Here is a 72,089-nt window from a genome sequence, read left to right as displayed (position 1 = left end):
TAATATTACCGTGACTAATTATTAGTCTTATTATTATTATTATTATTATTATTATTATTATTATTATTATTATTATTATTATTATTATTATTATTATTATTATTATAATATAAGCGTTTAAACAATACTTTCCAACTACTATGTACAGACAGGGGCCAGACATAAAACACCGGAGGGCAGGACCATTTTTGCGTATAGCACTTCTGAAATCCAACAACCCTATGCGGCCCTTTAAACCAAATTCCCCGTACCGCGAGTAGTTAAAAGATATTATAACGACACTTATATAAGTCATAATAATAGCTCAAATATTTATTATAAATTTATAATAACAATACTAATTTTAAATATAAACTATATTTAAAATAGGGTAAGCATAACTTACTTTCAAGGAGATTTTAGCTAGGAGTCGGGCTCTGCAGGGGCAGAACTTCGTCGCTGAATCTTTCTAAGAAAGATTCATGCAGCGCTTCAGCGCTCACCTTACTATACTAAAACTACAGAAAGAGAAGTCGAATCACGAGGGACCGAAATGCTCGGGGGATAAGGAGAGAAAGACTCTTGAATCAAGAGAATGGTGCAAGAAATATGAGAGCCCAAGGCTCTTATTTATACTAATTGAATTTTCAAAAACTACCCTCCATAATTACTTAATGACCTTTTAGTTATATAAACAACTAAACACCCCTCTATAATACTATTTTAAATGGATTTAATGATATTTGTACTAAACTAATGTCGAAAGAACTCAACATTAGTCTTATAATGACCATATCGTCGATACCTTTCTAATGATATATACATATGTATATATATATATATATATATATATATATATATATATATATATATATATGTACGTATACATGATTTATACTTTATTTTAATACGTAAATATGATATTATAATTTGTAACTTGTTCATACGAACTCCGTTTTTGACGTTCTTTATATCCACGCGTAGGTGGAGACGTACTCTACAACTTTCGTTTAGACTCTGTCGGCTAATTTTGACTTTATTTTTAAAGTTATATTTTTAACAGGCCGGGATAGGATTGGTCCGTTAAAATCTCATAACTTCTTTATCCGATGTCCATTTTTGTCTGTATTTTTATCGTTACGCTACTAATAACGAGATCTTCGATTCTTGTTTAGGTCGTGTCGGCTAAAAATCAATCGATCTAAAATTTGAATTTCGGGCTGTACACCGCTAATCCGAAACTTCGAAAAATCATAACTTCTTCATACGAAGTCAGATTTGGGCGTTCTTTTTATCGATATTCTTAGTTTAACATATTCTATGACTTTCGTTTATAGCGCTAAGGCTAAATCTCTCTCTATCATAAATTTACTATTTACGCTTCCCGGCGCCGTGTCGGTTCCGACGCGAAACTTCGACGGGTCATAACTTCTTCGTTATAACTCGGATTTCAGTGTTCTTTATATGTACGAAAACCTTGTGACATATTCTACAACTTGGTTAAGATTATTTATTCTAAATAATCTTTTTGTTGAAAAGTCGTTTTCGACCCCTATTGCCTCTAAATTGACTAGCCCGGATCTGCGGGCGTTACAGATATCATGCTGACAATTCTATGGAATGATTAGTCTAGCATTTGGTTTCTCGATCTCCGATTTATTTGACATAGAACTTAATCGAACACATTAATTCAGTTCAGACGGGGCCCGACACATAAGTCAAATCAAATCATCGAGCGGCCGAGATATCGCTTTTTCCTTATTAGGATAAAAGTTACAGATAAACTTTGACTTATATGCATTTACTTATTCATTAATCAACTATACACAACAATGCGTTTTATAAAATCGAGTTACCAATGCGTTTTCGCATTATCAATGTACAATCAATTAACAAATAACAAACCATATATCTAGGTTTTAAGACTATATGATATTATCATCTTGCGATCACCCTTTTTAACACATTCCATAAGGTGATTCCAACAAGCACGGGTTTGTTCCAATGCTCAAAACTAGTTCATAAGCACTCACAAACGTTGCAGCAATCTTTTGCTATGTCTAATACCATTTAGACAATCTACACACCTATTCATGACAATCTTCATTCATATCTACTTCCGACATATGAACGATTGTGGACAATTTGAATAATTCGATTATTCTTAATAAACTCAATTATTCTGGAAGTCAAAACATGCAAAGTGAAACAATAGTTAAACAATTAACATAAGACAGTAACATTACTTATAAATAAAACTCCTTTATTTAATCATCAAATGTTAATTACATTTATCTATTACACGTTTCTAATACTATCTAATATATACTAATATCGTCCTTCAGCCCAATACTCCTAGCATTCTGCAAGTGCTTAACCCTACTCAGTCCCTTCGTAAGCGGATCTGCTGGGTTATCTTCTGATGATATCCTCTTCACTACGAGTTGTCCTTCTTCTACACGATGTCTAATGAAGTGATATTTTCTGTCGATATGTCGTGATCTACCATGATCTCTCGGTTCCTTGGTCAAGGCAACCGCTCCTTCATTATCACAGAAAATCTCCATGGCTCCTGTATGGAAGGTACAACTCCAAGATCACCAATGAAGTTCTTCAGCCATATTGCCTCCTTCGACGCTTCGCTCGCTGCAATGTACTCTGATTCGCACGTTGAATCAGCTACGGTTTCCTGCTTGGAAATTTTCCAAGTCACTGCTCCTCCATTCAGGGTAAAGACCCAGTCTGACTGCGAACGGTAGTTGTCCCTGTCAGTTTGAAAGCTGGCGTCACTATACCCTCGCACCTTCAAGTCATCACTCCCTCCGAGGACTAAGAACCATTCTTTCATCCTCCGAAGGTACTTAAGGATATTCTTTACCGCAATCCAATGGGCTATGTGAGGGTTCCCTTGATATCTATTAACCATGCTCAAAGCAAAGGCTACATCAGGGCGAGTACAAGTCATAGCGTACATGATTGACCCAACTGCGGAAGCGTATGGAACTCGGCTCATTTCAGCTATCTTAGCTTCGGTACTCGGACATTGAGTCTTACTCTACTTGGCATTACTTTGTATCGGTAATTCTCCCTTCTTTGAGTTTTCCATACTAAAACGTTTTAGTACCTTCTCTAAGTAAGTGTTCTGACTAAGTCCTATTAGTCTCTCACTTCTTTCTCTTACTATCCTTATTCCCAAAATATAGGAAGCCTCTCTGTGGTCCTTCATAGCGAAGCACTTCCCAAGCCAGGACTTAACCTCCTGCAGAGTCGGGACGTCGTTTCCTATGAGTAATATGTCATCGACATATAAACGAGAAAGCTTACTATACTCCCACTGGCTTTGACATATACACATGATTCATCTTCGCTTTGTAGAAATCCAAACTCTTTGACTTTCTCATTGAAGCAAAGATTCCATCTACGAGATGTTTGCTTAAGTCCATAAATGGACCTCTCAAGCTTACACACCCTATTCGGATGCTTCCGATCCACAAACCCCTCTGGCTGAGCCATGTAAACATCCTCATCCAACTTCCCGTTAAGGAAAGCGGTCTTGACATCCATTTGCCAAATCTCATAATCATGAAATGCGGCAATAGCTAGTATCACCCTAATAGACTTTATCTTCGCAACTGGCGAGAAGGTCTCATCATAGTCAACTCCGGGAGTTTGAGTAAAGCCCTTCGCAACCAATCGCTCCTTATACGTGTGTACTTTTCCATCCACGTCGGTCTTCTTCTTGAAGATCCATTTGCATCCAACGGTCTTACGTCCGGGTACATTATCAAACAAATTCAAAACTTGGTTATCATACATGGATTGGATCTCGCTATCCATTCCATTTCGCAGACTCCGGGCCTGCCATGGCTTCCTTATAGTTATTAGGTTCATCAAGGTTTATTAGTGTACTATCACTAATATACATGTCCCCTTCAGTAGTAATATGAAAACCATACAACTGGTGTTGAACTCTAACTCTTTCGGAACGTCTAAGAGGTAATGATATGTCAATCAGTTCAACCGGAGTTTCCTCCTCGGGTTGAGCGCAAGCGGTAGAGGTTCCTTCATCTATCGACTCTTGAATCTCTTCAAGCTCGATTTGCCTCCCACTATCTCCTTGGCCTATGAGTTCTCGCTCTCGGAAAACTCCTCTCCTCGCAATAAAGACAACATTGTCCTTCGGTCTATAGAAGAGATATCCAAAGGATTTCTGCGGCTAGCCGATGAAAATACATCGCTCATAACGAGGTTCGAGCTTGTCGTGAGTATCTCGTCTTACAAAAGCCTAGCAACCCCAAACCTTGATATGTGTTAACGAAGGAGCTTTCCCCGTCCACATCTCGTGAGGTGTTTTGACAACCTTCTTAGTAGGGACTCGGTTAAGGATATGGGCGGCAGTCTCTAAGGCATACCCCCAAAAAGAGATAGATAGTGAAGCACAACTCATCATAGAGCGAACCATGTCCAACAAGGTTCAATTACGCCTTTCTGCCACACCATTCAATTGCGGTGTCCTAGGTGGCGTCAATAGTGAAACTATTCCACACTCCTTGAGATAATCGTGGAATTCAAGACTTAGGTACTCTCCTCCTCGATCGGATCGAAGCATCTTGATTTTCCTGCCCAACTGATTCTCCACTTCATTCTTGAACTCTTAGAACTTTTCAAAAGTTTCTAACTTTTGCTTGATTAAGTAGATATACCCATATCTACTATCGTCATCGGTAAAACTCATGTAGAAGCGGTTTTCATTCTTCATGGTAGATCTAAACGGTCCACACACATCGGTATGTATGAGGTCCAATAGACCCTCACCCCTTTCGTACTTACCAGCGAAGGGTGACTTAGTCATCTCTCCAAGTAAACAAGACTCGCATGAGTCATCTTCCCTAAGGTCGAATGACTCCAACACTCCATCCTTTTGGAGTTGGGCTATGCGTTTCTTGTTGACATGTCCAAGACGACAATGCCACAAGGATGCCTTATCCATACTATTGGAAGAATCCATGCATAAAACATCATTTCCTAAGTTATCAACAATCATAACAGTTTCATAAATTCCATTACATGGTATAGCTTCAAAATAAACGACACCATTCAGATAAGCCAAAATAGAACCATTCTCATTATTAAAAGAAAATCTAAAACCTTGTCTAAACAAACCATGAAATGAAATGATGTTTCTAGCCATTTCTGGCAAATAGCAACAATTGTTTAAATCTAAAGATAAACCATTCCTAAGCACTAAAGAATACACTACAATCTTGGTCACATGTGACGATCCACTGTTCCCCATGATTAGATTTATTCTTCCATGCTCCACGTCTCTATTTCTTCTTAGTCCCTGCACATTAGAACAGATGTGGTAACCACAACCGGTATCAAGAACCCAAGAAATATCATGAGATGAATCATTAGATTTAATTGTGTATATACCTGCGAAAGATGGCTTGATCTTTCCTTCCTTGATGGCTTGCAGGTACTCTGGGCAGCTTCTTTTCCAATGTCCTATCTTGTGGCAGTGGTGGCACTCTGCCTCCTTCGGGTTAGGGCAGGGCTTAGCGGGATCAACTTTGGTCCCACTAGAAGAGGCACCATCTTGGGCTTTAACCTTGTGATAGTTTTTAGACGAAGCCTTCCTCTTTTTTCCCTTTCATTCTCTAATTGCCAAGACAGGAGCGGCGGGCGGATTAGGAGTTGGTGCAACAGACTTTTCCTTGAAGTTGCTCTCAGCGACCCTCAAGAGACCTTGGAGTTTGCTTAGGGTGACCTCTTCTTTGTTCATGTGATAGGTCATCCTAAATTGATTGTAACTTGGAGGCAAAGAGTGAAGCACCATGTCGATCGCCAAGTCTTCCCCAAAGTCAACATTTAACTTGCGAAGATGGTCGACATACCTTTGCATCTTTTGCAGGTGCACGGTAAGAGACTCTCCATGACCCATCTTAGCGGAAATCATGTTAGTGAAAATCTCATAACGCTCTTGTCTCGCGTTTTGGTGGTATCTCTCGAACAAGTCTTGGTGCATTTCATACGGATACATGTCCTCGTAGGACTTTTGGAATTCGGAGTTCATTGTGGCGATCATGATGTAATGTACCTTCGTTGCATCACGCTCGTGAATTTCAAAAGCGGTCATCTCGGTCGGAGTAGTGATTTCAGGGTTGATTTTCTCGATCTTCTCATCGAGGACATACTCCTTATCCTAATAGCGAGCAATCGTGCGAATGTATCTTATCCATTCACTAAAGTTCGTTCCATCGAAGGTGACCTTTTGACAAAGGCTCATCAAAGTGAATGAACTAGCAGCACTGTTGTTAGCGTTCGACATCTACAAATAGAAAGGACAAAGATAGATTAGAATATGAATCCCTAATTATCACCCAATAAGAAAAATTAGGGCTAGGATCCAACAACAATATTTACACATTAGAAAAGGGGTGCCGTAATCTAATATGCAAACAATTTGAAGGTAAGTGAATGACGATTCACTAATTTTCACCATGAAAAACATAACTTTAAGTCCTAAATGTTTTGAGAATTCCTAGGTTTGGATGAGATTCACTAAAACTTTTCAATGGCATGTTTAAATCTTGATATATCCCTCTTGTTTGTGACTGGGATACCGAGGATCACAAAGCGGGTGTGAATTACCATGCAAATTCACATGGTGCCTTCGTTGTAACAATCACCTATTCGATGTGCCGGTAAACCACACACGCTCCATCGAACTATGATAAACAATGAATCACCCTTTGCCACCTTCTCTTAGAACCAATTAGTGTGCCGGTAAACCACACACGCTCCACTAACTTCTTAGCAAGGTGCAAAGTGTAATTTCATGGGATTGCATCAATTTACTTTTCCTAAAATAACTATGATTGGGAAATTTTAAGAAAACATGTAGTTACTTTGTATTTCATATTATATTTTTAATGAGAGGATGAGGTTGCCCCATCCTACCCGTTCGGCTAACGACCCTCCACCGATCAAGCAAGCGGTGGGTGTGAATGTACACCCATTAAGCGCCATTTTATAGGCCGCAACCTTATACCCACCTAATAGACCGACTTTGTGAATGAGGCCTACTAATGGTAAGACTAGCATTTAAGTTATACATATATAGATATTAATCTTGTAATATTATATGGGTATAGGGTTGGATTTTAAACTTGTAAAATTCTAGGGTTTGAACTTTAAAATGTCTAAATTAAACTTTTAATCACAAAACATAAATTTCTAAACTTGAAGGCAAATTTTTTAAACATTTAAAACATAAAGGATCAAATAACAAATAATTCAAATTAACAATTAATCACATAATTATCCATATTTGATTTATTTTATGATTTCTTGAAAAATAATTTACCAATTTAATCAAAATAATTAATAATTATCATATAAGGAAATTAAATATTTTATTAATTGATAAATATCTTCACTTAGATTAAAAATATAGTCATATATATATATATATATATATATATATATATATATATATATATATATATATATATATATATATATATATATATATATATATATATATCATAAAATCGGATTTGGGTTGATCTAATATGATAAAGGTAAGTTTCCATAAGATAAATATGAAAAAATCCCGATTTTGGCTCTTCCTGACGCTCAGACTCGCCGAGTACCCACTCTGGACTCGCCGAGTCAGGCCAACTCGCCGAGTCCACTATGGGACTCGCCGAGTCCATGACTCGGAATCACAAATTTCAAAATTTGCAGGTAAGATTCAAACAATCAAGCAACAATTTAATAGAAACCAATCTAGGCTCTGATACCACTGATGGGTTTTGGTCATATGAACATTCCTATGTGCACATACAAACCCTAATGCTTGGATCTAGGTTTCTCTAATTAAACATGCATTGAATCCAAGACTTCTAATGGCTAATTAGGTATAAGAACAATGTCAAACCAGAGTTAGAAGGTCACTCCTCTAATGGCTTACAAACACCAACTAGCAAAGAAAATGATTTGAGAGAGAGGAGAGAGGAGGAAATCGGCCAGGGTTTCTTTGCTGTAGAAGAGGTTCTGATTTCCCTATCCCAAGGGGTCTATTTATACTTGTAAGGCTCCTAGGGTTTCACCCTTAAACCCTAATTATATAACATAAAATCTAAGCAATCCTAATCCTTTCCTTAGATATACCTTGGATGATTTGAGGCTTATCCTAGTCCTAGAAATCGTCCATACCCTATCTCTTAAGGATTCATAGCCCAAAGTGTAACTATCAAACAATTGATAGTTTATACCCTCTTATTTAATTAATCTCTTTAAGTCACCAAATTAATACTAATTAATCTATGACTTATATTAATCAAATAAAAATATTATTATTCATTATATTATTCCCATAATATATTAATAATATCTATTCTCTCATAATAAATCATCCTGTCAAGTTGCTATGGTGAAGGCAACCCAAAAGGACCATGCACAATCGGGTCAAATACTTGCCTAATATAGTTGCAGCCTTAGATACTATTCCAACAGATTCTCCATCTATCAAGTGAGTTCATACCCCCATGTTTTCATAATTTCTACTGTTTTAGGGGGGGGGGGGGGGAATACAAATATAACACAAGAACTTTGTGTTATAAATATATGATTTCAAATCATGATAAAACTATTTTAAAGCATCAGAAATACTCCATATATTGAATTGTTTTATAAACTTATATTTTTCCCAAATATTCATATTTGTATATATATATATATATATATATATATATATATATATATATATATATATATATATATATATATATATTATAAGATTTAAAAGGCTTAGGACTAATAACTCATTCTAGGTCCTTTTCCTTGTTTGGATGTGGACTTATAGTACCGGTTATTTCTCCGAAGGTCGTTTAAATTTTACTTATATATAAAATTGTATATGTATATAAATATAAAAGTTATTTCGTCAGTTTAATTACCCTTCGTAACATGTTGAGCAAAGGATTACATGCAAAAATAGTTATTTACCAATTCATAAAGTACATATAAATTATAATAGGTATAATTTATGATACATAGAAGAATTATTCATGATTCAAGTATACTATAATACACTATTTTACATGAAACAAGGGTTTTGATTCAAAAAAAAAACAAGGGTTTACACTTGTCAAATACATGTTTAGAATACTAACTCAAGAACATACTGTCAATCATTTATTTCAGAATGATTGGGTTTTCATATCTAATATACATGTAACGTTTATATGCTTTTTATGAGACATTCAATTCAGGTTGTTTAATTCATTTTAGACAACCAAGGTAAAGTCCTGACATTATAACTAGAATCTCCAGTCCGGGGATCGAAACAAGTTGTGTGTAGATCTATATCGGGATTGATAACCCCGCACTCAGGCTGCTAGCTACAGTCAGGCATACACGCCAATGAGTGGCAATTGTTATCAACAATTTAAACGCTCACAAGGCATTTGTTTCTGGCGTTCATGTCTTAGTATGGTTATAATAACTCATTAAAAGGATATTAACAACACATTAGTGGATAAACAACTAAACATAAGTACATCTTCAAAGTACCAGTTTACAAAATACAAAGTACAATGGTATACTACAGTTTTCAATAACAGGTGGTGAAGCCAGGCACACTCTCAGTTACAAGTTTTACAAATAAAGAACATTGGTTTAGAAAATAGAGTGGTTTCATGGTAACAAAACTACTTTTCATATACAACAGAAAATATGGGATTTTATGGAATAGTTTTCATAATCAAGATACAAAGACACCCTTTCAAACATAAAGACTTATTTACTCACTCAACTTATGGTTGGTACTCTCTTTTCAAATTACTTCTATTCTTAGGGAAATAATAACATGTACTCCCCTAGCTTTTTGAGAAGATGGAGCCATTATGAGTCATATCTTCTTCTTTTGTATAACTATTTTGGTTTCAATATACAATGATTGAACACATGTAAATACTTATACTTTTAAATACAATGGTTTTTTGTACTTTGATTACTATGATGCATGTGTTGTGATACTACAAATGAAGTCCTCCACCCCCGGACGTTTCCGCCATCTGGTTTGGGGGTGTGACATCTGGGGCTTCAGTCCCTAATCTGTTGTGGTTCAAAGGGACCTAGCTGATTGATAGCAAGCTTTTAGACGGGTCCAGAGGAGTGATTCGACATATTGAGATATAGCCTCAATCTGGAAAACATGGGACTCGACGAGTGTTAAAACACACTCGGTGAGTCCAATGCAATCTCCTTACCCACAAGAACAGACTCGACAAATTATTGATAGAACTCGGCGAGTCATGGTTTGGACGTGTTCATATGATGAAGATGAACTCGACGAGTTGTTCATACAACTCAGTGAGTCGGACGAAGATTGACTCGTGGAATTATAGAAAGAGAACTCATTGAGTCTTTGCTAAGCTCGACGAGTAGTGTCGGGTAAGGGGGCAGAAGAAAGGATAAGTACTCAACGAATTGTTCATACAACTCGGCGATTCGGGACAAAGGGAAGTGACATTGGCTAGGGATAAAATAGTCACTTTACCCTAGGATTTGTTATCAGCGTTTGATTAAGTGTCTTTATGTGAATTGTAGCCGGGGAGTTACTAGAGCAGTAGTTAGACAGTTCCCGATTAGCATTTCAGCAGTCAGCCTTACGAGGTGAGTTTCCTTCCAGTAAGAACGGGTCTATGGCCATAATGTCAGCCCGTTTAGATAGCAGTAGTTCAGTATGCTTAATGTCTTTGTGATTCATACGTGTTTATGTGTTATGAGTTTTGGACTATGGTCCGATGCAGTATGCAGTATATGTGTTTATGTTTTATGTTATGATTATTTTATGCTATACTTTGTCAGTTCCGAACTTCAGTCTGATGCAGTGGCCAGGGCCTAGTTAGTTTCGGACTTTGGTCCGATGCAGTGGGCAAGGCCCTAATTAGTTCCGGACATCGGTCTGATGCAGTGGGCAAGGCCCTAGTTAGTTCCGTACTTTGGTCCGATGCAGTGGGCAAGGCCCTACTTAGTTCCATACATCGGACCCTATTAGTTCCGGACTTCGGTCTGATGCAGTGGGCAAGGCTCTAGTTAGTTCCGAACTTCGGTGCGATGCAGTGGGCAAGGCCCAGTATGTGTTTTATTTGATGTTTTATGGTATATGGTAGTTTGGGGGAGCTCACTAAGCTTCGTGCTTACAGTTTTCAGTTTTGGTTTCAGGTATTTCAGCTAGCAAGGTGAAGGGCTCGGGTTGATGGCATGGCACACACCATCGTTTTAGCCTGGGAGTTACACTCTGATATTTTGACACGATCATGACATCAGATTTGATTTTATACACTTATTATGACATTTTGAGATACTCAACTTATGGTTTTTTATATGATAATTCGATATTATAGTTTTAGTAATGTTTTCAAATGAATTTTTTGGCTTGTATTTTTGGGTTGTTTCAGAAAGTATCTCAATATCTTGGTGAAAATCGTCTGGTATGTTTCTAGCTTTTAGTTTTGCTTTTTGTTTCATTAGTCGATAATTAGATTTAGTTTGCTTAATTAAGTTTTCTAGTCTTGCAAAACTAGAGTAAAACCCCCTTTCTTTTATTAAATAGTAATTTTGGTAATTAGCAGATAAAACTAACTAATAATTTTGTTCCTTATTTTCAATACCCGACTATTTATGCTATTCTATTTCGACTATGTATACTGCCTTAGGAGAAATAATTAGTTACATTAATAGGTTAAAACTAGTGTATAATTAATTTTCACTTCACTTCTCGTAGGTTCTCCTTATGTTGCTCTTAAGTCTGGTGGTGTCCTGGACATAGATCAATCTTGGAAAACCATGATGTTCCTTGGATTTGATCAAATAAGTCGTCAATCCTAGGTACTGGATAATGATTCTTTACTTTGAGTTTGTTAAGTTTCATGTAGTCGATGCACATTCTGTGTGACCCGTATTTGTTTTTAAAAAACATAATTGGTGGTCCCTAAGGTGAACTGCTCGATCAAATAAAACCTTTTTCCATCAACTCTTGAAGTTGATTACACAGCTCTTGCATTTCTGGAGGTGCAAGTCGATAGGTTTCCTTGGCTAAAGGTGTTTTACTAGGAACTAGGTCGATCCTAAATTCTACTTATCGCTTTGGAGGTACACTAGGTAGGTCATCGGAAAACACATCATGGAATTCACCAACTATACGTACTTCTACAATAGCTTCTTTCTTCTTTTCTTGAGTTTCGATTACATAGGACAAGAATCCTTTACAACCATGTCGTAGGTATTTTTTGGCCCTTACGGCGGAAAAAACCTTTGAACTACTTTTGGAATTGTCGCCCCGAATAGTAAGTTCTCCCCCACTTGGAATCTGAACCCTTACTATCTTCTATCTACATTCGATCATGGCCTCGAACTGGTTTAGCCAATCCATACCTACTATTATTTTCATCTCTCGCATAGGAATAGGAATGAGATTTATTTGGAAACAATTGTCACAGATTCATAAAGCACAACTATGGTAAACCTTTGATGCTTTAACTATTCGATCATTGGCTATTTCTACTCTTAGAGGATGTTCTAAATCTCCTATGCCGTTATTAAGGTTCTTGCTAAACTTAAGCAATACAAATTAGTGACATGGTCCATAATTGAATAGTATTAAGGAAAGTATGGAGTTGACTAAAAACGTACCATCTACGACGTTTAGTGCCGCTTTGACTTCTTTTGTTGTAAGCTAATAGGCTCTCCCCTTGGCCCTTGGAGCTTCAGCTCTACCCTGGTGCCTATTATTTATCCTCAATGTTGCAAGTGTTGGAGCCTGAGTTGCACTTGTTGGCTTCAGAATATGACATTCATCTTTGAAGTGACCTAGCTAGTTGCAATTAAAACAAACTCACATGTTTTGTTTGTAGGTCCTTGGCATAATGACCTTCCTTGTCACACTTGTGACACCCAGATCCTACTCGACAAGGACCATCATGAAACGTTTTGCACTTGATGCCTATATGACCCTTCTGACCCCCAAACCTCAAACCATTGATTTAAATTTCTTAGATATTTGTTGAGATGGAGCCAGAGTCTACCTTTTCTCCTTCGTTTGGATTTCCAACTCAATTTCCCTTCTCCAGGCATGCTTCACGCTACGGCACGACAAAACACTCACACACTTTCGTTTAAGCTATGGATGCATATTTTTTAAAACATCTTTTTCTATAGAACACAGTGTGTTTCATGATTTGCTTCAACGAAAAACATAAGTTTTAAGCTGTGAATATAGGATTTTTTTAATATATTTGATTACTTTAATGAAAGACATAAGTTGTAAGTTGTAAATGTATGATTTTTTTTATATACAAATCTGATTGCTTCAATGAAAAACATAAGTTTGAAGTTGTGAATTCATGAATTTTCATAAGTTTTATATTTTCTTGTGTTGGTGTTTTTTCAAATAATTTCAATTTAGGTTTTTTTAAGCTATGAATCTTGATATTTTATCGTTGCAGCTATTTTTTTAGTTTTGTTAATGTTGATTTTAATTTTTATTAATAAGAAAATATAAGTCTTAAGTTGTGAATATATTAATATAAGTTTTATGTTGTGAATGTATGATTTTTTTTCATTAATTTTTGTAAATGCAGGTTTTTATACAGATTTGATTGTTTTAATGAAAGACATAAATTTTAAGCTATGAATGCATGGTTTTTTATACAAATTTGATTGCTTCAATGAAAAACATAAGTTTTAATTTGTAAATACATGATAAGTATTACGTTGTGTGTACTTGATTTTTTATACAAGTATGATCTAGAAGGAATGAATGTGGTTGTGGTCGCACTGGTGGTTAGTGGTACTAGTGGTTGGTGGCGATGTGTAGTAGTTGGCAGTGGTGATGGTGGTGGTAGTGGTAGAGTTTGAGTTTGACTTCTGTTAAGTTGTGAATTAATGTATAACAGGTTGTACTAAGTTGTGAATTAATTTATAATTTTTTTAAACACATAATAACTGAATTAATATATTTATTAAACTGCTAATATAGTATTTTAACTATAAATATATTTAGTTGAAACATGCCAATGATGTTTTTGCCATATTTCACTAAAATCAACATTTTCATAATTCTATAAGATCCATCTATATTTTTTTTGTTATTGAAAGACTAAAATAAGTGGATTGTTATTTTTTGAAGATTGTATTTTTTAAAGGATATCTACAATTTAGGAGAATTTTTTTTTTGAATTTGTCAAGGAATAGTTTTATTACTTTGATTAATTTTTTGTATATTTGGCTGCAAAAACGGGTTGTATTCAAATTGTTACTAGAGAAATAGGATCTATAATGTTTGTTCTATTAAGTTGTTAATACGACTTGAAAAATACCACTGGATTTGGTGTTAGTCCGATGACGTTTTGGCTGCGGTATGGTGGTGGCCCGACGATGGTCTGGTGACGAATGGAAGTTGATTGTAAATGATGGAATGAGAGAGTTTGCTTCATGTATTATTAATTGCTTGATTTGTCCAAAATACTCTTAATGATAAAATAAAATAAAAATGATTCCTATAGTTCCTAACTTTTTTTGTTCCAATTTGAATGAGTCCCTTTTGTTTTTAACATTGTGCATGATGTTCAAATATTAAAATATGTGAAGTTTTCATATATATTATTACATAAAATGATTGAGTAATTATGATGCATGTAAATTATATGTAACGAGGCAGAAAGAAGAAAACCAACATCAATATGGAATAAGGCTTTCGGGAGTGGGTCATTATCCTGCTTGTCATTCGCTTCATGGGCATAAACACCACACCCATGGTGGCGTAATCGGTCGTGGTTAGCATTATGGGCGTCAACGAGGAGGAAACAACTCCTCTCTATCTCTCTTATTCTCCTCTTTATCTTTCCCTCTCTATCTATATATCTATATCTTCCTCTCTCTTATTTTGAGCATCAAAGCCACACTAGTGGTGGTGGAGGGGCGTGGTTGATGTGATTGTGAGGTGAAAGGTGACCATGTCGGGAAACAAAACATCCTACTACTAAGAATAATCATCATTGAATATGAAATATTTAAAACTAAAACTAATTCACATTCAACTTCCACACATATTAACATTGATTGATATGGTCTTTCAGTTACTAGAAGATTACATAAATAATGAAGAGGAAAAGCGACGTGTTCTTTTCGACTTCGATGCCGAACAGACATAATGGTGTTCTCATAGTTCTTGCATCCATGTGTAGGCCTAGTATAGAGCATGGGGTAGCACAACTACTCAAATTTTATTGTTAAATATAAATTTTGTGTAAATTTATTGGTAATCTGTCAGTAATGGTTTTAGCGATTATTTTTACTGAGTCAATATCTATAAACCTTGTTAAAGTATAAATATAGTTGAATCTCCGCTAATATGCAACCCTTACAAGAATTTTGAAAGCCCTAAAGTTTTTTTTCCTAGGTTTACCATACATTTTATGTTGAAAACCTTCCCTTTTCCTCTTTGTTTCTTTCTTCTTGAATCAGAAAACTCATCACAATCATCTCCTCTTCTTTTCTATTGTCTATATCACCTCTATCTCGAGCATCACGGTTGATATCGAGCTTATCCTGAAACAATGCCTACCCATTTAAAATCCAAAAGAGTCTCAATATGGTGGAAACATACATTAACTAAATGAAGTTTTAATAATTTTTTAGAATTCACCCCACATGTGTGTAAATGTAGGTGTATTAATACAACAAACTAAATTGGACATGGTAATTGTGTCGTGTCATACGGGTTCATGTCATATCGAAATAGTATACGCGTTGAAAGTGTTTGACCCCAACCCAACCTATTTAATTAGCATGTCATGTCGTCTCAACCTATTTATTTTCGTGTCGGGTTTCGTGTTAGGGTATACCTTGAAATATATCGTGCTATTTGAGGATGAAATACTATACATGATGAAAGGGTAGGAGTTAGCTATGAGGAAAAGAAAAAGTAATAGCTTGGAGGCATAATAGATAAAGTCATAACAAGTTCAAATGACATAATGGAAAGAGTAGGAGTTGTGGAGGCGGAAGATGAGGTCATGACGATGGGAGAATGGTCAAAGGGACTCTATAGTTTGGGAGAGAAAAAAAAACTAAAATAAAATATTGATCTAAACGACTATGGAATTTCCGCATTACAAAAAAATTAAATTCAAAAGGTTTTTTTTATTTACTTATGGTTTTCATTTTGGATCTTTTTAGTTTATTTATAGAAGTTCCAAAAACTTGCATATAAATAAATGGGTCATTTTCAAGTCATACTCGAATTGAAATTTTAAACCCTAACCTTACTCGTTTAATATTCGACATAATAACCTATTGTCAAGATAATCAATAGAGATGGCTTGGAGATGCTAATGAAAAATACATGGTGGCATGGTTTAGAAGAATTATAGATGACGAATTGCTTAAGCAAATAATGAAAGAGGTTATATTGGAGACAAGTTTGGACCCGTCATTGGCCTCCCCTCCCATAAACACGAAACCCATACCCTAGCTGTAAGATGGTCGCCACCCTTATACCCCCTCATCTTCAGTTGCCGCTTCCTCAACCATCGAGAACCTAAACCATCGTTGTACCCCTACTGTCAGTGACAAAGAAGACCATTGGTGAAGCCGTGAGCGTCGCTGCCATTTTTCCACCATTCTTCTTCTTCTACTACTTTTCTGATGCCACTCACAGCCGCACCTAGCTATTTTCGGTGCTGTTCCGACCATTCCTCGCTTCTGAGCTCATCCCTCAGTAGCTAGTCGCCACCACCGCTTATTCAACCAACAAAGGAGGTTGTTCCATCGCTTTTCCTTTGACAGCCACAAGCCACCGCGAGGGTAGCTGTGATTAGGTGTGCTCCTATGCCTAGCTCATGTTCGTGAAGCATGTGTGCGGGTGTGTTACTATTTGGAAGGTTAGGCGGACCACCATGGCAGCCAACCATGGTGGCTGCCGCTAGAATGCTTCTTCTACCACCGCCAACCACTGTGAGAAGTGGTTGTGTGTGTGATATAGTTGTGTGTGCGATTTACTATGTGTTATGGGATTCATGGAGTTATGTGGAATGTTCATTTGTGGTCGGAAACCCACCATTACCACCGTAAGGTGGTGGCTGCCACCATGTACCACCATGTGTGTGTATTTTAGTGAGTGTGTATGTGTCCATTTGGTAATTTTCATTGTAATATTGTAACCAGTGCCGGAATAATAATAAGAAAACTCAAAACCACCACCAACCGCCGTATTGGGTGGCGGTGTGCTTTTTCTTGCTTGTAGTTTCTTTTTGGATGCTTAGACAAAAATGGACTAGAAACCCTAACCACCACTGTGAGGTGATGGCCGCTGCCGTGAGCCATCATTGATCACCACTCCCCGAGGTGGTAGAGGGTGGTGCCCTATTAGTGAAACCCTAACGGGCTTAGTAAGACCCTAATAGGCCTAATGAAACCCTAATTGAACTAAAGATTGAGTTTTGGGCCTATTAGGCTAGGATTGGGTTGGAAACCCTAATTACGGTTTTGAAACCCTAATTTTGGAATCATGGGCTTGGACTTATCGGGACCCGTATTTTGGGTCATTGGAATTGGACTATGTACTAAGCTCGATTACACCATATGATTTGTCTAGTAGAGTGATGGACTTAATGGATTAAGTCCTTAATGGGTTAAGTGAGAAATACTTAACCCTAATCGTCATTTTATGTGAAACCCTAATTTCACTTGAGTTTTGTGTTGGGCCTTTCTAATGGTCCATCCAAGAATAATCATATGGACTAGAATATGTTGATGGGCTTTAGGGTAAGGCCCATATGAGGGTTTGGGCCCAATTTGGAAAATTGGACCATAGATGGGCCATAGTTTGGGCCATCATGATTATGAGAAGTTGGGCCACTAGAAATTCCAAATGTTTGGACTGGACTAGATGGTTGCACCTTTGAATAAGAGTATAAGACTATGTAAAGGTCTGGGCCCAATTTGGAAAATTGGGCCATATGTTGGGCTTTGGCCCATTACTTGAATATTGAGCCTTTAGATTGTGAGTTGGACCTTCGGCTTGGGACCCAACTATTAATTGAGCATTTTTTGATGTTGGCAGTTCGGGAATCTATCAACAAACACCTGGAGTTGCGTCCGCAAGACTACAGCAGTGCCAGGTGAGTTTCGTCACCATAAAAATGGGTCGAAGACACCAATGTCAGCCCATTATTTATGATATGTGATACACTAGCTGAAGTTGTATTATGTGGCATGTTAGCAGGTTATGTGATAGGGAGTATGCTAGTGATTATGTGGTATGCTAGTTGACTATGTGGTATGTGATATGCTAGTTGTCTTTGTGATACTTGCATGGAAGACCTCGGGGGATTCCCGGGGCACTTAGGTGTAAGACCTTGGAGGATTTCCACGACATCCTAGTTAAAGACCTCAGGGGGTTCCTGAGGCACTAGGGTATAATACCTTGGAGGGTATCCATGGTATCCTTAGTTAAGACCATGTGGGGGTTCCTATGGCATTGGGCTAAGACCATGTGGGCATTCCCATGGCACCCAGTGTAAGGCCTTAGAGGGTTTCGAGGGCATCCTTATATTTTTCCATGTTCAGCTTATATGTTTGTATGTATGGTTTGATTGGTAGTTAGTGAAGACCACGTGGGGGTTCCCATGGCAGTACGCTAAGACCTTGGCTGGTTTCCAGAGCTCCCTATATATTTATATGCATGCTTATGCGATTGTTATGGTTTATGTAGTTGTTATAGCCAATATGGATTATGTGGTTATGTGGATTGTGTGGGGTATGCTCTGGGGAACTCACTAACCTTCGTGCTTACAGTTTTGTTTGTTGTTTCAGGTATCATCAGTTGGGAAAGGAAGGGCCCGGATTGATCGCAGGGCACGCACCTATGAATTCCGTAATGAGTGATTTTGGGATCAACTCTGATACATGTTTTACTTAATGATAATTTGAAATGTTTGAAATAAATGGTATCAATGTTTTAGCTATATTAAAAATGAAATTTTTACACTTGATTTTTGGGTCGTTATAGAAACCCTAATTTTTAGGGTGTTGCATCCTATTTAAAGGCCTTAAGTCCTATTTTTGGCCTCCCTCATCGCCCCTCTGTCTAGAAACTCTAGCCTCGTGTTTTTCTCCGACTTGTAAGTATGTGTGAGCTTAAAGAGTATTTTCTTGGTGTTCTCTTAAATAAGATTGAAGTTGGTAGTGCATAGCTTGAAGGGGAAGCTTTAGATCCAGAATCTTCTTGAGTTTAGCTACTATTTTGAGGTAAAAAGTCAAAAACTTGCTCATCTATTGCTTAGATCCCTTCCTTGGAAGTTTATTGTCATTTTGTCTCATTTTTGGGTCTGTTCTTGGTTAGAGCATGTCATGAAGTTATTACTTCAAATCTGGACGTTTTGTGGCCTCCTTAGGCTTAAAGTTTCAAGCTTTATCTAGATCTAGGCTTCCTTCATGTTCTAAGTCCCCTAATAAGCCTTCTTTGAGTGTTTTAGCCTCTTGGTGTTACACATAAATGTAAAGTTAGCAACTTTACGTGGTTTTTCAGCTCTTCGGTTCTAGATCTACATTCTTGAGCATTAGAAGGGATGAAAAAGGACTAAATGAGTTCAGATGGGAAAACTCGATGAGTTGTCTTGACAACTCGATGAGTTGGATCGGGTTTTCACACTTTTCTAGAAACTGTAGAAACTCGACGATTTCTCCTGATAACTTAACGAGTTGGCTTGGGTTTTCCCCATTTCTCTATGTACTGATGAAACTTGATGAGTTGGTATGTGCACTCGACGAGTTGGGTCAACATGGACTATTGACCTTGACTGTTGACTTTGACTTTGACCAAGTTTGACTTGTGAGGGCATTTTTGGGTATTTTGAGGTTTTGATGGGTTGGTCATGATGGTTGTAGGCTTTGAGTCGGGATCTGTGTTTCGGAGTAAGATCTTATCTGTTCAACTGCTAGTGAGGTGAGTCTTCCGTACTATACTTTAGGGTCAAAGGCACCAAGGCCGACCCATTGGTGTTATTGCCCGATATTGCTGATATGCTGAGAATGTTATAGTTATGCATAGTAGTCTTGCTATGCTAGTCTGGTAGACCTGTAGGACTGCCTATGAATTTCCTGTTTATCTGTTTACAATATTATCTATTATATGTCGACATATTGTGTGGGTTGGGTTGAGGTCGTACTGTTTTGTGTTGTAGCCAACAAACCCTGGAGTATGCTGGATATTAGCTGAGGGCCAGGAGGGCATGCCAGACTCATGTTGATGACTCATGAGCATTCCAAATGCAGGCTGAGGGATGAGTCAGGCATGCTAGACTCGTACTGATGCTTAACGGTATTTAGTCTATTTACTGACCAGGCCGAGGAGCAAGCCAGACATAAGTTGTGGGCATGTGAGGCAATCCAGACTTATGATGTGGGCTCAAGGGAAGATCCATTCCATAAGGTTTTGGACCCATTGCATGTTGTTATTATATTGTGTTATTTGTTATGTACTGGTATTTTAGGGGAAACTCACTAAGCTTTGGGCTTAGAGTTGTTGGATTATGTTTCAGGTACTTCTTAGGATCGCAGGAACGCGAAGGCGTGATCGTGCACATCCTCATGTTTTTATTTCACGATTTTGGGATATCTCTCATATGAATCTTATTTTGGAAAGAGTTTGTAAACAATGATGATTTTGAATGTTTTAAAAAGTTTAAAATTTTCATTAATTTTATGGGTGTTACACTCTTAACTATTTAATGATATGATGAAGAAAAATAAATAAATTACCTAAAATCTTTTAATGAAGTGTATTTTATTGTAATATCACTATTAGTTACTACTTCTATTTATGATGGAACCGTATTGAATGTGTGCCTCAAGATTGTGTTCAATTTATAGTTTCTTCATGAAATGTGTTCATGAGAATGATTATCATGTAATTCGTAAATATATTGTATGTATGCCTTAAGATTGTATTTATTTATAGTTTCTCTTTTATTTGGACAAGTTGTTTCTCTTTCATCACATCCTTATGGATGTCAAGTCATTCAAGTAAAAGAAAAAATTAAAAATAAATTTCATTATCTATTTCTTCTTCATATGTGTGATATTAACAGAGGGTTTGGAGTACTGTGATGATCAAAATACATAAGTTGTAATGGATGAAATCATGAACTCTCTTTGTGCTCTAGCACAAGACCAATATGGAAATGATGTTATTCAGGTACTCACTCACCTTTTGAATATATGTTTTATTTTCTGATTTGAGATTTAATTAATTAGTATAATATTGTTGGTTTAAATATAATTAGCATGTACTACAACATGGTACACCCCATGAGTGATCAGCTATTTTCAACAAGATTGTAGGAGAAACAATGAAAATTAGTCTGTAGAAGTTTGTTTCAAATGTTGTTGAGAAATGCTTAACTTATGGAACCCCGGATGAATGCCAACTTATTGCAAACAAAATGCTTGGTTCCACTAACGAAAATGAGCTGTTATAGGTATGCAACTTTAAATTTTTAGATTATTTTTTTTTAAATAAATACATTAAGTTGTTTTACCATGTGGAAACCCATCAGTTGACTTGAAGTGTCTACAAAAACCAAGTATTTTTAAAAGTATAAACTTTTATCAAAATTTCATCAATAATCAAAACTTATCTAATTGACTCATTATTGAATTTATTGTTTATTACTAGCATGTTATTATCAACAATATTTAGTTTATATAATACCTATTATTTAAAAAATAGATAACTAAAAGGTTACTTAATATTATGCAACAAGGTTTCAACCATTTGCTGACTTATACAACTATGTTAATTTTTATACAAAATATGTAGTGAAGTTGCATGCAAAATGGATCAATTTATGCCACTAAAACAAAAGAACTAATCATTACCAGTATTGAAAATCCTTAAATAAATAAGAGAGAAAGAAAAATATTGTTTAATCACATGTGATTATATGCATTTAATCACATATTATTTTTGTGGACAATATTCATTTTCTCAATTTTATTCAATAATTGTTCTCGTGTATTTAATAAAATATGATTATATGTATTTTATCACATATGATTATATATATCGAATAACGTATGATTTTTCATTTTTGATTCAATAGTTGTCCTTATATATATAATCACATTTAGTTATATGTATCTAATCACATATGATTAACGTGGACAAGATTTATTTTCGCATTTTCGATTCAATAGATCTTTCTTATGTATTTAATCACATATGATTATGTATGTCTAACCATATATTATTTATATTGACACAATTCATTTCTGCGGTCTCGATATATATATATATATATATATATATATATATATATATATATATATATATATATATATATATATATATATATATATATAGTAAGTCCCGTAACTCGGATCTATCAAGGTACAAATGCGATACTTTGATTAATGCGGAATCTTAATCAAACAATGATACAAAACAATCAATAAGACATCACAAGACCACGTTTGAAATGAATGCACACAATTCTATTGAATAATTGTCCAGTACATTCATACACCCATCAACCGTAAATAACCTCGTGTTCACCTAAAAACACATCTAACCCCACAAACAGCTATACATAAACTATATATATATACTAAACTAATTAACCTAAAGCCCAAATAGAATAAGCCCACCGAAAACACTAAGCCTACCGAAATCACTAGGAGATTTCGGTCCAAAACCGAGAACCATATGATACATACAAAACAAATCATAAACCACAAAATATATCCCAACAATCTCCCCCTTGGTTTATTACTTTCAATTCTCTTCAAGGGTTCTCTACGAGATGCACATCTGCCTGGTCAAAAGCCCCTGCCCACAACATTTTGTCAATTATTGTAGCTACCATTCTAGTGAAGGCTTTTGCGGCAACTTCAAACAATTCATGCTCAACAGTTATTTGAAAGTTTGACAAAGTGCGGATATCACGTTCTCAAAACTTCAACAAGTATTTGGGATCAACAATACGATACTGGTTTTTCTTAAGCTTCATCACCAGTAATGGAGTAGCCTCATCATAAACCTAGAATTGCATTGAATCTAAAGTGCCTTCATGTAAATGTTTGGGAAGAGCAATCCTTTTGGCTTGCTTTGTGGGTGGCATTAACCAGAGTCTTGTTTGTGCAAGGATTAATGACACCCATGACCTTCTTAGTAAATGATGAAGCAGTCTTTAAATATTCAAAGTTATTTTTCCTTTAGTCTCAAGAAAATTCTTAAAAGACCAGGCCATGGTATAATTGGTTGGATTGTGGAAGGGTGTGTGGACGAGTTTGGAAAGATCAACTCTTGTCCCGGATAAGAAGTCAACTTTCTTCTCATAGTATTCAATTTTTCCACTTTTTCGCTTCATGACCCACATCCTTTTATTAGAATCATACCCCCCACATGATGATGTCGGAACCATCCCCATATTTATCTATGTATTTTTTCCTAGTTTCCCTGAAAAAACATCTCAGGGTGATCATCTGGAGCATTTTGGTCTGAATGCCTCATCACTAGCATCTTCCATTTCAGCTGCTCAACCTTAATTTGCTTCTCTCTTCTTTCTTGAGTAGAAGCAATACTAGAAGATAAAAATATATCAAGATTATGATATGGAGTAGGTCTTACAGCTCTCTCACTTGAAGACTGAGAAGTTGGATTGGCAGCACCTGAACTAGAAGAAGAAATCTTTTCTCCCTTAGCACTCAAAGGTTGAAATTCATCACCAAACTCTTAATGTAAGTGATGTGTGTAAAATGCATTGGTTTTATTCCTACTCTAAAAATATAAATTTAGCACACAAATGCAGTGAACCTGTCTTTTAGTGGTACAGTTGAATATGTAGGGTGTCGAACTCACGGAACGGAAGCTAAACTAACAACTAATTTTAACTAAACAAGCAACAAAAGTAGTGGGTCTTCTGTAGTTTTACATGACTAGAAACTTAAACACACCACCTAACACGTAATTAACTAATCAACTAAAAGCAAGTAAAAATTCACCAAATTTAATAAAAGGGTTTTTGTTTAGGTCCAACCAATTCACTCTTATGGTTAATTTTATGATAAAGTGATAGATTAATTGTTATTGGTTACTGACTATAGTGATTAGATTCGCATTCGCTATTACCACCCCGTAGAAAATTAATCAATTCAAGCAGTGATCAAGTGTTTACACTAATTAATTCCCTAGTTCAATTATTCGGATTAAATAAGACTTGTAGTTGGTTAATCAAATTAGTAATTCAACTAACCTCTTGTTTGTTGGTTTCTCAAACAAGCTCACACATTAATTTACCCATTCTCTAATTAATCCTAGTTTCATATTCACCAATCCTAGGCATATAATAAAGTATTCACATAAATCAGATGAGGTTAACAATCAAGAGATGTTCATGCAGCCTAATTGTCTTCCTATTAATAGAAAATAGTTATGGTTAATGCTTAAGGGTCTTTAACAAACTATAAAATCACCAATAATCAATCAATCAAAGTATGAATCAAACCATAGGAGTAAATTGGTTTTTCCTAAATAGAAACTACGAAAATTCAGCTCATGATTACAGTATAGGAGAAGCTAAAAACGAAATTAGTTGATCTAAACATCGTTCACTTCTAAGAATAAGTGGAAAATTTAACCTAATTTGCCTTGAGTCTTCTAAAGATCAAACATTAGGGTTCTTCGGGTCTCCAAGGTTTTCCCCAGTCACAAGTTATTCTACAGAGAAACCAAAAAACTCTTGAATTCGGAATTAGATCTCCTATTTATAATTTTCTCAAAACAGCGGAAAATCGGCAAGTAAGTATCCAACTCGCCGAGTTCCTTTGAGAAATATGTGTACGGAAAGGATTCTGGACATTACTTGGCGAACATGCATTGGAACTCGTCGAGTAGATTCTGGACTCGCCGAGTAGCTCCAGGTTTGTTCTTATTTCTTCATTCTTCAGCTTCTAATTGCTTCTCCTTCTTTCTTTTTTCTTCCAAGAATGTCTTCTGGACTGAAAATATAATTTAGACATTATTAAGTATATATACTAATAATTGATAAATATATACTAAACACTTGGCTAAATATGCACATATCAAAATACCCCACACTTGACTTTTTCTTACCCCCAAGCAAAACCGAATTTTAGCACACTAGAATCACATAAGATAATTCCAATTGAACCCAACCATTATGCCATGACTACAACGCATGCATTTGTGTCTAAAATTTTCCTAAAGACCCCTTAATACTCTAAATACTCACAATCCTCATAAACATTCACCCACTTATTCCGAACAATGCTGATTTTATGCATCTCTCCAAAACCATCCGCATAAAACTTCCTAACCTCAAGGTATTTTTGGTTGAGCAACCCAAGCATACATAACCTAGAAAATTACAATTTATGATACCACTATGGAGCTCTCTGGAATTCTTCACTTCTTTGACAATTTGATCTTTGATTTTTAGGTATCTTCAATCTTTGAATTTCTTTAGAAATTTTTTATCTTTGATCTTCATACTTTGACTTTGATGCTCCAATAATTCTTCAAACTTTTTCTTGTAATTCTCTCTTTTTTTACGTGTACCTCACTTTTTTTATCACTCAAAAATCTACATGCTTAAGGAGGGGCGCTCAACCTCAACCTCTATTAGTTAAAAATACAATTTTTATGGATACATTTCTGGTACACGATGCTAAACGTATTGCATCCTTCAAACTAAGAAAGGTCGTGTTTTTGTCCCATGATTTCACTAGAATAAGGAGGCCACAAATGCACTAGAATGTATATAGGCTGAACTAAACATTTGGGTCTTCATGCAATCATCAACATAATTCTAACATGGAATCCTAATTGCTTTTACCATAGTTTTCTAAGTTAAGTCCTAAGCAATTTTTATGCTAGATTTTTGAAAAAATTAAGCCTAAATTAGGATTTTAAGTTGACTAAAATGTAACCAACCCCTACCCCACACTTAATTTATGCAATGTCCCCATTGCATGATATGCATGAAAAGGAAAAACATAAAATATAGAGAGAACTGGAAAAAACTCCCCTGAGATAGTAGTCGCGAGGTTGATACTCTTCATGTAAAGCTCCAACTTCGAATGACTTTAGACATGGAAACATCTCATCCATGCCTTGGGTATCATGTCGCGTGTGGTAAACATCTAAATAGCTCCAATTGTTTAGGACAAAGCTCTCAGAAATCTTCCAGGAATGAATCTTCACGAAAATATGGATAAAAGCTGTAGTGAATGTGCCCAAAATAGATCTTGAGAGTGAAACATTAAGTGACTCGGCGAGTCAAACGTGAACTCGGCGAGTAGATCGGCCCCCAGCAGAAAGTCGCGAAATCGCATATAAACTCGGCGAGTACCGTAGGTGCAATCAGCGAGTAGGGCGCTGAGTAAAAAAAATTAATTTTTCTGCTGTTTATCCTTGGCTGAGGTGCTGAAACAGGACACTTCAGTGACTCTTCTTTTATTTTCGTTAGTAATAACGTATTTTGTCACTCTTATTCCTAACGAACTCAACCTTAAATGTAACATTTCACATTCTCATCTAAACCAACCCTCACTTTATCCTTGACCAATGAGACTCCTAAATGCATCCTAATCTTCAAACTTGAAAAACAAAACAACCACAAGTGAAAGAAAACAAACAAGATCCTAATTAATATTCGGGTACATCAAAGTTTAAACACCAAACAAATGAAATAAAAATAAAAACATCCAAATAAAAGCAAATTTCAAGCTTCTTCTTCCATGTCCTCTCCTCCCGCTCCACTTCCACTTGCTTGGTTGTTCCGCCTTTGCATACGATCCTCCCAACTCATTATGTATGGATATCCGGGCCCGGGCCTTGGAGCAATGTTCATTTGTTGAAAGAGATAGGTGAATGATTCATTACTCTAGTTAACACCTTGGCCAATATCATCCAAATACCTCCTATACTCCACATTATTCCACCCCTCATTCTCGTCTTCCACCGGGATAACCGGTGGGTCTTCTCGGGCCCGTTCCCTCCTATGCCTAACTCGTCTTCTCGGTTCCTCGGGAACTATCAAATCATCTTCGATTGGGATTACAAATGAATCCCCAAACTTTTCAATAATCCTCGCCCTCCGAAATAATGTAATGCTAAATGGAGTAGGTGAAATCACTAATAATGCCCTTGCCTCTTGCGTATCCAAAATCCCATACGATCTTGATAGTCTTGTATAAAGCATACCCCCATTAATTTTGGAGGTAATGTTCTCATTCACCGCTCCATCCGCAAGATATTTTTCCAAACAGTAAGGCAAGTTGCAAAAAACTTCAGGGGTAATTATGCTCCACAAGTAGAAAGTGTCGAGAGTATGAACTTTGTCATCATCCTTCCTCATGTTGATGGTGCTAGCAATAAGGCAGTGGATGAGATGATGGATCGGAGAACGTATATGGCCTTCCTGAGCAGATGAGGGAATATAAACCCGATTTGAAATACTATTCCACCAAGTGGAGGCAACGACTTCCTCGGGAAGATCCTTATGACATTGCTCCAAAAAAATTTCAAAGTCCTCCGACATAATGACGTTCTGATCATAAAGACCTACCCTCCAAGCAAGTTCTGCTATGCTGCACTGGTGCAGATCCCCTCCAAGGAAAAAAAGTGATAACATTTGGGTTATAGTATTCACTACCACCCCGGAATGAGATAGTATCAAAGAATTCCCAACACAGTTCTATAAATACGGGTTCTTGTATTTTGAAAAGCTGCATCCACCCATCACAAATTATTGTTGTTCCTCTCACTTTAGAAGATTTCACCAAATACGGTGTTAACTCCTCTTCCAACCCAGTTTGATTCAGCCAATCCTAATTAATTGCATTGGGGAGGTAAATCTCTTTCTGTTTCAGCGTCTCCAATTTGTTTCTCGCCCGAGCTTGCGAAGACCTTGAAGTAATTTGTGGGAAGGCAATCCATGGAATCCATAACCTCCTCCTGTAGACCTTTGGCCTCTTCTGGACATGATTTCTGCAGAACAATATTAAGAATACAACAAACATAAACCTAGAAAATTAAAATTAACCATAACATATCCAAAGTGACACGAACGCGTCGAGTTCATGAACTACTCAGCGAGTAGTATGAAATGCGAGTACAGTTTCCTCTCAGTCCAGATTGTGTCAACAAAACACAAAAATTTGCACAGGGGTTTGCTGTTCTAAGTCCTTTAAGCATAAATTCGCAAGAAATTTTGTCCATATCCTCCTAATTTATCCTAAAATAAAAACCCTAGAATTAGAGTAATCCCCCAAATCCAAATTTTAGCAAAATAAGCACTAAAAACTGTAAAAGTTATGACCTTTAGCAAGAATCCGAAGGAAAAATCCTACCTTTGGCTTTGTAAATGAAGATTCAACAAGAAATCAAAGGAGTTACTTGAGAGAAAACACAATGCTCGATGAGTATTCTTGGGAGGTGACTGGTGAAAATGATTAGGGTAAAAGAAACCCTTATTTACATACTGTAAAAAAAATTCAATTAAATACTTGGACTCGTCGAGTAGGAACACCTACTCACCGAGTAGATACGCGAGTCTACGATTTTTCATGGATTTTAAAAAATACTCGCCGAGTAGTTCATGAAGTCGGCGAGTTTATCATTCAGTTTGAAAAAACTCGATTTTTTAAGCCACCACCCTACACTTTGAGCATTTCTTTCCCTGAAGCAATCATTTTAAGCATAATTTCAGAAGAAGATTAAAAAAAAAAACAGATCCTAAAAATGTAAAACAAAAGGAAAAATAAAGGGAAAATAAATGCAAACTCTAAACTCGGGTTACCTCCCGAAAGCGCTTCTTTTTAAGGAGTCGTTAGCTGGACTCCTTCCTGCTGTACGTTTCTGTCATGCCTTCTAGTAGCAGCCCTTCTTCAAGTTCTTCATTCCTCGGGATTCCTTCTTCATATTTTTTCACCCTGTGTCCATTAACTTTGAAAGGAGTGCCATCTGTTGATAATAACTTGATAGCTCCATGTGGAAAAACTTTCTTCACTATAAATGGACCATCCCATTGTGACTTTAGCTTGCCCGGAAATAGTTTGAGCCTTGAATTAAAAAGTAAAACTTTTTGCCATTCGTTAAAGACCTTATTACCCTTGATTCTTTTGTCATGCCATTTCATGGTTTTTTCTTTGTAAATCAAGGAGCTAGTGTAAGCCTCATTCCTAAGTTCTTCAAGAGCATTCATTTGCATCAACCGGTTGTTTCTAAGTTCAGCTACATCAAAATTGCACATTTTTAAAGCCCAAAAAGCTTTATGCTCTATTTCTACCCGTAAATGACATAGCTTCCCATAAACTAGCCTATATGGTGTAGTGCCAATAGGTGTTTTGAAAGCTGTTCGAAAGGCCCAAAGTGCATTATCTAACCTATCCGACCATTCCTTTCGATTGCTACCCACCGATCTCTCCAAAATTCTTTTTAATGCTCTATTCGTCACTTTAGTTCGCCCACTAGTTTTTGGACGGTAAGATGTAGAGAATTTATGGGTTACCCCATATTTTCTTAACACTTTTTCTAATTGATCATTGGCAAAGTGAGTGCCCCGATCACTAATAAGAGCTTTAGGAACTCCAAATCTTGAGAATAACTTTTTTAGAAAGCGCACCACCACCTGAGCATCATTAGTTGGTAAAGCTTGTGCCTCCGCCCATTTGTATACATAATCAACTGCCACCAAAATATATTTGTTCCGTTTGACATTGGATACGGTCCCATGAAATCGATCCCCCACACGTCAAACACTTCACACACTTGAATACTATGTTGGGGCATCTCGTTTCGGGATGATATGTTTCCTGCTCTTTGGCATGCATCACACTCTTTGACATATTGGGTATCATCTTTAAAAATTGTGGGCCAATAAAACCCAATATCAAATATCTTCTTAGCCGTGTGATGCGCTCCATGATGTCCACCGGTGGGCCTGCTATGGCAATGCTCCAAAATTTCTCGACTTTCCTTCCCAAATACACATCTCCTTATTATCCCATCCGCGCAGCTTCATAAAACATATGGCTCATCCTAAAAGTAGTATTTTACTTCTGAAAAGAATTTCTTCTTTTTTTGGCGCGTAAAATCTTTTGGGATATATTTGGTAGCTAAGTAATTAGCTATATCTGCAAACCATGGCTGCTCCCCCGTAGTCACTAAAATGTACTCATCCGGAAAGTCATCTCCAATTTTATCTTCTTCCAATGCTTCCAAATGCGGGTTTTTTAGTCTTGATAAGTGGTCGGCAGCTACATTCTCCAGTCCCTTTTTATCGCGTATTTCAATATCAAATTCTTGTAAAAGTAGGACCCATCATATTAATCGGGGCTTTGCATCTTGTTTAGTAAAGAGATACTTAAGGGCAGAATGATCGGTAAAAACTATGGTTTTTGAGAAAACCAAATATGAGCGAAATTTATCAAAGGCAAAGACCACTGCTAGTAGCTCCTTTTTTGTAGTAGTGTAGTTCTCTTGTGTTGGGTTCAAGGTCTTATTTGCATAGTAGATAGGCTAAAATGCTTGTCAATTCTTTGCCCCAAAATAGCTCCAACAACAAAGTCACGAACATCACACATGACTTCGAAAGGAAGATTCCAATTTGGTGCTATCATAATAGGAGTAGTAGTTAATCTTTCCTTTAGTAGATAAAATGATTCCTGACATTCTTTAGAAAAGTTGAATCGTGCATCATTCAAAATTAGTTGAGTCAAGGGTCTTGTAATCTTCGAAAAGTCTTTAATAAAGTGCCTATAAAACCCCGCATGGCCTAGAAAACTTCTTACCCCTTGACATTTGTTGGAGGTGGTAGTTTGGCTATAGTGTCCACCTTTGCTCTATCCATCTCTATCCCCATTATCGATACCTTGTGTCCTAGCACAAATCCTTCTTTTACCATAAAAATGACACTTCTCCCAATTAAGGACAAGGTTGCTCTTCTTACATCTTGCTAGCATTAAGTCCAAGTTGGACAAACAATCTTTAGAGGAGTACCCAAAGACGAAGAAGTCATCCATGAAAACCTCCATAAATTTCTCGATCATGTCATGGAAGATGGCCATCATGCACCTTTGGAAAGTAGTTGGTGTATTGCATAACCCAAAGGGCATGCGTCTATATGTGAATGTTCCACTTGGGCATGTAAAAGTGGTCTTCTCTTGATCTTGTGGGTCGATAGGGATTTGAAAATACCCCGAAAAACCATCGAGAAAACAATAGTATAGATGCCCGGATACCCTCTCGAGCATTTGATCAATAAATGGTAACTGAAAATGGTCCTTGCATGTGGCATCATTTAGTTTTCGATAATCGATGCAAACATGCCACCCGGTAACCGTTCTTGTGGGAATTAATTTCTTATTTTCATTTGCCACTACCTTCATTCCTCCTTTCTTTGGTACAACTTGCACCGAGCTCACCCATGGGCTATCGGAAATCGAGTAAATAATCCCGACATCTAGTAATTTCATCATCTCCTTTTTCACAACTTCTTGCATGTCGGGTTTAGTCTTCTTTGACATTGAACTACAGTTTTATCCCCCTCTTATAAGTTCTTTTTATGAGAACAATAGGCTGGACTAATTTCTTTGATGTCGGTAATCTTCCATGATATAGCACCTTGCCTATTCTTTAGTACATCCACAAGACTTTCTTTTTCATGTTTGGCCAAATCAGCAGCTATAATTACAAGTTTTTGTTGGCCTTCTTTACGAAACGCGTACTCTAAGTGATCTAGTAGTGATTTCATCTCACTTTTCGTGTTCTAAATAGTGAACATGTTGAGTCCAATGAGGGGACTCATCGAGTCCTGGGCAGAATTCGCGATTAATATGGGTTCTTCATATGTACTCGATGAGTAGATCGGGGCTACTCGACGAATAGGCTGCTCAGTGGTCTTTATTAATTCATTATATTCAGCTTCTTCCAGCAGTCTCTCTATTTCCAGTAGGTCTCTTTCAGCATCAAGTTCTTCATCAAAGGTGATGGTGGACTTGTTTTGTCCTTCATTATTCCATTCCTCCATTAATTCATCCAACATATCAATCGAAAATGTCATGTCATCACTATTCCTTGCATGCTTCATGTCTTGATCAACCCCGAAAGTGACTGATTCATCTCCCACCCGTAGAGTAAGTTTTGAATCTCTCAGGTCAACTATAGCTCCTGCAGTGTTAAGGAAAGGTCTTCCAAGGATGATGGGGACTTGAGGATCCGCTTCCATGTCTAAAATTATAAAGTCCGTGGGGAACACGGACTTATCAACCTTCACCAATAGATCTTCGCATATTCCTCTTGGGAATGTAATCGTTTTATTTGCTAAGTGGATTGCCATTCAAAGTGGCCTCAGCTCTGGGAGATCTAATTTCTTGAAAAACGAATATGGCATGAGATTTACACTAGCTCCCGAATCAGTCAAAACATGAATGGTGGCCAAATTCCCAAATTGGCAAGGCAATGTTAAGCTTCCCGGGTCACCCTTCTTCTTCGGTAATTTGTTTAACATGGCAACTAAGTAATTATCATTAAGAACCACTTCCTTCACTTCTTCCATCTTCCTTCTACTAGTTTGAAGCTCCTTGAGGAATTTGGCGTATTTCGGTATTTGTGCAACTGCTTCGATGAATGGTATGTTAATTTGAAGAGCCTTTATATGGTCTAGAAACTTCTGGTAGTCTTCGTCATTCTTTTCTTGCTTAGCTTGGGCTGGATATGGCAATAGAGGCTGATATGCCTTCGCCGGATGCTGATTTTTTTGATCAGGCATCGGACTCGTCGAGTCCATATTCTGGAATCGTGGAGTAGGGTCTGGGTTTAGCTGATTTTGATTTTGGCTACGTTTTTCTGCCTCCTCCTTTTGTAACTTCTTGGGATCTTCGTTCTGAATAGGAGCCAAAGGAGTAATTATCTTCCCACTTCTGGTTGTCACGATATTTATATGTGCGCCTCGTGGGTTGTTTTCGGGTTTACTAGGAAGTTCTCACGGTGATCTTTGATTAATTTGTTGGGCAAATTTCCCCAGCTACGTCTCAATGTTGTGGATAGATTCTTGTTCATTTCTAAGTATTGTTCTTGTCTCTTGTATTGCAGCATCATGGTAATTGTGTCTCTTTTCTGAAGCAGCTACAAATTTAGTAAGCATTTCCTCCAAACATGGTTTACTTTCTTGCGCCGACTCCTCCTTTTGGTAAAAACCTCTTCCTTTTTGTTTATACTTCTCCTCCTTAGCCTTACTGCACTCATCATAAGGAATCCATTCTTTCTTGTGTTTTTGCCAATCATCATCATATTTGTCACCACTTGAATAGCACACTTGCACCTTCTTATTCCCATTCTTGCCCAAGTCACATATCTTGTAAGATGAGGTCCATTGCAATTCTCACAACCCACCCGAATAGCATGTATTGTTTGATCCATTTTATCCGTCCTCCTATCCACGTCTTTCAACATAGCCATAACTGTTGACAAATCTTCTGAAGCTGATCCCCTCATCACATCGTTCCTTAGATTGTGGTATTCTCTAGAATTCTTAAAGAACTCTTCAATTAGTTGCTTTATCATCGGGGGTGCTTTCTTTGTGAGTGGACCTTGCGAGTCAAGTAATTGCCTTGTTGTAACATTCACCACGTCATAGAAAATGGAGACTTCTTGTTGACTATTAAGATCATGATGTGGGCAATTCCTTAGTAAACTTTTGTACCTTTCCCAAGCCTCATAAAGTGATTCTCTAGCTTGTTGTTCAAAGTTGGCTATGCCTTTCTTTAACTTAGATATCTTTGAGGGTGGGAAAAATTGATCAATAAAATCTTCTTTCATCTTGGGCCATGTAGTGATGGATTCGGGGGGGGGGGGGGGGGGGGGGGGGAGTGACTTGAGCCAATCCTTTGCAGCACCCTTCAATGTAACTAGAAGCATACGAAGAAGCTGAGTTTCGCGAGGCACATTTGGAACATTAAAATAATCAGCTACATCATTGACTTCATCCGAGTGTTTGTAAGCATCTTCTTGGTCTTTTCCGTAGAAGGGGATCTCTTTGAGTTGAGCAAGTATGTGACCCCTAAGCTCAAAAGTGGTAGTTGCGGGAATTGCGGGTTGCACAAGTCCCGGGCCGATATCATCTCGTATCCGCTTCTTCCATTAGCCCATGGCGACTTCATTGATGTTTGCCATGGTGTTATCCAAGTCTCCTTCTTGATCTCTTTCCTCTTCGTATTCGGTTTCGTAGTCGTATTCAAGTTCGGCTTCTTTGGGATTGTCTTCAATATCCTCTAACTTACTTTCTTTGCTCTTTCTACTGTTGGTCTCTCCTGGTTTCTTGTTCTTCTTCTTCCTAAAAACCGTCTTCAAGCTAGTCAAAGGTGACTTCTTAGGTGTATTCGAGCTTTCAACGTCCTTGCCTTTGTTTTTCCTCAACGCGGATTGTAGGTCTTCAAAAGGGGGAACCAGGGGTGTGTTGGATCCTCTGGTCATGAAAATCCTGCAACAAAAACAAGAAAAATGCATAAAAAGAACAAAAATGAAGTAGAACAAAAATAAAAACTAAACTGCCAATTAGCAGTGGACTCGCCGAGTAGGGTCGACTGCACTCGGCAAGTTCACAGTTTAATACTCTGAAATAGATAAAATTAAATAAAAACGACTAAAAATTAATAATTACTTAAACTTAACCTAATTACTAAATTACTAAAAAAAATAACTTTGTGTAAGATAAACTCACACAAAGGATCGATAAAACTAGGAATTATATTTAATTTTTGAACCGTTCCCCGACAACGGCGCCAAAAACTTGATGTGTGTAAAATGCACTTGTTTTATTCCTACTCTAAAAATATAAATTTAGCACACAAAGGCAGTGAACCTGTCTTTTAGTGGTATAGTTGAATATGTAGGGTGTCGAACTCAGGGAACGGAAATTAAACTAACAACTAATTTTCATTAAACAAGTAATAAAAGTAAAGGGTTTTCTCTAGTTTTATAAGACTAGAAACTTAAACACACCACCTAACACGTAATTAACTAATCAACTAAAAGCAAGTAAAAATTCACCAAATTTAATAAAAGGGTTTCTGTTTAGGTCCAACCAATTCACTCCTATGGTTAATTTTATGATAAAGTAATAGATTAATTATTATTGGTTACCGACTATAGTGATTAGATTCGCATTCGCTATTACCAACCCGTAGAAAATTAATCAGTTCAAGCACTGATCAAGTGTTTACACTAAATAATTCCCTAGTTCAATTATTCGGATTAAATAAGACTTATAGTTGGTTAATAAAATTAGTAATTCAACTAACCTCTTGTTTGTTGGTTTCTCAAACAAGCTCACACATTAATTTACCTATTCTCTAATTAACCCTAGTTTCATATTCACTAATCCTAGGCATATAATAAAGTGTTCACATAAATCAGATGAGGTTAACAATTAAGAGATGTTTATGCAGCCTAATTGTCTTCCTATTAATAGAAAATAGTTATGGTTAATACATATGGGTTTTTAACAAACTTAATTTAATAAAATCACCAATAATCAATCAATCAAAGTATGAATCAAACCATAGGAGTAAATTGGTCTTTCCTAAATAGAAAATATAAAAATTCAGATCATGATTACAGTATAGGAGAAGCTAAAAACGAAATTAGTTGATCTAAACATGGTTTACTTCTAAGAATAAGTGGAAAATTTAACCTAATTCGCCTTGAGTCTTCTAAAGATCAAAGATTAGGGTTCTTCGGGTCTCCAAGGTTTTCCTCAGTCGCAAGTTATTCTCCAGAGAAGCCAAAAAAACTCTTGAATTCTCTATTACCAACCCGTAGAAAATTAATCAATTCAAGCAGTGATCAAGTGTTTACACTAAATAATTCCCTAGTTCAATTATTCGGATTAAATAAGACTTGTAGTTGGTTAATCAAATTAGTTATTCAACTAACCTCTTGTTCGTTGGTTTCTCAAACAAACTCACACACTAATTTACCCATTCTCTAATTAATCCTAGTTTCATATTCACTAATCCTAGTCATATAATAAAGTGTTCACATAAATCAGATGAGGTTAAGAATTAAGAGATGTTTATGCAGCCTAATTGTCTTCCTATTAATAGAAAATAGTTATGGTTAATGCATAAGGGTCTTTAACAAACCTCATTTAATAAAATCACCAATAATCAATCAATCAAAGTATGAATCAAACCATGGGAGTAAATTGGTCTTTCCTAAACTGAAACTACAAAAATTCAGCTCATGATTACAGTATAGGAGAAGCTAAAAACGAAATTAGTTGATCTAAACATGGTTCACTTCTAAGAATAAGTGGAAAATTTAACCTAATTCGCCTTGAGTCTTCTAAAGATCAAAGATTAGAGTTCTTCGGGTCTCGAAGGTTTTCCTCAGTCGCAAGTTATTCTCCAGAGAAGCCAAAAAACTCTTAAATTTGGAATTAGATCTCCTATTTATAATTTTCTCAAAATAGAGGCAAATCGGTGAGTAGGTATCCAACTCGCCGAGTTACTTTAGGAAATACGTGTACGGCAAGGATTCTGGACATTACTTGGCGAACATTCATTGGAACTCGTCGAGTAGATTCTGTACTCGCCGAGTAGCTCCAGGTTTGTTCTTCTTTCTTCATTTTTCAGCTTCTAATTGCTTATCCTTCTTTCTTTTTGCTTCCAAGCATGTCTTCTGGACTGAAAATCATTATTAAGTACCTTTTGTCCATATTATGCGAATAATTAGCTAATAATTGATAAAAATCTATACTAAACACATGGCTAAATATGCACATATCAGTAAGTGTTGTTTCAGGTCAAAGAAATAGCAGTTAGACCACCAAGATTTGCTTGAAGTTATGAAATCTTTGCATAAATAATGTAGTTCTCCTTTCCAAGCTCACTGATTCGAATGTCCCGCTTTCCAATAATCAAATCCTTTTCAGCAGAGCTTTGTTCCAAATTAAAAACTTTGTTCTGAAGCAGAGCGACATCCACAAATTATGGCTTAGGCAACTTGCTTTTTCCTTTGGAAATATCCAACTCAGGGGCTTCAAAAGAGCCTCCAGAAGCTTGAGCTCCTTCTGAAGGCAAAACTACTTCTTTAATAATTGGGCTTTGAAGATCCTGATCCATAGGAGTAGACTCAGGTAACGGGCTTAAAATATCTTGCATCACTGGAGAGGACTCAGTCAATGTGCTTTCAATGTTTTGATCCATAGAATCAGGCTCAATCGGTGTAGATTTCTTTTGAATGAATTATGTGATAAGCACTCCCGACCTAGGATCACTTCTTTTACGCTTCCTTGGGAGTAAAGCGTGGTCGGAGTCATCTAGATAACATCCAAATAGAGGTTCGGTATCAACATAAACTGTTTAGGGAGGCTTCCTTGTAGTTCGTTGATGTTCGGCTATAAGAGCATCCATCGGTTCAAGGGTAGGTGAGGAAGATTGCACCATTGTGTCCCTTTCCCGTTCAGTCAAGCTCGGAGGTGTAACAGCTACATCCTCTTCTGGTATTAAAATACTTTGCCGTATAAAATTTTCAAACTCATTTTCTGACAAATTATTTCCTTGATGCTCTTGATCTTCTTCATCATCAAATACTTCAACCTCTTCAAAGGAAAATTGAAATTTTTGTTTAGGTGCCACATGTTACTCAACAACCTCAGCGTTAGAGGAACGAACAACAGGAGTGATTTCAACTTCAGAAAACTTTCCAAATTTAACCAACTCCTTCAATCCTTGATAGGATAACCCTAGGTTATCAGGCTTTATGTAATCAGGCAATTCTATCATGAAATTTCTGACGATCCCTAGCCTAGTACTAGCATGCTGTTATAACATATCACAAAATCAAATAACTATATGGTATTTTGGAGTCTACATACTGGCTCCGGCTAATCGTACCCTCTGCATCCTCCTTTAGTATTTTGAAGACCATTTAAAAATCATTTTGAAAATCTTTTTCCTTGATTTGAGATTGGATTCACATGAGTGTTCCTCCAAATTACTCAAACCAAGGCTCTGATACCAACTTGTAACACCCATAAAATTCAAGCCAATTTAAAACTTTACGACCAATTAAAAAAACCATTAATTATTACAAAGTGTTTTCAAAATAGTTTCATGTCAGAGTATCCCAGAAATCAAAAGCATAAAAATGTGAGGAGTTGTACAATTACGCATTCGCCTTCCGGCGATCATCCGAATTACCTGAAACCAAAACTAAAACTGTAAGCCCGAAGCTTAGTGAGCTCCAGTAAACCATCAGGTTGAAATACCCCAGGCCCTCAACCATCGGGTTGGAATACCAACATAATATGGGTCTAATCATCCTCGGGATGGAATACCCCGGGCCCACAACCATCGGGTTGGAATGCCTACACAGTACGAGTCTAATCATCCTCGGGATGGAATATTCACGGCCAACAACCATCGGGTTGGAATGCCCCGGTCTATTGGCTTTCGCACAAAGCAGATAAGCCTCAACCACCAATCAAACATGTGCCCATATATCAGATAATCACATAACAGTCTATAGGCATACAAACTGACCTAACATATCATAACATCATAATAGCATCCTATCTACCAGGATACCAATCTAATAGATCATAATAGTATAACATCGTGCTATCCGCCAGCATACTGATCTAACGAATCATACTAGCATAACATATCAGGATAAAAATCCAAAAGGGACCGCCTTGGTGCCTTCGAGCGTTGAGCATAGTGAGGAAAATTCACCTCACAACTGTCGAATCTGTAGTGATAAGATCAAACTCTCGAATCACAGCTGTGAAATCCACCATCTATATTTACCATAAATAAAACATCCATAAATTTCCAATTTAATAAAATACCCAAGTAAGATACAATGGACTCAATACACACACTATGAACTATAAACTACTTTTCACGACACTAACACTATTTATAGAGAATATCAACCGTAAACCCTGTTTACGGTCGTAAACGACACAAGAACCGTAAACGTTACATGAACCAAAAACACTACAACCGAATACCCCCACCCAACCGTAAACACTAACAAAAACTATACATATGAATTCCTAGCCCAAACCAACAAATCTTGACCTTACAATAACGACTGAAGAGAGTAAAGAAAAAATTATCCATTAAGGGACAATTTTTAAAATCTTATTTATCTTATTTATCTTCTCTTTTTAATTTATTTTTAAGTTATTGACTGCTTCTCGGTTACCTCGAGATGGATAAAACTTATCCATTAAGGGACAATTTTTAAAATCTTATTTATCTTCTCTTTTTAATTTATTTTTAAGTTATTCCTTTAATATTTTTGAAATTAACTCCTATATTTTCAGGAATAACTTGGGAGAAATTTTTAGGGTCAAGATCCTCAAAGCATTTAAGATCCTCAAATATCATCAGATATTTAGGATCCTCAACTATCTCAGGATCCTGATTATTACCGTTATTATTATTTACTAACATTTATAACAATTATCTTTCGTTCTTAATTAACACGTGTGCAGAAATAGTCAAGAGAAGACTTATTCTCAACAGAGAGTCGTTTCAACTATGCTAAAGACCCGGAATACCAAGTCAAACAATGTTCACAAACCTGTTCATAGAGGATCCCGGGAATATCGGACATCTTTTTCTCTAGTTTAGACTATAAGTTGACATATGTATCTCACACACGACACACTCTACCTACTCTTAGCTTACTCTACGAACTTTTTCACTCGTTCTTACTAAAATACTCTATATAATCATCATTTTATATTAATAAAATCATCAAGGTAGGTGATCATTATCACAACCTTTCATTTAATTTGGTTGATTTATACTTGTGTAATTTTTGACCAAAACACCTAGGATCCTATGAATCTTCGAACAGATGAGGCATTAAGGAAGCTGATCTCTTTCTCTCAATCCTTAAGCGATTTTCCCTTTTTGATTTTACTTTTTACTAATCATCATTTTTCTCAGGTTGTTGACCATGTATCCTGTTCTATCGAGGATCAATCAAGCTTGCTCAAACCGAACATGTTTTGAAAAAGTAGGAGGATATGAACAATGAGCTCTTGGAAAAGGGTGCATAATTTTTCCAAAGAAAAAGTTAAGAAGGAGGAGGAACATGTGATTGAGATCAATGCGGTCAAATTTGAGGTGAAGGCTAGTATCGTGGTGACTGTTTGGGAGGCGAAGAAGGTTAGCCCATATGGATTATTGGATCTACTCGACGAGTCAGAGGACCCAGACTCTACGAGTAGCAGCTGGGAGATGAAACCCTAATTTTGAGGGTTTGCACCCTATTTAAAGAACCTTAAGTCCCTTCCTCCAGTCCCTTACCACCACCTTAAGGGCTAAGAGAAACCCTAATCACTATTAACCTTGTTCTTGAGTGATTGTGAGGCTTAAAGAGTGATTTTGGTGCTTTGTGTGAAGAAGGTGTGAAGTGTAAGAAGCTTGGAGCAAAAAGGAGCTTGTAGATCTGACTCTACTTCATCTTGGCATCATTTTGAAGGTAACAAGTCATTACCTTGGTTGATCTTTAGCTAAATCTCCTTATGTTTGGGTTTAGGGCTATCTTTAGCACATTTGGGAGTCATTTCGAGTATTGGGGAAAGATCAGAAATTGTAACTTCAGATCTGGACTCCACTTGGACCCTATAACTATAAAGTGATGAGATTTGGCAAGCTTGGGCCTTTTTCTTTGAGTTAACCTTTCTCTTAGTCTATTTTTGGCATTTAGGACCATGCTTGTACGTAAAGCTTGCAACTTTATGGGGAAATCATGTCCTAGGAGGTTAAATGTGCAATATGAAGCTTAGAGGTGGTTTAATAAAATTTGTATGAGTGATGGACTGCATGAACTCGACGAGTCGCTTAGCCAACTCGGGGAGTCGGATGAAGGTTCTCCGTATTTGATTCTGCATGAACTTAGCGAGTCGACTCGATGAGTCAGTTAAGGTTTTCCCGACATATGGACATGCATGGACTTAATGAGTTGGTTGGAAACTCGACAAGTCAATTAGGGTTTTTTGGGTGACTTTTTAGTTCTTAAGAAACTCAACGAGTTGCTAGATGCACTCGACTAGTCGGGTCAACATGGACTGTTGACTTTGACCATTGACTTTGACTTTGACAAAGGGTTGGCACTCTGTGCCTAGCCACCACCTCTCGCAAATAGATATCCATCAACTTCTCGGCATATATACTCTCAGAGATCGGATTAAAGTGGGCACTCTTTGTCAATCTGCCCACGATCACCCATATGGCATCCACATCCCTTGCCATCCTTAGCAACTTCGTGATGAAGTCCATAGTGATCTCTTCCCACTTCCACATGGGAATGGGTAGTGGCTGAACCTTGCCGTGAGGCCATTGATGCTCAGCCTTAACCTTCCTGCTGGTCAAGCATCGCTCCACAAACCATGCGATCTCTCGCTTCATGTAGGGTCACCAATAACTCAGTCTCAAGTCCCTATACATTTCCGTAGCCCCTGGATGCATAGAGAACTTGGACTTGTGCACCTCCACTAATATATTTTGCCTCACACCTCCAATCACCGGTACCCACACCCAGCCACACTAAGTTAAGAGACCTCGGCTACCCTTAACAAACAAGGGATACTTCCTCCGAATCTGCTCAATATTCCAATTTTCCTTCTTCACCCCCTCGACCTGGGCTTCCTATATCATATCCAACAATGGAAATATCACCATCATCCTCAAACAAACACTCCCCATCGGGGAACCCACCGCCTTGCGACTCAAAGCGCCGACCACCACGTTGGCCTTCCCGGGGTGGTACAAGATCTCGCAATCATAATCCTTCAACACATCCAACCACCTCCTCTGCCGCATGTTGAGGTTCTGCTGATCCATCAAGTACTTCAGACTCTTGTGATCCGTATAGATTGTGCATCGAAACCCTTATAAGAAGTGTCTGTATATCTTGAGGGCAAACACCACTGCCCCTAATTCCAGGTTGCGAGTAGGGTAATTCGCCTTGTGAGGCTTCAACTGCCTCGAGGCGTAAGCTATCACGTGCCCCCTCTGCATCAGTACTGCTCCTAACCCTGAAATTGAGGCATCACAGTACACCACCAAATCATCTAATCCCTCAGGCAGTACTAAAATCGAAGCCTCGCATAGTCTCCGTCTCAGGGTATCAAACACCGCCTGTTAATCCGTGCCCCACCGAAATGTCACGCTTTTCTTGGTTAAATGACCAATCTTTGGCGAACCTTAGATTGTCCTTAACAGTTGTTTAACCACTTCATTCAAATCCACTTCTATTCATTTTCCCCCTTAATGCCCTAGGCATTTGGAAAATTAGAACATAAGAATATTATAGCATATGCAATCGATCCTATACCCGAAGCATAAGGGACACGATTATGATTCATAATGTCTAACATAAAGAGATGATACTTGATCAGTATTTTGCTACAATATTTTTTATTTTCCATGTTCTCATAATTCGAATTATAAAAAGGGATGTCGTAATCATAATCAAATTTTGAGAATGCAATTAAAATATCCATATATAGAATTTCCTTATGTTGAACCATTCCAACATAAGATTCATATATATTTCACTAAATTTTACTAAAATCTCAATCTAAGCTTTTAGATTTTGAAATGAAGTATGAATTCCTCTCCCTTAATTAAAGCAAAACAACTTTTCAAACCATGTAACTTGTGAATTGAAACTTTGTTTTCCATAATTAACATTTCCAACTTGCAACACATATCATAATAACTATGCTCCCACTAGTATAATAATTATTATCTTTATTAGCATAACACTTATGCTCCATACCCAAGCGAAAAAGAATGTTATCAAGGCGCATTTCAAGTAATTGTAGTAAAACCTGACCTGTTGACCCTTTTGCCTTTCCGGCGATACGAACGTATTTAAGTAATTGTCGTTCTGTAAGACCATAATGAAAACGCAATTTTTGTTTTTCTTCTAGGCTAATTCGATATTGGGATTTTTTCCCGGAACGCGATTGGCCACTAGCTTTGAAATGTATTCAGAAATCAGTCAGACTTCTAGAAATCAATACTTATTGACTCTCATTACCAAAGTTCAGATTTCTGATATGAGATGCTCCGATAAGACTTTATCAAGGCTTCTCAAAATCATACACCTTTCCTTAGATAGCTCACATGTGTGTCTAAACAATTTTAGAACTTACAACAAAAAGTCTCAAATGTTTAGACATTTTCCATTCCTCATAATTTGAATTATAAAAAGCGATGCCGTAATCATACTCAAATCTGAGAATGCAAATATCACAAATATCTCCTTAAAATCTACTTAGTGAAAGCATTTCCTCACCATCATTTTCATTAATCTGAGAGAAACCTTATGACACTTAGATATTATTGTGTATGTGTTCCTATCCATGTGAATTTTTCATAACCATGATCATAAGACAAGGTTAGTGACAAATACAAACTTATATGGACTGAACTATGTTTAATCTTAATTTCTTGCTACTTGGCAGCTTAAGGGCCTACCATTGCTTCCAAGTAGTTATGCAAACAACTGAGAACTCATAGAACCCACATGCATAGTCAACTTTAACTGGAATGGGCACAGAAACAAGAATTTGTCAACACGATAGGTTATAAACCTCAAGTCATGTGCTATTGAGAAACAATATGTTTTATTCTTGACTAGTTCTTAAAGCCTTTCCAAGATCTGTAAGACTCCCACTTCCATCTTGACATATAAGATTCTCTTGTCATGAATCATTCCTTGCCAAATCAAATATTCAAGAGTTAGTGCGGATTCTTATCTAGACAAAAACTTCATACAATTGGCCTTAGTTGGTCTTTGTTTTACCCAAAACATCACAACCTACCAATTTCAAATGTACAAGAGTAGAAAACATTTACTCTACATTTGACAAGTCTTTTAAACCTTTCTTAAGACTATGTCACTCAAGTTTAAAATCTTGGAGTATGACTCTAAGACTTGTTTTCGGAACGAAGTATGACTCATCTTTTTGATTTAAACTATTTCAACAATTCACGATTCCTCTTCTTAGCCATACAAATGTACTAAGATATCTTTAGAGTATCAATTGTGATATAGTTTTCCATAAACATTAAGATGATCATAAAACACGATACTAAAGTACTCTCCCATCTTTTCATATTGGAGAAAATTTTATCTCTCTGCCGAATTTGATTCTTCTCATTCATTCTGCCATACATTGAACCTTTTCCAATGTTTCAGAATTATACTTAAACTTGTAAGCATAACCATGTTTACTAAACTTTAGTAAATCATGACGAATAGTCTTATCGATCTTTATGGTGGATCTTGACCAGTGCACACCCAGTGTACCCGATCCCGTAGTCCTTCACTTGACTCACATATACATGTGAACAAGGAATTAGTCTTAATTTACCAAAGATGAAAATTCTCATTCATCATACAATACAACTTGCACGATTCCAATTTTTTGTGCAATCGAAACTTAGGTGATGAGAATCTTTCCTTATTTGGAAAATACTCGACATTACTACAAACGAAAGAATCAAACGCATATTGCTAACACAGGAACATACTAACATCAATTTCACAAATGCCATTGGAAGGAGATAAAAACAAAATTTTATTTATTTATAAAATGCGGAAAAACTTTTCCTTACAACGCAATTACAAATGAAGACTATGTTACTACTTATTTCTAAGCAATCTATCACAACTCTTAAGCAACAACTCAAAAATCCGATCTTCGAACCATGCGATTGAAATACATCTTCGTGACCAGATTCAACATACTCTTTTTTTAAGCTTCCTTCCTTTGCATGATCCTACAAAACATCAAAATGCAACTTTGTCACATCATGTATTAAGAATCAACAATTAGGAACTTAAAAGATTTAGACAATAGACTTACCTAAAGCAAAGTCAAACTTTTTGATTCTACCTTTTCTCAGATCTTTCAGGTAGTCAAGGCAGCTTCACAACCAATGCCCCTTCCCTTGGCAATAGAAACATAGACTCTTTGGGAAGGGTACATGGGATAATCTCAGACTTAGCCTTTCTCTTTCCCTTGGAAAGAGAAATATTTTCTGGACATCCAATGTTTCCATTGTTAATGTCCATGGAAGTTTGGGGAGTAGATCTTCCAATCAAATTTGCTTTTCCATTGCGCCAAATCATTGTTGATTCAGCAACAACAAGCAAATAGGTAAGATCAATAAGGGTCATGTTGTGGTGTGTCATATAGTAGTCCTTAACTAACTCACTATGTGACTTCATCTCCAAGACGTGAGTACACACATTCCTTCCATCTTCATGTTTCATTGAATGTAGGGCTTGAGCAACCTTGCATTTTTCAAGTCTTTGAACTTGTGGGTTAGGTAGAATTATTGGAGGAGGCTGAGGAAGTAAAGTATGACTTCCATGATCCAACCGCGGGATATCATCTTCAAGAGGAAAGCTTGTTCCAATGGATTTGGGATGGCCATAGATGTCTGAACTAGACATCTACAATGGGAGAAATTCAAGTTAGTTGATTTAGGTCCTTAATATAACACTCAAATGAAATATTAAGGCCATGACCCAACACAATATTTTACAATCTGGAAGAGGGATGTCATAATGCAAATTGAAAAATACGTGAAGGTAGGTGAATGACGATTTACCAATTTCCATCATGAAAAACGAAAAAGAATTTTAGGTTTTAAGTAAATTGAAACTCCTAGATCCTTTGAGATTCATTGAACAATTCAATGGCATGTTTAAATCTCGATTGTGCCCTTCAAGTTTGTGACTTGGATGCCGATGATCACAAACAAGGTGTGAATAACCATGCAAATTAGCTTGGTACACCCAATGTTACAACCACCTAATCAATGTGTTGGTTAACCACACACGCTCCACTAACGACTTAACAAGGTGCAAAGTGCGATTTCATGGGTTAGCACCATATTCACATTTTCCTAAGTAACTAAGATTTGGGAATTTATAATAGTTTAGTTATTTAATATTTATCATTATACTTTTAATGAAGGGAGAATTAGAGTTCTATCCTACCCGTTCGGCTGACGACCCTACACCAGTCAAGGAAGTGGTGGGTGAGAGTGGACACCCATTAAACTATCATTTTATAGGCAATAACCTTATACCCCCTTTATAAACCGACTTCGTGAATGAGGCCTACTAACGGTAAGACTGACTTTGTTCTTATACACACACACACACACACACACACACACACATATATATATATATATATATATATATATATATATATATATATATATATATTAAACCTATAATATTATAATAGTATAAGGGTAGAATTTTAAACTTTAAAATTCTAGGGTTTGGAATTAAATGTTTCAAAAGTTAGACTTTTACATTTACAAATTCCAAAACTTCAGGGAAAGTTTTGAACTATTCAAAAACTTTTGGAATCCATAACTTATGAGTTTAATATTAGGTTTAAATAAAAAGACTCTTGAAAATCCATAACTTGAGGACAAGTTATGAAGCTGATAAAACCATTTATGGGGAAAAGACTCTTCAAGTTCATAACCTATGATTTTAATGATCTCTTTAAAAAAAAACTTTTCATTTTCCATAACTTGAGGACAAGTTATGGAATTCATCAAAAAAAACATTTAGATCAAAATTGTAACATACAAAAACAATCAATTTGTCTATGATCTAAATTAAACTCGAAAAAACAAGTCAATTCACATCAAACAAATTTCATGTAATTAGCTTAACCATATAAACTAATACAAAACATGAAACTTCGACAATTATCCTATAAATTGGATAAGCATGATCATTACCACATCAAAAACAGGTTTATACGTAAATGTAACCATATAAACTAGTCCAATTCCAGCCAAAAACATCGAAAAATTCCATTCTGGAGCACCAACTCGTCGAGTGCAGGAGCTAACTCTGCAAGTTGGATGAATTTGTGCTTGAACTCGGCGAGTCCACTATCCAAAATGATGAAATTTGACTTTTAAAGCATTTCCAAGCAAGTAACATCAAGTATAATTGAAAACAAGCCTAGGCTCTGATACCACTAAAGGGTTTTGAGCATTCTAACACTCCTAAGGTGTACGTGCAACCCTAAATACCTTGGATCTATATTTTCTGTATTATACATGAAAACTTGAACTTTCCAAGGTATTACCCTAACTAGCATACAAAACTTGATACTTAGGTAATGAAACAAGTTAGATAACATACCTTTTCTTGTAGCTTGTTGGAAACCTTGAACCTTTATCCTTTAAGAGCTTAGCACCAACAATATGAATGCCTCAAATGGAATCACAACACATCTAGAACAAAGGATAACTTGAGAAGAGATTCCTTGCACACACAAATCGTCTAGCCCTCCATTATTCCACTTTATATAATGTGGCAAACTAGGGTTACACCATTTAACCCTAATGACTTTCTATATTCCTCATGCTCCATGGGTTAAAACCTCCATTGAGTATCCATGGGTTACCACATGGGTTATCCCAACATGAAGAACTATGGATCGTAAGCCCATTTTATAAGAATGAATGATTTACCAAATCAACCCCTTATATTTAATTAGTCTGTTTTGATCACAAATTAATTCCTGATCAATACTAGTTAAATAATATGATTTTATATTAATATATTAGAACTTATAATATATTAATAAATCATAAATAACTTCGTCTCAAAAGTTCATCCTATCAAATTGTCCTGATGATATGCAACCCAAATGGACCATGCTACTCTCGGGTCAAGTACATACTAATTATAGTTATGGATATACAATTTTAAAAGCATACATATAGCAAGTTCCATATAGTTATCAAAGTATAACATGGATAACACATTGGGGAACTACTTACTTGGCTCGGCTGATCACGCGCGTTGCACTCTCATCTTTTCCTTCCTTTAAAAGCTTTTTCATTTTATCTTTGAAAATAATTTTTATCATTTCCTTAGTTTGAGTCCTGACACACCCAAAAGTGTGCCCGAATCCCTCAAACCAAGAATCTAATACCAACTTATAACGATCCAAAATCCAAGGGTAAAATTTTTTGTTTTTAAATAGTAAAAACACTTTTTTGTAAGCCATGAAATCTCATTACAATTGTTTTCAAATTAAAATCCATAATAATATTATTTCAAACATCAGAGTGCCCCATAAAACTCCTGTATGAGAGTGCACGCCACGCCATCATGCCTTGCCCTTGCCCTTGGGATCCGATGTACCTGAAACAAATCTACAACATGTAAGCTAATGCTTAGTGAGTTCCTCAGAGCATACCCCACACACAAACCACATAACACATATCATGTTAGCTATGAAGCTACATATATCACATAAGTCATGCATACATAAACCTATAAGGATGATGTGGGCTTACCCCCAGGGTCTTACACCTTCGTGTCATGGGCTACCCCACATGGTCTTTACTTGGGAATGTCATTGGCTACCCCATATGGTCTTTACCAGGGAATGTTATGGGCTACCCCACATGGTCTTACATCCAATTGCCACGGGACCTCCCCGGAGTCTTCCATGCAATAACACATAATCACATAGCATATCAAATCACAGAAATTACTAACATCCTACATGCACATACATAAACCTGTAAGGATGATGTGGGCTCCCCCCAGGATCTTACATCTTCGTTCCATGGGCTACCCTACATGGTCTTTACTAACACATATATCATAAACACATAATGGGTCAACCTTGGTGCCTTAGACCTATGGGTATGGTAAGAAGACTCACCTCTTGAATGTTGAACTAATAAGCCGAAGTTAGATATATCCCACACGTTGCTCCTTCTCAACTGCCTTAGAATGATGGCCAATATGATGTAGATGCTGGATCTACTGCTCCTCTCCCATTTCCTTCTCCTTCAACCTCCACAAATCCTCCAAAAATTCTCACAAAGGCTCTTTCTCTCACTAAAAGGGGGTTTATGGCCGAAAACACTCTTCTCTGGGTAGTAGGTTGCTAAAGGAGGCCACAAATGAGCGATAAGTCCTTTAATTAGGGTACAAACCCTTGAAAGTTAGGGTTTCTTTTTACAACTCCTACTCGCCGAGTCGGGGCCTTCCGACTTGTGGAGTAGGTCCCGATCCCGCATCCGAACTTGGTACTTCTACTCGACGAGTTGATCCTCCAACTCGTCGAGTCCACGACCAAAACCTAAAATTAAATAAATCAGATAATACTTGGAATATGTGTTACAATAAGAGTGAGGTTTGACCCATTAAGCCCTTAAACTCTAATGGCATAGACCCAAAATGCAGATCTGACATCCAAAGGCTGGAAAATCACGTAAAGTTTCCAACTTTATGTCCATGCTTCCTAGAAAGAAACTCTAGGGTTCAAGATGGGTTAATAAAGGACTTATTGCATGATCGGGACTTAGAACTTAGAAAAGCTTGCAACTTTAAGCCAAATGAGACCATAAAATGGTCAGATCTAACATAACAACCAATGGAACACTCAACTTCTTAGACAACCCAACCATCAACCCAAACCAAGATAAAACCCCAAAACAAAGAGATCTAGATGATAACAAAGCAAGGTATAAACTTGATACCTCCAAGAGACTGCAACAAGTGGGGAGATTCTGGATCTAAGTCTTCCCTCCAAACTTTACACCTCCAATCTTCCAAGCTTCTTCAAAAGAGCACAAAGATCAACACTTAAGGCCGTCCACAAGCTCACACACACACACAAAAGAAGATGATACATGCTATTTAGTGTTTCTAGACAGAGAAGGATGGTAAGGAGGCCAGACAAGGGACTTAAGGCCTTTAAATAGGGCGCAACACCGCAAAAATTAAGGTTTCCTTTCCAGCCGCCAACACGCCGAGTTGGGACACCCCGACTCGCCGAATTGGTTCAATAATTTCCATGGCCAAAATCCTCTCGATACCCCGGGTTGAAGCTTCCAACTTGTTGAGTCCCAATGGAATTATAAACAATTTGAGAAATAAATTTATATTGAAACCAATCGTTACAGTATCTCATGTTATGATCTTAATAGGTTAAAATTTATCAACTGGAATTTCCGTTACTTAAAATGTAACTAAAATCCCTTTAAAAAACAACTTGATTTTTTTTTTATATTCAATTTTTTACAACATTAGCAAATTAAAATGCTAGTGAAAAACAAATGTAATTTATTTTAAATGTTACACCTCTAATGGGTTGAAGTTGATTGGAATTATTTGGTTTAAGGAAGTTTTAGACATTTTTTTACCTGTTCTTAACAAATCATTTTTTCCCATTTTTTTCAATTTAATAATTTATCTATCGACAATAATTAAATAATAATATTGCCGTTCCAAAAAAAAAATTACATAATATTAACTAAATTGAGTTTATTGTATTGTATTCAAAAAATTTCTCGTAATTAAGATGGATTTTATGCATTAAGTTATTATTTAAATAACATTTTATTAGACTATGTCTCAAATCATATGTTACAATTTTAAGTTTGAGTTGGATGAATTTAGTAAATAATTCAATATCTCCATTGGCTAAAACAATTACAACACAACTTCCATAGTTGTTAAAAGATATATTGTATTTTTTTTTAACATATTTTACTATAGTTTGACATGTTTATCTATCAATAATCATTATAGAATTATTTATGATTTGATTCCATTAGAATTGGATATCAATAATCATTATAGAATTATTTATGATTTGATTCCATTAGAATTGGATATGTTTCTTGTTATTTAACTAGTCTCTCATTTTATTATCGATATTAGCAGTGAAATAGTGAATTCTAAAAGGCTACTTATTCTTTACGGGTTTCAGAAAATAAGAATGATGTTTCATCCAGAGAAAAGAACGGAAAATACCCGTAATAGTAGAAAAATGAGGGGTATTTTCAAAATTTAGACATGAAAATGGATATTTTTGGGTATAAACATGCATTCCGCGGAGGTAGCTCCGCGAAATGAAAAAATCGTAAACACATTAGTGTATTAACAAAAAAAAAAAACCTCAAGATTCATTCCGCGGAGCTATAGTGGATTTGGTGCACACAATTTAAGTTAATTATCTTATACCTTATAGTTTTTTATTATTACAAGTAATATGTTTAAACTCATAAAAATGATTGAACTCTAAAGTGTGGTTAAAAACCACACAAAATAACTGCACCAAATCCATGCGATTAATAACCGAAAAAAATAATAATAATGCACCGCAAAAATAACCGCACCAAACAGTTTTAAAAATGGATTAACCGTATTTGTGGTTAGTCGGGAGGTTTTAACCAATAACCTCATCGAACTCTACCGCGCTCACCCCTACCCTTAGGCACATACTAGAAAATTCCTTTTAGTTAAGCATGACATGAATAATGTTTGTGAAGAATCGAGGGTAGTTGCAGAGAGGCGGTTACGAAGAAAATAAGGTTAAAGCTTTTAGAAATATTAATAAGAGTTATTTTACGAGTTTAGTGAGATATGCGATATATTTGCAGATTCAATTTTGTCACTAAGGGTTTGTTTGGGAAACTAGCGGATAAGCTAACTTTTCGTAAGTTAATAAGTTAGTTTGTGGATTAATAATATTTTGTAAAAAGTAATTTATAAACTAGATTGCAATATAAAATGACATAAATGGATATTTAAATATATAACAAAAAGAGAAAAAGAATATACTAAAGAGTTATACCTATCAATATCTAGAGTTGACAGATAAATGTCTTTTAGGGAAATAAGTGGACGAAAGATGTTAAAAAATTATATATATATATATATATATATATATATATATATATATATATATATATATATATATATATATATATAGTTAAAACATAAAGTTATTTTTAAAATATTAAAAAAAATCCATATATTTGTTAAAAACTATCTTAAATTTATTTATGAAAAGGTATAATCAGAGTGATCATTTGATAATATTTATTGAAAAGCTGTTTATGTCATGAGATTTCTATTAATGAAATTTTAGTGAACATAAATATTATATTGATCTAACCTTACCTAGTTTTCGTTTTTAGGTTGGACAATGAATGTGCAGGAAAGGTAAAACTTAAAAGGAGCCAAAATTGCATCCATGAACACTACATTATGGGTGTGGTATAGGGTGTGTGGTTTAACGTGTGTGTGTGTGTGTGTATATATATATATATATATATATATATATGTATATACTAACAGTGTACCCGCGCAAAGCGGCGGGGCGTGTTCCTCTACAAAAATGTTATGTTACAAAAGAAAGTACATATCGAAGACAAAATAATCAAACTATGGTGTTATTTAGGAGATAAAGTCATTTTTTGTTCCTGGACGGTGGGTTTTATAGGAGAGGAGAGAGCAAAGAGGTATATGCGATTGGAGGGATATTTGAATCAACATGCTAAATTTAAGAATATTTAAAAGGGTTCAAAATTTGAATTAATCCGAGATTTGAGGGAACCATATCAAATTGCTAAGAAATATAAGGAGATTTGATGATAAATATTTGTATTCAAAACGTGGTTAAAATTTAGTATTGTTTTATTAATGGTTACTTGTACTATCAGCTTCATCATTTGGACGTCTTAAAAAAATATTATTATTATAATCAATCTATTTTTAGAAATAGTTAGATTTCTTTTATAACATAGTATGTATATATATATATATATATATATATATATATATATATATACACTAAAAAGTTATAAAAATAAATATATTAAAACTCATGGTTTTAGTTCCCTAGAAACGAAATATAATATTTGTATACAACGTATTTTAAAAAAATAAAATAAACTAAAAGATAGGTAAACATGACAATTTCCCTAGATTCTAATGAGTCTGTGGAAAGCTAAGATGACATAAAAAAATGAGTGGTGAAAAATAAATATAAGGTAACAATTTTCCGTATACATAAAATACATAAAAATGCAATAAAGCCCTCTCAGGTTTAGTCGTAAGTCATACGAAAAAGGGACTTAAACGTGTATGTCATCTTCCACAACATAAATACACAAATTGGTTACCGATTAACAATTCGTTCTAATTATTATTATTAAAAAAGACTTTAAACAAAGTCATGTTTGATAAATATTGATATCTTCATGAATATTTCTCATGATTTTATCGCAAGAGTCACCATCACCTCTATCGCAAGTTACTTAGTCAAACCTCAAATTTTTCGTCCATAACCAAATTATCAGCAAAAAGAAAGAAGAAACCCTCTCTCCACAAGTTCTCCCTCTTGATTTCATCTCCAAAATTATATTCCTCGAATCCTATCAAAAAAGTGATTCAGGAAACCCGGAAGCCATGGAAGAATATCAAGATACTGTTCTTTCATTGAAAAATCTTGATTTGGAAGATCAAGCTCAGAAAGAAGCTGATTCAGAATCCAAGAAGGAGTCAGAATCTTCAGATGCCCACCGCCTAGTTTGGCGGAGGTAGAGGAAATGACGGGATACAGTTTTAGAAACAAGGAATTGCTACGGATTTTTCTTCTTTTTTTGATTTTTCAGAAACCAAACGTCGTCAATTTTGTTCGTTTTCTTCACACCTCTATTATTATACATGGTTATCTATGTTTTCACCAACTTATAGCTATTAATATCGTTCATAATGGCGTGGGTATTTACGGGATCCTTTACTCGTTTAATGGTTTAACATTATAATAGTTATTTGAACATTCACATAAAAATACTCACAAACATGTATTCATACACATATACCAAAAGTCATTCATGTATATAAATATACATATATAAACATAACCCCATCACAAGTTGGTGTAAAGAATAGACTTTAATATTTTAAACCGTGAAACGAGTATTTGATCCTGAATATGCACACGACTTTATGATCGATATTAATGCTATAAATTGATGAAAATATAGATAAACATGTATAATAGAGGTGTGAAAAAAAAACAAATCAAAAAAACGATGTTTGGTGCTCGAAAAATAGAAAATAAGAAAAATTCGTAGCTGATGCGTAGCTAATTACCTACGGAATAGCTACGAAATTCTAACGGAAAGCATCTTCCGTAGCTAATCCGTAGGTAATTAACTGTGCATTACCTACGGAATATGTTTTCTGTTAGAATTTCGTTGCTATTCCATATATAATTAGCTACAGATTAACTACAAAATTTTCTTATTTTATATAAGTTCATTTTTTTCACACCTCTATTATACTTGTATATCTATATTTTCACCAACTTATAGTTATTAGTATCGTTCATACAGTCATGTGCACATACGGGTTCTATTACTTGTTTACAGGTTTAACACTATAATGTTTATTAATACATTTACATACAAATACTCACAAACACGTATACATACGCATATATACATACGCATATACCACAACTCATTCATGTAATTAAATAAGAATACATATACAAACATAAACCTATAACAAGTTGTGGAAAAGTATAGACATTACAATGTTCAATCGGGAAACGAGTACTTTATCGCGAATGTGAACATGACTTTATGAGCAATATTAATAGCTATATGTTGGTGAACATATAGATGATCATGTAAAATAGAGGTTTGAGAAAAACGATGTGGAAAAAACGACGTTTGGTGCCCAAAAATTCGAAAATAATAAAAATCTATAGCTAATCCATAGCTAATTAGCTATGATTTTTTTTCCAATTTTTCCGACGCCAAGCGTCGTAATGTTCGCTTCGTTTTTCTTCACACTTCTATTATACATGATTATCTATATTTTTATCAACTTATAGCTATTTTTATCGTTTATAAAGTTTTGTGCACCTTCGAGATCTCTTACTCATCTAATGGTTTAATATTGTAATACTTATTAATATTTGCGATTTTTGATATGCATACGTGTAGACAGGTACACACATAAATAAACATAAACATACACATACATATACACATTCAAAATACACACACATACACATATGTACTTACATACACACATAGATAAACATAAACATAAACATACACATACACATACACATACACATTCCAAATACACACAGATACACATATGTACATATATACACATACATACATAGATACATACACATACAAATATACAAATTTCCCTTTATTATGATCATTTTTTATTATTTATAAACATAGATTATTTCATCTTATTGATCTATTAAACGTAGTTTTTTTTGTTTAATTGTTTTTTTTGTGTGTTAACACATTTTTTACAATCATTATATATTATTATGATGTTTATAAATATTATTATTAAATGTATTATTAGTATGATTTTTAATTGTTTGTGTCTTAAATATGTAAGAAAAATGATCAAAATATAAATTATAAGAGTCAAATAACGAAAAATAATAATAATGGGAGTATTAGTAATAATAATGGAAATTATAAATCCGTCGGTATTTTGTAGCTATTATGTAGTTATTTTCTTCCGTCACTAGTCCGTAGCTATTCCGTAGTTAATTAGTTTTGGAATAGCTACGGATTAGCATCCGTAGCTATTCCTTAGTTATTCCATTGCTATTTAGTTACTATATTAGGGCTTCCTACTCTCTAGCTAATTCGTAGCTAATTAGCAACAGAATTATTCCGTAGCTATTTTCTGTAGGAAAACACACTATTTTCTAGTAATGGTACGATCCTCGTGAATAACATTTTTATATATATGTTGGGGAACATACTTGAAAGGAGCAAAAGAACTTGATTATTTCTAGCTACTAATCCCCTTCCACGAGATCATGAACCATTTCTCATGAATGATACATAACACCATCAACGTCACACGTGTAACCATTTGTGGCTACACACCAAATTTATAAGGTAATTTACCTCATTGTTTTTAAACTTACTTTCAGATATGAAGATAACCTGATATGATTATTATGCATGCAGTTTTCATGCCACCACACTAATCAATCCATAATAGGTTATACCCAAATACAAATATAAAGTTAAGATGATATCATCTGTATCTTGAAAAATATTCTCAAGCACCATCATTAACCTTCTCCTGCACCCACTATTAAAAATGTGCGAAATTGTTATCAATTCAGTAAGTTAATTTACAAGCGGGAAAAAAATCAAAAGAAACTATAAGTTGGTTCAAATGAAACTTAGCATAACATGCAACTTTGCAAAATTAATGCATTTCATTAAATCTTCACGATATAAAATATCTTAAAAAAGGATAAATCACAACTTTATAAAATATCGTGTACAACTAGTGAACTTGATATTTTTTCCAAACAAAGCCCCAGACAATTTTATTTCACAAAGCAAAAATGCAATATCGTAGAAAAAGATTGTAACGACTAACGTGGAGCGGTAGATATGTCTGATGTATCAACCAAGAGAGGTAGAGGTGCTTGAGTTTGACATGACTTTGACGATAACATATGGTGATTGGATGCTTAACGATGTCCCGCATGATGCATTTCAAGAACATAATGGGCAAATGGGATTCATATATATATATATATATATATATATATATATATATATATATATATATATATATATATATATATATATATATATATATATATATATATATATATATATAACAACATTCATTTTTGCAACACCTAAAATTTCTCCAACATATTTTCATGGAATCAATATGATCAGTAATAAACATAGATTGGCATACTTGACGATTAACCTCAAACTCGTCGAACAACTTAAGGAAGGACTAGGTGTATAAAAGTAAAAAGTTGGACAATGTGTTGGTTAGTAGTTTTCGTAGTTGTTATTATAGTAAACACTATTTTTGAATAATGTATACACCATTGATATATCTTATGAAAGAGTAATTCATTTTGTTGAAAATTTAACCACTCATAAAATACAAAGAAACATGACTTCGTAAAAAGAGGTAATTTGTGGATTATTAACATATTGGTTTTTAGTTAGGAATTTTCTAATATGTGCCAATGAGGGCACATATAAGAATCATTAATTGATTGAAGTACGAGTATTAATTATAACAAATATATTATAATTAAATATGATAAACATTAATTATTTTGTAATATTATCATAGTTAAATGTAAAATATATTAATTGTAAAAATATTATTTATATTTATTATTTATCATAGTTAATTATGGTAATATTCCTTATAACTAATACTTCAATTAATAGTTATTGTATATGTCGTTAGGTAGGTGTGAGCAAAAACCGCAACGTAAGTAAAATTAACCGCAAACACTACAATCATAATAAAAACCGATGCTGAGGTTTTATGTTTTTCAATAACCGCAAATTTTCGGTGCGGTGCGGTTATTAGTTTTCAAAAACCATAAAAAAAACTGCACCGCACCGCATATGTTATATACAATTTTTCTATTGATTATTAATATATTAAATATTAAAAATAAGACCTCATTGATGAAAGTATGATAAAATTTTAGAAGACAAAAATGTTGATTTTTTCTTATGTTTAACTTTGGAGAATGGTGAAATTTCACAATTTAAAGATATTTATTGTTAATTACTTGTGATTTAACCTTTTTAAGATATTAGTTGTTTGTAATTTAAGTTAATTATCTTATAACTTACGGTTTTTTATAATCACAAGTAATATGTTTAAACTCGTAAACATGTTTGAAATCTAAGTGTGGTTAAAAAGCACACAAAATAACTGTACCAAATGCATGCGGTTAATAACCGAAAAAATATATATACCGCACCGCAAAAATAACCGCACCAAACAGTTTTGAAAATGGATTAACCGCATTTTCGGTTAGTCTTGAGGTTTTAACCAACAACTACATCGAACCGCACCGTTCTCACCCCTACCCTTAGGGCACATATTAGAAAATTCCTTTTAGTTAAGCATGATATGAATAATGTATGTGAAGAATCGAGGGTAGTTGCAGAGAGGTGGTTACGAAGAAAGTAAGGTTAAAGCTTTAAGAAATATTAATAAGAGTTATTTTATGAGTTTAGTGAGATATGCGAATTACTTACAGATTCGATTTTGTCCCTAAGGGTTTGTTTGGAAAACTAGCGGAAAAGCTAACTTTTCGTAAGTTGATAAGTTAGGTTGTGGATTAATAATATTTGGTAAAAAATGATTTATAAACTAGATTGCATTATAAAATAACTTAAATGGATATTTAAATATATAACTAAAAGAAAAAAAAAAGAATATACTAAAGAGTTATACCTATCAATATGTGGAGTTGTCAGATAAATGTCTTTTAAGCAAATGAGTCGACGAAAGATGTTAAAAATAATAATATATATAACTAAAACATAAAGTTATTTTTAAAATATTTAAAAAAAAAACCCTCCATATATTTGTTAAAAACAATCTTAAAGCAATTTATGAAAAGGTAGTTTATTTTGAACAAACTGGTATTAAATAAAATAAAAAATAGTAAGGCATAATCACAGTGATCATTGGAAAATATTTATTGAAAAGCTGTTTATATCATGAGATTTCTATTAATGGGATTTTAGTGAACATAAATATTATATTGATCTTACCTTACCTAGTTTTCGTTTTTAGGTTGGACATGGAATGTGCGTGAAAGGTAAAACTTAAAAGGAGCCTAAACTGCAGCCATGAACACTACATTATGGGTGTGGTATAGGGTGTGCAGTTTAAAGTATGTGTGTGTGTATATATATATATACACACACTAAAAAGTTATAAAAATAAATGTATTAAAATTCATGGTTTTAGTTGCCTAGAAAATGAATATAATATTTGTATAAAATGTATTTTTTTTAAATAAAAAATAAAAGATAGGTAAACATGAGAATTTCCCTGGATTTTAATGAGTTGGTGGAAAGCTAAGATGACATTAAAAAAATGAGTGGTGAAAAATAAATATAAGGTAACAATTTTCCGTATACATAAAATACATAAAAATGCAATAAAACCCTCTCAGATTTAGTCGTAAGTCATACGAAAAAGAGACTTAAACGTGTATGTCATGCTCCACAACATAAATACACAAATTGGTTACCGGTTAACAATTCGTTTCAAGTATTATTATTAAAAAAAGACTTTAAACAAATTCATGTTTGATAAAAATTGATATCCTAATAAATATTTCTCATGATTTTATCGCAAGAGTCACTGTCACCTCTCTCGCAAGTTCCATAGTTAAACCTCAAATTTTTCGTCCATAACCAAATCATCAACATCAAGAAAGAAGAAACCCTCTCTTTACAAGTTCTCCCTCTTGATTTCGTCTCCGAAATCATATTTCTTGAATCCTATCAAAAAAGTGATTCAGAAACCCGGTAGCAATGGAGGAATATCAAGATATTGACATTTCATTAAAAAACCTTGATTTGGAAGATCAAGCTCAGAAAGAAGCTGATTCAGAATCCGAGAAGGAGTCAGAAATCTTCAGATGCGCCACCGCCTATTTTGGCGGAGGTAGAGGAAATGACGGGATACAGTTTTAGAAACAAGGAGTTGCTACGGATCTTTTTTTTTTTTAGATTTTTCTGGCACCAAACGTCGTTTATTTTTTCCATTTTTTCACACCTCTATTATACATGATTATCTATATTTTCACCAATTTATAGTTATTAATAGCGTTCATAAAATCGTGTGCACTTACGGGATCCATTACTCGTTTAACTGTTTAACACTATAATAGTTATTAATTCATTCACATAAAAGTACTCACAAACACATATTCATACACATATGCACGTACACATATACCAAAAGTCATTCATGTATATAAATATACATATACAAACATAAACCCATCAAAGTTGGTGAAAAGAATAAACTTTATAATGTTAAACCGTGAAACAAGTATTTGATCCTGAATATGCACACGACTTTATGAACGACATTAATAGCTATAATTTGATGAAAATATAGATAAACATGTATAATAGAGGTGTGAAAAAAACAAACTGAAAAAACAATCTTTGGTGCTCGAAAAATAGAAAATAAGAAAAATCCATAGCTAATTACCTAAGAAATAGCTACGAAATTCTAATGGAACGCATATTTCGTAGCTAATCCTTAGGTAATTAACTATGGATTAGCCACGGAATATACTTTCTGTAAAGAATTCCGTAGCTATCCCGTATGTAATTAGCTACGGATTAACTACAAAATTTTCTTATTTTATATTTCTCGGGCACCAAACATCATTTTATTCGGTTCGTTTTTTTTCACACCTCTATTATACATGTATATCTATATTTTCATCAACTTATAGCTATTAATATCGTTCATAAAGTCATTTGCACATACGGGATCCATTACTCGTTTAATGGTTTAACACTATAATGTTTATTAATACATTTACATACAAATACTCACAAACACGTATACATACATATATACAGGTACACATATACCACAACTCATTCATGTAATTAAATAAGAATACATATACAAACCGTAGGGTTTCAAAGCACTCCATGGATGATGACAATGGGACCCTTGATGAAGTGTAGGTTAAAAGCCCAAGACTTATCTTTTCCCTATAAATAGTCATGTATTATTCATTATTAGGGTTAAGAGTTAGGCAAAATGTAGCCGCCACGTTGTGAGGTTTCTTGTAGAGTTAGATTCTTATTTCTTAAGTGTAATTTGTTCCTCACAATTCAATAAATCGAGTGATCATTCGACATAATCTTCATATTTGTGTTTGTTCTTATTTTCCGCATCTTGTTCATCAAATCTCAGTTAGGGTTTTAATCCCAACAAGTGGTATCAGAGCGGATCTTTAAAAATCTATTGATTTTTGAAGTATCGGTTCTTGGTTTGATGATTTTCTGCACAAGTTATTGAAGATTATTGGTGTCTTGGCATCTTGGAATCAAAATTCTGTTCAAGCGACTGTTCATGAAGATTTATGTTGTATTCTACTGGTCATCTGGGTATTATTTTAATCCATCTCGTATTTCATTCTTAATCACTGTTGGATCTAATCAATTGTTTAATCCAATATTATTCTATTGCTTTCCAGATCTATTTCCCTTGATTTAGCCATTGATTCGATCCTGTACTATTCTTGAGCCCATTATTTTTTTACTATTGTTCATCGTTTAGCCCTTATATTGTTGTTGAAATCGCAATTCACAAGTCAAAACTCTATATTCAAATTAAGGGTTCAACAGTATGTTGATTAAGCATTCTTATATTCTGATCGATTCCAAATTGAGTTCGCACCTTTCATAATTTTGATAACAGATTCTTTCAATCGATATAATCTTTTCAATGATGGGTTCTAGATTGAGTTCGTGATTTTGCTTGTTTCCTGTTTCGATTCATACCGTAACCGATATTTGATCGATCTTGTTATTTCTTGTGTCTATTTCAATTGATTTGTTTGAGAATCCATATTCGTAAATCATTGATTGTGGGCGATTTGCTAAATTGATTTGGATGTTTTGAGGTTTGAATTAGAAAATTTGGATGATTGGAAATAATGTTTTTGATCTAAAAATCAGTGAATGTAATATTTTTGACGAACATCAAGAAAAAATAAAGATGGTGATAATTATTGATTGAATCAAGTTTGATTTGGAAATCGATTTGAGGAGATGATTTCGGTGTTGTCAAGCGTTGGGTTTCGATGGTCAATGTTTTTCGAGATCAATGAGGGAATCAGATTTTATTTGGGATTTGGAGATCAAATCGAAATTGTGAAACTTTTTTTGGAACGGTGATGATCGGAACCAATGAAATCGGGATTGGATTTTATCGGAATCAGTAGATGTTGTTGCAAGTCAAACAATAAAAGTCAAAATTGAAGTCTTGAATCTTTTGGGTACGAACTGTTTCACCTGTGATCGACTCGGACTCGGAATTGGATTTTGGGTTCGCACTCATATCCACTCAAAAGGAAAAATGAAGACCGATTTCATACTTAACTGTTTGTTGTTGGTATATTTGAAGCTTGTAATGCTCGCATCCAGTCACAGGCACTTCAAATGGTTGTTTTGGATTGAACAGAATCAACGCGAACTATTGGAGCTCGTCCTTCTGGGCTCGCACTCATTTTTGTTGAGGTAGTATAGATTGAGATTCGCTTGATATCTATGGATTCCGGGTTGACTAAGATTCACATCGAGAATGAAAGCGAACATGTTCTCGCAGTCGGTATTTTGTATGGTTTCGCAGTTGAAATGGCTCGAAGTCAGTTCTCCTCTCGCAATTGGAAATAAGGATGGACTTAATTTGCATCTTACAAATGAACTCAGTGCTCGTAAAGAATGATTTATGGGAGTTAATTTTTTTTTTTTTTGATTCACAGTTCACATGCGATTTGCATCTGGTTGATTAAAATGGGAAAGAAGACATAATGTTTCATTTTTGGTCCTTAAAACTTCAGCAAATTGGCACTTTTGGTCCCTCTTGTTTTCACAGTTTGGTATTTTTGGACCATTTCCAGTTTTTGTTACAAATGAAGGGGTGTGTTGATGCAGAATTTCCATTCCAACCCCTGTCTTTCAGCAAGTGACAGTTTCTGCCATATATTTAGAAAAGTTAACAAATTTGAGGGTCGGTGAACAGTTTTGGATTTTTTAACTCACATATTTTTTTGTGAACAGAAAATTAAAGATTCCATCAAGTCTTGGCGGTTCGGAAAGTCATTTTTCATGATAACGTCAATTTCTTCATGACTTTTTTTTTGGGTTTTATACTTCATTGTGTATATCATTTTGTCGCGGGGGAGCTTAGTAAATTTTTATCCATTCAAGATCATTCTCATGACCATTTGAAGGCTTTATAATCATGTTTTTGATTATAAATCGGGGGAGAATTTGGTATGGTCATTCGAAATTGGATTTGTAACTTTTCAAATTTGAAGATTTTTGATAAAGCTTGTGGTAGAATTATGAAAGTAGCTTTTACAGTGGAAGTTCTTCATCGAGCTCTGCTAAAGTGTTTACAAAGAAGTATCCTTTACAGCGAAAGTTCTTTATCGAGCTCTGCTAAGGACTTGTTATATCTCCGACTTCTAGTGTTTTCTCGATCAAACGGCATTACGAATCTTAAAGTTTGGGTTGTTACATGATATTTTTTGATGGCTTATATCATTAGCTTATTTGAAGATCTTTGTGACTTGGAGGGGGAGCTCTTCAAAAACAAGAAGTGATTCGGTTTCTTTGTTCTGCAATGGGTTTTTATGGCGGGTTTGGTTTTCATGAAGATTTTTTGGGATTACATTCGAAAATGAAGTTTAAAGACATTACTTTAGTGCTTGATTTATATATCCTAGAGCCCGTGTTTGAAGACTATTGAAGAATCAAGATTCGTGGATTGCTTCATCTATTCCTCGTTGCAAGATCTTGTTATTTGCTAGATGCTTGTTTTGGAAGTTAAAGCATTGTCATCCATTCCATACTTTGAGGGGGGGATTGTAGGGTTTCAAAGCACTCCATGGATGATGACAATGGGCCCCTTGATGAAGTGTAGGTTAAAAGCCCAAGACTTGTCTTTTCCCTATAAATAGTCATGTATTATTCATTATTAGGGTTAAGAGTTAGGCAAAATGTAGCCGCCACGTTGTGAGGTTTCTTGTGGAGTTAAATTTGTTGAAGATAATAGAGTTGCGTCTTGGGCCCTTTTGTTTTACAACCGGATTGGGCTTGTCAATCCGTGTTCAGCTAGATTAGCCTTCCTTTTCTTAGAAAAACTGTTAGGGTTTCATTATAAATATATGCATGCATGTATGCGTATAGTAACAGTCGTCACTCTCATTGAATATTGTAAACCCTAAAATCCTCTACAGTTGACGTTCTTTATCGAGCTCTTCTGAGGATTTTTTATTGAATCATTCGACACCTTTTGATTCATTAGCTTGTTCTTAATTGTTTACTTAGTCATTCATCTACCTGTTTCATAGATCTAATCGATCTTTAAGTTTGTTTTAAACTCATCAATTGGTATCAGAGCAGGAGGCTGTGTAATCCATACACTTCTTTTCTGTGAAAAAGCTTCGATTAGGGTTATTCCGCATTCATTGATATTTATTGAGCCGTCATCTCATAATTGACGTATCTCAATATTTATTATCTTTGCCCTAATTCGATATATTACAAGTCTGATCTTTGAACAGGTTATTCGATCAATTATGGACGAGTCACAATCCAATCCCATCAATATTTCAAACAACATTGGATCAACGACAAAGATTCCCATCCTCTACACCCATGATTATGAAGTCTGGGCGAATCACTTTGAAGATTATGTCATAGGATCTGAGGATAATGGATACCTCATCTGGGAAGCAATTATCTCTAGACCGTTTTCTCATTCAGCAACTTCAAGGATTATTAAAACTCAAAAGGAGTATAATGATCTCCTGAAAGATGTTAAAGATGTAGCGCAAGATGAAAAAGTTAAATTTCAGTGCAATATCAAAGCACTAAGATTGATTAGATTTGCTCTTCAATCCGATACCTTTAGGCTGGTAAGTTCATGCACAACTGCTAAAGAGATATGGGACAGGCTACGTGAATTGTACTCTACAGATGAAGACCTTGAACACTCCATTCAAACCTTACTCTTGTCTGAGTTTGGTGAGTTCAAGCAAGGAACAGAAGAAACAGTGACTCAAACGTTTGATCGCTTCAATCATCTTCTTAGCAAGATGATCAAACATGACATCGAAAGGAAGCTTATTGAACAGAAGGTTACTTTTTTAAATGGACCCAGGTCTGAGTGGAGAGCAATTGTGTCCACAGTCAAAGCACATGAGCAATTCAAATCCTATTCTTTGGCGAAACTGGTGGGCATCCTAAAATCTCAGGAAAAGATCGTGCTGCAGGAGAAGACCGTGGTTTCAAGTCTGGGTTCATTAGCACTCCTGTCGAAAAGCAAAGCTGTGATAGAGGACGAAGATCTCAACTTGGATGATTATGATCTCACATCTGAAGACTATGCTATGATGGTGTCAAACCCTAAGAGATTCATCAAGAAGAGATTCCCCACCAATAGGAACCGAAACTGGCAAGGAAGCTATAGCACTGAAAAAGTCAAAGAAGAACCGAAAGCTGAAGAAGCAAAGAAGGAACAGAAGGCTGAAGGAGATTCTGGAGTGAGCTGCTATTATTGTGGAGGAAAGAACCACTATGCAAAAGATTGCGTCGTCAAAAAGATGGCAGAAAAGAATGAAGAAAATGATGAAGAAGCTGTGTTGATGAAAAAGCTTGATGAGTTAAGGAAGAAGAAATCTGCTGCTAACCCTTCCATGAATGCTTTAATTGTGCAGGGCTCGGTAGCTGATGATCAGTTCGGTGGCGTGGAGGTTTGGTCAACCGAATCTGAAGATGATGAAGTGAGGAAGCCTTCACATGGAAAGGCCTATGTAGCGAAAGAAGAGAGCAGTGGAGGAAGATGCTTGATGGTGTCCGACGTTTCTCAGATAAGAGAATACAACACTGATGGTGGGAATGAAGACAAAGAACAGCAGAATCTATGCTTTACCGCCAAACCACTTAGCGAGCAGTTCAGCGAACTTGATGAACTGATCAAGAAGGTACAATCAGTTTTTGTCTCATTTAAAGTCCCACAATGCTCATATGAAAAGGAATTAAAAAGTGTTAATTCAAGAATCTCTCATCTAGATAGTAGTTTAACTCAAACTCGGGTCACCAATTCTAACCTAACTGATCAATTAAGCAGGGTGTCTTCGAAGAGTGAGGAACGGCGGATGTGGATCGAACTGAAGGAGTCAGAGTTAATCAAAATAAAAGATGAAAACATCTATTTGCAAAGAGATAATTTAAAGCTTTTGAAACAGCGAAATGTTTTTTGTCTGATTGCCAAACGTCTTTATACTAATATTACTCAGCTTCATTTAAATTGTGAAATAGGGAAAAAGATTCATCGCATGATTTTACCCTTTCTTGAGTTTAAGGAAGATGAAATTGATGCTGATGCATTTAATTGTGAGAGTATTATTCCGTCTGAGGATGTTAATCCAACATATTTATATGGACTGGACAAAATTGAATCTTTCATAAAATCCAAGGACCACAAGAATATGCTCAAAAATCTTTTGGATGAAAATGATAAACTAAAGCTTAGAACCGAAACTATACAAAAATTTGACTCACTGAATGTCAACTTAAGCTCGGAAAATAAAATTGATGTTGAAAATGCATCTGAGCTTAATGAGGACGATAACATGAGTGAAATTTCTGTAGAGGACACAGTTGATTGCTCAGAATTTGTCAAAAATGAACCCGAGAACCACAAAAATTTCATCTCAGAAAATTCTGTGGAATTCGCTCGGTTGTCCCAACAAAAGTTCCCGATTCTTGTAGAGAAGGCAGTTATATACCAAAAAGTTAGGACCACTTCGAATCAGGTATACAAAGTCACAGGTGTAACCGAACATCAGACTGCTGAACTAACAGCTATTGTGAACGAAGACAATGCTGACGGCTGTGATGAGTTCTTCTGGTCGGCTCCCATTGACAATGCTGATGAAACGGTAGGTCTGTCTGAAAGGACTTCATGGAAAAGCAAACGCAGATACGTTCCAGAACCTTTAAATAAACCCGATTGCTTCAACGTGGCAAGTACCAGTGGAACAAAAGATGTCCCTCAAGAGAAAGAAATTCCTGGAAAAGAAGTCGCATCTCCAAGCAAAACAACATCGGTTCAGAGTGGTTCAACCAATGAAAATCAAAAACCTAAAGCTAACGTCCATCATCAACCGAAGCAGATGAGAAGTCAAAAACGGGAAAGGAATCAGAGATACAGGAAAAATCTCTCCGAAAGAAAACAGTTTTGGCAATCGCAAAATGCCTATTTCTCACATCAAGACAGGAATTTAAAACCAGCGAAAAATCCTGATGGATCGACGGAGAGAGACGACAACCGAACGCAGAGTCTCAGTTCTGAGCAGAACAACAACCGAAAGCAGAGGTTCGGTTCTGAGCAGAACAACAACCGAAAGCAGAGGTTCGGTTCTGAGAAGAACAACAACCGAAAGCAGAGGTTCGGTTCTGAGCAAAACAACAACCAAAAGCAGAGGTTCGGCTCAGAGCACAACAATAACCGAACGTATAGATTCGGTTAAGAGAATGATTTCAACCAAAAGCACAGGTTCGGTTCGGGAATTAAAAGAGGTCAAAACTTTAAAGTTGGTCCTTCCGTTAATCAAAAGCAAAAGAGTCACCCAGAATCTTCAATCAAGAAGTCATACCGTTATAAGTCATCTCATTCTAACTCTTCTAACTCCTCACAATCCTCTATCTCTTCTCGTCCTCAAGTCCACTCTGTTTCTTCTCAAAAATCTCAGTCATCAGCTGATCAAAATTGGAAACAGAAGGTTTCAGATACTGAATCAAAATCAATACTGAAACCATAAAATCCAAATAAAATCAAAGTTTTCACCATCAAAAGAAAAGATGATACAACACTAATAAAAAGAACATATGTTGTTGACATCTCTCTTACTATTCCCGCAAACAACTCACGAGGACCCAAAAAGCTCTGGGTTCCTAAATCTGCTTAATTTTTACAGGTTATTAGTGACGAGCACTATGACGAAGAATGGTACATTGATAGTGGCTGCTCGCGTCACATGACAGGGAGGAAGGAAGAACTTAGGGAATTCAGATCTCTTTCCAATGGTGGTAATGTCAAATTTGGGAACAATTCATTCGGAACAATCAAAGGCTACGGGATGATTACAAACGGTGATTTCTCAATTAGGAAAGTTGCATATGTAGAGGGATTACAACACAATCTCATCAGTGTATCTCAGCTTGTTGGAGGTACTGGTCTCAAAGTCTCATTCGATGATGAAGGTTCGGAAATTATCGAGAAAAAGACGAATAAAGTTATTCTCCAATCAGAGCGCAAAGGTGAAATGTTTCCCCTTAATCTCAAACCGATCAAAGGAAACCCAACCATCTGTCTGTTATCCAAGGCACCATCTGACGAAAGCTGGCTGTGGCACAGAAGACTCTCTCATCTCAACTTCAAAGATATCAACAAACTTGTCACTGGAAGTCATGTGAGGGGTCTCCTATTGCTCAAATATGACAGAGATCATCTGTGTGCTGCATGTGAAATGGGAAAGCAGAGTCGTCAAAGTCATCCATCCATAATAAACACTAAAGTCGTTGAACCACTGGAATTACTTCATATTGATTTATGTGGTCCATCTTCTGTAGAAAGCATTGGTGGTAGCAAGTATATTCTTGTTATTGTTGATGACTTTTCACGTTTTACATGGGTGTTCTTTCTGAAGCTTAAATCTGAAGCCACTCACAAGCTAAAAGTGTTCATCAAGCAGATTGAAGTACAACTGAAGAAGGTCGTTCGCAACATCAGGAGTGACAATTGGTTGGAGTTTAAAAATAAAGAATTTGAAGAATTCCTGGAAGAAAAGGGGATCAGTCACAACTTCTCAGCTCCCTACACACCTCAATAGAACGGAATTGTCGAAAGACGAAACCGATCCTTATGTGAAGCTGCCCGAACAATGCTAAGTTTTGCTTCCTTACCTTTATATTTTTGGGCTGATGCTATTTCTGCTGCTTGTTTTACACAGAACAGGTCGTATCTTAACAAACGCTTCACTCTCACTCCTTATGAGATCATCAACAACAGGAAGCCAAATGTGAAGTTTTTCCATGTGTTCGGTTCCAGATGCTTCATTTTCAATTCCAAAGAACACCGCAACAAGTTTGATGTCAAAGCTGACGAAGGGATATTTATGGGTTATTCTCTTACTTCTAAAGCATACAGAGTGTTAAACAAGCGTTCAAAGAAGATCGAAGAAACTTACTACGTGACTTTTGATGATAGCTATGTTAAAAAGCTAAAGGCCAACGAAGACACAGCTGGAGAAATCTTTCCTCAAACTGGCCAAGTCACATCCTCAATCGCTAATCTATTCGAGAAATTCATGGAGCTTTTTGATGAACCAGAGAAGGCCACTCTTTGTGAAGCCAGTGCAGCAGACAACAGGGTAGATAACTTGAAGCAACTTATTGACGATGCTGCAAGAAGACTGAATGAAGAAGAATCGAGTTCACAAGACCCTCTTCAACACAATGCATCAGTAGAGGGGGAGGATCCACCTGCATCCCAGCCAAGTTCACAAGTTGAGGGGGAGCTAAGGTCTCAACCTCCAACCGAGAGTGATTCACCAACCGAGAGTGCTTCACCAACCGAGAGTGTCTCACCAAACGACAGAGCCTTTCCAACCGTAGGTTCATCAACACCCGAAAGATCATCACCTCAGGAAACCCCTATAGCTCAAGATTCACAAGACATTCCTGCAAGATCACATGTCGAGGGGGAGCATGCTGATATGGCATCCGACTTCGACAGTCTGTCCGAACCAGAAGAAATGATAAATGCTGAATTGGATCCATCCTTTGATCCAAACTTCCCTCCTCTCACCAAATGGACCAGAAATCATCCTATCTCTCAAGTTGTCGGGAATATCTCAGAATCAGTTCTGACCCGATCACAACTCAAGGCAAAACAAGCATCCTTGTACTCAAAAGTCGAATTCTGCATGTTTAACTCATTCGTATCCAAAGTTGAACCAAAGACAGTTAAAACTGCTCTTGATCACTCTGATTGGGTTCAAGCAATGCAAGACGAACTGAATGAATTTGAAAGGAACAAGGTCTGGCGTCTTATTCCAACTCCTCCACATGCCTCAGTTGTTGGTCTCAAATGGGTCTTTCGGAACAAACTCGACAAGGAAGGGAATGTTATCAGAAACAAAGCTCATCTGGTCGTCAAAGGATACTGTCAGGAGGAAGGCATTGACTATGAAGAGACTTTCGCTCTGGTAGCTAGGCTGGAATCAGTGAGAATATTTCTTGCTTATGCTGCTCACAAAAACTTTGAGGTCTTTCAAATGGACGTCAAGTGTGCCTTTCTCAATGGAGATCTCGAAGAGACTGTGTATGTGGAGCAACCTCCGGGATTCGTGAATGAAAAGCATCCCGATCACTGTTACATTTTGGATAAAGTTGTGTATGATCTGAAACAAGCACCGAGGGCCTGGTATGAAACGTTGACTAAATTTTTAAAGATGTCCAAATTCAAACAAGGTTCGGTTGACCCAACCTTCTTTCGCAAAAAGGAAGGTAACCACCTTATGATAGTTCAAATTTACGTCGATGATATCATCTTTGGCTCCACGAATCCAAGCTTAACAGCTGAATTCAGAAAGCTGATGGAGACTAAATTTGAAATGAGCTCAATGGGTCCCATTAACTTTTTTCTTGGTTTAAATATCAGACAGGGACCTGAAGGCATCTTTATCAACCAGGAAGCTTACACAAAGAATCTCTTAGCAAAATTTGGCATGATGGGAGATTCAAAGGTCAAAGTCCCAATAGCATTCGGCACTAAGCTCACTCCATCCCTAGACAAACCAGCTGTTGATCTTACACTTTATCGTCAAATGATAGGCTCTCTAATGTATCTTACTGCTAGCAGATCTGACATAATGTTTTCTGTTTGTTACTGTGCTCGGTTTCAGGCAAATCCAAGGGAACCTCATATGCTTGCAGTGAAAAACATATTCCGTTATCTCAAGCGGACTAGCTCTTTAGGTCTGTGGTACCCTTCTAACTCAGGCTTCTTCGTTCAAGCCTACTCAGATGCAGACCTTGGTGGTTGTGGTCTCGACAGGAAAAGCACCACTGGTGGTTGCCAATTCCTCGATGGGAAGTTGGTTAGCTGGCAGTCAAAGAAACAAACATGCGTATCTCTGTCTACTGCTGAAGCAGAATACATTGCCGCGGCTTCCTGTACCTCTCAAGTGATTTGGATCCAGAGTCAACTCCGCGACTATGGACTCAATATGAAAAAGATCCCACTATATTGTGACTCTGAAAGTGCAATTAGGATCAGTCATAACCCAGTGCAACATTCCAAGACCAAGCACATCGCACTGAGGTATCACTTCATCAAAGATCGCGTGGAAGATGGAAACGTTGAAGTACACTTTGTTAGAACCACTGATCAATTGGCCGATGTCTTTACCAAAGCTCTTCCTGAAACGACTTTCAACAAAATTCTACAAGGCTTGGGTATGATGGTTGGAGAGTCGGTCCCAAATCCTCAAATCTCCATCTAAGAATCAAGAACCGAAGCAAACAGACCGCTCGGTCTCTCTCTGCTCTAGAGATTTAAAGGAACCGAAGCAAACAGACCGCTCGGTCTCTCTCTGCTCTGGAGATTTAAAGGAACCAAAGCAAACAGACCGCTCGGTCTCTCTCTACTCTAATGATATACTGAACCGAACTAGACAGACCGCTCGGTTCATCTCTGTTCTGAAATTGTCACCGAAATACACAGATCGCTCGGTCTATCTCTGCTTCATCATTTTTTTTATGTTGTACAATTTTATCTTTCTGTTTTATTTATTTTTCAGAAAATCTCAAAATTACAAAAAGATTTTATCTTTCTGTTTTTATTTATTTTTCAGAAAAATCCCAAAATTACAAAAACATTTTATCTTTCTGTTTTTATTTATTTTTCAGAAAATCTCAAAATTACAAAAACATTTTATCTTTCTGTTTTTATTTATTTTTCAGAAAATCTCAAAATTACAAAAACATTTTATCTTTCTGTTTTTATTTATTTTTCAGAAAATCTCAAAATTACAAAAACATTTTATCTTTCTGTCTTTATTTATTTTTCAGAAAAATCCCAAAATTACAAAAACATTTTATCTTTCTGTTTTTATTTATTTTTCAGAAAATCTCAAAATTACAAAAACATTTTATCTTTCTGTTTTTATTTATTTTTCAGAAAAATCCCAAAATTACAAAAACATTTTATCTTTCTGTTTTTATTTATTTTTCAGAAAAATCCCAAAATTACAAAAACATTTTATTCTTCTGTTTTTATTCCGTTTTCTTTCTTACTTCCACTACTTGCATGTCCTGGTCGGTGTACATTTTGCGCAGGTGAATACAAGCATCACCTTCTGTAGTGTTTACCCAGGTATGTTTTATCTTTCTCAGACTAGTTAGACGTCCCTAGAAGCATGCTGCTATATGTTGTCGCAAGCCTCTATGACCTCGAGCAC

The 72,089-nt window shown here is 35.8% G+C and overlaps 2 protein-coding genes and 1 non-coding gene across 3 annotated transcripts; 1 reads left to right on the top strand and 2 right to left on the bottom strand.

The window, feature by feature from the left end:
- Positions 1-28,910: 28,910 nt before the first annotated feature.
- LOC145039842 (uncharacterized) lies at positions 28,911-31,608 on the bottom strand. The gene is made up of 2 exons (XM_078987848.1): positions 31,065-31,608; positions 28,911-29,767 (listed from the first exon to the last, which is right to left on the bottom strand). The coding sequence occupies exons 1-2, from the start codon at positions 31,606-31,608 to the stop codon at positions 28,911-28,913; spliced, it is 1,401 nt and encodes a 466-aa protein (XP_078843974.1).
- An 812-nt stretch (positions 31,609-32,420) lies between these two features.
- LOC145039841 (uncharacterized) lies at positions 32,421-33,901 on the bottom strand. Its single transcript, XM_078987846.1, has 3 exons — positions 33,320-33,901; positions 33,056-33,208; positions 32,421-32,966 (listed from the first exon to the last, which is right to left on the bottom strand). Exons 1-3 carry the CDS (start codon positions 33,899-33,901, stop codon positions 32,421-32,423), a joined length of 1,281 nt encoding a protein of 426 aa, XP_078843972.1.
- Positions 33,747-33,853, top strand: LOC145044646 (small nucleolar RNA R71). Its single transcript, XR_013681593.1, has one exon. It is a non-coding gene; the product is annotated as a small nucleolar RNA R71 (small nucleolar RNA).
- Positions 33,902-72,089: the final 38,188 nt, after the last annotated feature.

The sequence above is a fragment of the Lactuca saligna genome, chromosome 4, assembly GCF_052625555.1.
Source record: "Lactuca saligna cultivar CGN05327 chromosome 4, ASM5262555v1, whole genome shotgun sequence".
NCBI lineage: Eukaryota > Viridiplantae > Streptophyta > Magnoliopsida > Asterales > Asteraceae > Lactuca > Lactuca saligna.
Note: the sequence above shows the minus strand (reverse complement) of the source record. Positions and strands in the feature narration are given on the sequence as shown.

What these genes read in the sequence shown, in the direction of transcription:
- LOC145039842 (XM_078987848.1), bottom strand. Translation starts at nt 31,608, where the DNA reads ATGTCAAAGAAGACTAAACCCGACATGCAAGAAGTTGTGAAAAAGGAG. An exon ending in TGGGTACTCCTCTAAAGATT is followed by an intron (nt 29,768 to 31,064) that starts GTTTGTCCAACT and finishes TTTTGGTGGCAG; the next exon opens with TTGATTATGTATACAAATGG.
- LOC145039841 (XM_078987846.1), bottom strand. Translation starts at nt 33,901, where the DNA reads ATGAAAGAAGATTTTATTGATCAATTTTTCCCACCCTCAAAGATATCT. An exon ending in GATTCCTTATGATGAGTGCA is followed by an intron (nt 33,209 to 33,319) that starts GTAAGGCTAAGG and finishes CTAAATTTGTAG; the next exon opens with CTGCTTCAGAAAAGAGACAC. An exon ending in ATCACCGTGAGAACTTCCTA is followed by an intron (nt 32,967 to 33,055) that starts GTAAACCCGAAA and finishes GCTCCTATTCAG; the next exon opens with AACGAAGATCCCAAGAAGTT.